We start from the raw sequence: 72,089 nt of genomic DNA, 5'->3' as shown, positions 1-72,089 counted from the left end.
AAATTCATAAAATGCTCTTTAAAACCCAGGTCCATGAGTTGAGTACCTATGTCTTCTTCTATGTACTTTATTGTTTCAGGTCTTATATTTAGGTCTTTGATCCATTTTGAATGAATTTTAGTACAAGGGGACAAACTGTAGTCAAGTTTCATTCTTTTGCATGAAGCTTTCCAGTTTTCCCAGCACCATTTGTTGAAGAGGCTTTCTTTTCTCCATTGTGTGTTGTTGGCCCCTTAATCAAAAATTATTTGACTATATATATGTGGTTTTATTTCTTGACTTTCTATTCTGTTCCATTGGTCTGAGTGTCTATCTTTCTGCCATTACCATGCTCTTTTGATTGTGGTGGCTCTATAATATAGTTTGAAGTCAGGTATTGTAATGCTCCCAGCTTCATTCTTTTTCTTTAGGATTGCTTTGGCTATTCGGGGTTTTTTATAGTTCCATATAGATCTGATGAATTTTTGTTCCATTTCTTTAAAAAATGTCATTGGAATTTTGATGGGAATTGCATTAAATTTGTATATTCCTTTGGGTAATATGGCCATCTTGATTATATTTATTCTTCCTATCTAAGAATAAGGAATATTTTTCCATCTCATTATATCTTTTTCGATTTCCCTTAACAATGCTTTGTAATTTTCATTATATATGTCTTTTACATTCTTTGTTATGTTTATTCCTAGGTATTTTATTTTTTTTGTTGCAATCGTGAAGGGATTATTTTTGAGTTTGTTCTCAAATGTTTCATTGTTGGTATATAGAAAGGCTATGGACTTTTGTATGTTAATTTTGTATCCTGCGACTTTACTGTATTGGCTTATTGTTTCTAGTAGTCTTTTTGTAGATTCTTTGGGGTTTTCGATGTATAGGATCATGTCATCTGCAAAAAGTGATACCTTTACTTCTTCTTTTCTGATATGGATGCCTTTTATTTCCTTCTCTTGACTGATTGCTCTGGCTAGAATCGCTAGCACCACATTAAATAAGAGTCGAGAGAGTAGACAACCCTGTCATGTTCCTGATTTAAGGGGGAAAGCCTTCAGTTTTGTGCCATTTAATATGATATTAGCTGATGGTTTATCATATATGGTCTTTATCTTGTTGAGATATTTTCCTTCTATACACATTTTGTTGAGAGTCTTAAACATAAAATTGTGTTGTATTTTATCAAAAGCCTTTTCTGCATCTATTGATAAGATCATGTGGTTTTTGTTCTTTGTTTTGTTGATATGGTATATTACGTTAACCGTTTTTACGTATGTTGAACCATCCTTGAGATTCTGGGATGAATCCCACTTGATCATGATGTATTATTTTTTAATATGTTGTTGTATTCGATTTGCTAGTATTTTGTTTAGTATTTTAGCATCTGTATTCATTAGAGATATTGGTCTGTAGTTTTCTTTCTTTGTGCCATCCTTGCCAGGTTTTGGTATGAGGGTTATGTTGGCCTCATAAAATGTGTTTGGAAGTATTGCTTCTTCTTCAATTTTTTGGAAGACTTTGAGTGGAATAGGAACCAAGTCTTCTTTGAATGTTTGATAGAATTCACTAGTATAACCGTCTGGGCCTGGACTTTTATTTTGGGGGAGGTTTTTAATAGTTTTTTCTATTTCTTCCCTAATAATTGGTCTGTTTAGGCTTTCTGCTTCTTCTTGACTCAGTCTAGGAAGGTTGTATTGTGCTATGAATTTATCCATTTCTTCTAGATTGTTGAATTTAGTGTCATAAAATTTTTCATAGTATTCTACAATAATTCTTTGTATATGTATGATATCCATGGTGATTTCTCCTCTTTAATTTTGGATTTTGTTTATATGAGTCCTTTCTCTTTTTTCCTTGGTAAGTCTTGCCAAGGGTTTGTCAATTTTGTTGATCTTTTCAAAGAACCAGTTCCTTGTTCTATTAATTTTTTCTATAGTTTTTCTGTTCTCTATTTTATTTATTTCTGCTCTGATTTTTATTATTTCCTTTCTTTGGCTGGTTTTGGGTTGTCTTTGTTCTTCTTTTTCCAGTTCCTTAAGGTGTGAAGTTAAGTGGTTCACTTGGGCTCTCTCTTGTTTGTTCATAAAGGCCTGAAGTGATATGAATTTCCCTCTTATCACTGCTTTTGATGCATCCCATAGATTCTGATATGTTGTATTGTCATTTTCATTTGTTTGTATATATCTTTTGATCTCTGCACTTATTTCTTCTTTGACCCATTTATTTTTTATAAGTATGTTGTTTAGTTTCCACATTTTTGTGGGCTTTTCCCTCTTTTTTGCAGTTGAATTCTAGTTTCAAGCTTTATGATCAGAAATATGCTTGGTACAACTTCGATTTTTCTGAATCTGCTGATGTTATTTTTGTGGCCCAACATATGATCAATTCTTGAGAATGATCCATGTACACTGGAGAAAAATGTATACTCAGTCACTTTGGGATGAAATGTCCTGTAGATGTCTATCATATCCAGGTGCTCTAGTGTTTTGTTTAAGGCCAATATATCATTATTGATTCTCTGTTTGGATGACCGATCTAGAGCCGTCAGCGGTGTATTGAGGTCTCCAAGTATGATTGTATTTTTGTCAGTTTTGTTTTAAGGTCAATAAGTAGCTGTCTTATATATTTTGGTGCATATATATTAAGAATTGTTATGTCTTCTTGATTCAGCGTCCCCTTAATCATTATGAAATGGCCATTTTTGTCTCTGAGTACTTTTGCTGTCTTGTAGTCAGCATTATCAGATATGAGTATTGCTATGCCTGCTTTTTTTTTTTTTTTTTGGATGTTATTTGCTTGGAGTATTGTTTTCCAGCCTTTCACTTTGAATTTGTTTTTATCCTTGTTGCTTAGATGAGTTTCTTATTTTTTTTTTTTTTTTCATTTTTCTGAAGCTGGAAACAGGGAGAGACAGTCAGACAGACTCCCACATGCGCCCAACCGGGATCCACCCGGCATGCCCACCATGGGGCGACGCTCTGCCCACCAGGGGGCGATGCTCTGCCCATCCTGGGCATCGCCATGTTGCGACCAGAGCCACTCTAGCGCCTGAGGCAGAGGCCACAGAGCCATCCCCAGCGCCCGGGCCATCTTTGCTCCAATGGAGCCTTGGCTGCGGGAGGGGAAGAGAGAGACAGATAGGAAAGCGCGGCGGAGGGGTGGAGAAGCAAATGGGCGCTTCTCCTGTGTGCCCTGGTCAGGAATCGAACCCGGGTCCTCCGCACGCTAGGCCGACGCTCTACCGCTGAGCCAACCGGCCAGGGCTAGATGAGTTTCTTGTAGGCAGCATACAGTTGGATTTTCTTTTTTAATCCATCCATTCTGCTACTCTGTGCCTTTTTATTGGTGAGTTTAATCCGTTTACATTTAGTGTAATTATTAACATTTGTGGGTTCCTTACTGCCATTTTATACATTGCTTTCTGTCAGTTTTGTATCTTGTTTGATTCTTCTCTTTTGTTTTTCTATTCTTTGTTTTTGTTTGGTTGTATTCCATACTTCTTTCCTCTGTTGCTATCTTTTTTAAATCATGTGCTTCTGTGGTGGTTTTTTCAAGGGTGGTTACCATTAAGTAATGAAAATGATTCCTACCCTGTTCATTGTAATGGACTATCTTGTGAGTACTTCTGTACTCCATCATCCTTTGCTCTGTTAATTTCCGTCCCCTCCCCTTTTTTTTTGTTTGTTTTTGTTGTCACAGTCTATATTTGATTTTATTGTTTTCTTGGTGGAGCTTTTACTTGTGGTTTTGTTTTGTTTTGTTCTTTGTATCTGGTTGAAAAACCCCCTTTAGTAATTCCTGGAGTGGGGTTTTCTAATGATAAATTCCCTCATCTTTTCTGTATCTGTGAATGTTTTTATTTCTCCTTCGTATTTGAAGGATAGCTTTGATGGGTATAGTATTCGTGGCTGAAAGCTCCTCTCTTTCAGGACTTTAAATATTGAGGTCCACTCTCTTCTAGCTTGTAGAGTTTCTGCTGAGAAATCTGATGATAATCTAATGGGCCTCCCTTTATATGTTGTATTCTTCTTTTCCCTGGCTGCCTTGAGAATTTTTTCTTTGCCGTTGGTTCGTGCCAATTTCATTATGATGTGCCTTGGAGTAGGTTTGTTAGGGTTAATAAAACTCAGAGTTCTGTTTGCTTCTTGAATTTGAGGCTTTAGTTCTTTCCACAGGCTTGGGAAGTTCTCATCTATTATTTGTTTGAATATGTTCTCCATTCCATTTTCTCTTTCTTCTCCCTCTGATATATCTATTATTCTTATGTTATTTTTTTTGATGGAGTCAGACAATTCCTGTAGGGCTTTCTCATTTTTTTTTTTTTCCTGAAGCTGGAAACGGGGAGAGACAGTCAGACAGACTCCCGCATGCGCCCAACCGGGATCCACCTGGCACACCCACCAGGGGCGACGCTCTGCCCACCAGGGGGCGATGCTCTGCCCCTCCGGGGGGTCACTCTGCCATGACCAGAGCCACTCTAGCGCCTGAGGCAGAGGCCAAGGAGCCATCCCCAGTGCCCGGGCCATCTTTACTCCAATGGAGCCTTGGCTGTGGGAGGGGAAGAGAGAGACAGAGAGGAAGGAGGGGGGATGGAGAAGCAAATGGGCGCTTCTCCTATGTGCCCTGGCTGGGAATCGAACCTGGGCCCCCCGCACGCCAGGCCGACGCTCTACCACTAAGCCAACTGGCTAGGGCCCTTTCTCATTTTTTTTATTTTTGAGTCTCTTTCTTCTTCTCTCTGTTGTGCCTCAAGTTGCTTGTCTTCTATTTCACTAATCCTACCTTCTATCTGGCCTGTTCTATTAGCTAAGCTTGTTACCTCGTTTTTCAGCTTGTGAATTGAGTTTTTCATCTCTGTTTACTTGTTTTTATAGTTTCAATTTCCTTGGTAATATATTCTTTGTGTTCGTTGAGTTGTTTTCTGAGCTCCCTAAATTGTCTTTCTGTGTTTTCTTGTATATCTCGGAGGATTTTTAGGATTTCTATTTTAAATTCTCTGTCATTTAGCTCCAAGGTTTCCAATTTATTAAATTTTTTCTCCATAGATTTTCCCTCATCTATCTGTGCTACCTCTCTGTCTTTTGTATCCATGATATTTGATTTCCTTTTCCTTAATGGCATCTGAGGGTGGTTTTGTTGATAGTACTTTGTGTTTAGTGTGGAACTACTGGAGGCTCCAAGGATAGATTTTTCTGTCTCTGGTTGAAGATCTTGTTGAATTTTGGGGGAGATTTATCAGTATCGCTCCTTACGGTGCCATTTCTCTGACGTCACCTCTGTTCCTTACTCTTTTTTTTTTCTTACTCTTTTTTAACGTTCATCTGCACAACAGCGTATTCTAAGTGTCCCTAGTAATGTTCATTCCGTCCATAGGTGAAAAACATTTGATGGAACTATGCTTGTAATATTTATTTATTCATTTCATAAAACTCATTATATCTTTGATGAAATACTACATTTTAATTCCTCACATTTGTTACTTCAGGAAACAAACATATAATGTAAAGAGAAAAAGTGTCAAACAACCAGGGAGTGAAAAGCTGTCATTTGTTTCAACTTTGTGTTATTCCTCAAATTCCTCTCAAATATTATGAGTATGATTTAATATTTTTTCATTAATATTTTTAAACTATTTCTTATACTCTAGTTTTGTGTACCTCTTTTATTGTTCTTGTTTAAGTATTAAATGCATGAAATAATAAATTGCCTTTTAATATATCTTTTTTAATACTTAAAACAGTTATTAGGGCAGAGAACCAGTTGTTAAATTATTTGAATCCCACTAAAGCCAATCATGGTTACCAAACATGATAACCCAGTTCTACTTGGCAAAACTTTGAATAGAAATGGGTATGTGACTGTCCCAGTAGAATGCAAGCTCTGCGTTGATCAGGCGTCCCCAATTTGACTTCCCCACACAGTGAGACACTCCTGCTTATCAGCAGGGCTGGCAGTCTCTTCGAGACTACTCTTAAGGCAGCTATGAGGATTCTACTTATCAGTGCTGAGACCAACTGCCACTGGAGGAAAGACACAACCGACACAAGTTAGTAGCAAGAATCACACAGTCAGTTTATTACTCACAAATCCTTTTGGCGTGCCTAGGTACAGCTTAAGGGGACCCTGTCAGCATGCTTCTCTAGGGTGTACTTGGTCAGAGTGGTGTGGAGACAGTCCACGTTCAACGTTAGAGTCTGGATGACTGACTGCAGCTGGGAGCCCCTCAGCTTTAGTACCTTTTCTGGCCAACGCCTTCTAACAGGTGTCATTCTACAGGATTATCACCTCAATCCACTTTCTAAGAGGTGTCAATCTACAGGATTATAACCTCAAACCATTTTTTTGGGAGTTCCTTTCAGGGAGCCCTTTTTATGTTAATCTACTGAAATGTTACATCAAGCCATTTCTAAGGTATTCCTAAGGAAGCTTCTTGTTTATGTTAACCTACAGTTATTACATCAAGCCACTTCTTATCTATATATAACTTCATATACACCGTAACTGGGCCCTGTGCAAAAAGCAGAGTCTGTTTATCATATCTGTACACACTATATTAATTCTTATCCAGACAGCATAACTTTATTTAATTTCCTTAATTGCTTTTAATATTATATCTTAATTATTTCTATATATCTTCCTATATATCTATATATTTCTATATATTTCTATATATTTTTCTATATATTTCTATATATTTTCTATATATTTTTCTATATTTCTATATATTTAATTACTATACCATTATATTACTGCAACATGACTCAATTCTAACCAATTAAAGTAAGGGTAAAATTTTTCTTGTTTCTAAAAAAGAGAAAGGGGGAAGAGAAAGAAAAATCTTTCTTCTTCTTCTCATCACTACTGGCCCAGGATTGATGCCTGGAACTGCAGCAGCCATTTTGTCACCAGTCCAAAGATGAAGCCAACTTCAAGGTGGCAGGCAGGATAGAGAAAAGGAAACATGCTAGGTCTTTGATGATATTGTCAAGCCTGGGTTATGCTGTAATGATAGCCTACTCCAGACTTCTTATTGTGAACAAACATTTTATTGCTTTTTCACTTGTGGATTTAGATGTACTGTAGCCAAAAGCTTCCTAAGTTAAATGTACATAGTCCCAAGGCCAAGTGCTGTACATTTGATGTTCAGTAGGTTCGTTTTTTTCTCCCCAGTGTTGGACAGTGGACACTGCCAGCCAGTGTGAACGGGGGCCATGGCTCTAGAAGAAGCTGGTTGGCATGTGTTATGCCACAGGTGAATCTTTCTGAAAATAGGTCCCTGAAGACTGCACAGTGCAGAGTAATCCTTTCTTCTGCCCAAGAGCTAAAGAGTTCATCTACACCATCTGCTTGAGAAAAGATGAAGCTTTTACCCAATGTGCAAAAAAAGCTCTAGTCTTCTCAACTGACTTGCAGAAGGAGTGTGGTCAGAAAACTTTAAACATCCCCAGCCGGATAGCTCAGTTGGTTAGAGCATGGCCCCGATGCACAAAGGTTGCGGGTTCCATCCCCAGTCAGGACACATACAGGAAAGGATTGCTATTTCTGTCTCTGTCTCTCTCTCTCTCTTCTTCTCTCTCGAAAATGAATAAATAAAAAATTTTAAATTATAAAAAAAAGAAAAGAAAGGACAAAAAGAAAACCTTAAGCAAATGAGCTAGACCAGAGCACAGAGGCTGGTGCCAGCTCAAGGATGGGCAAGAGTGATGCCTTTAGACTTAGTTTACTGTTAATATTATTCTGGTTAATTCCCAGAGCAGCTAATTCATGCAAAATATATATAAACTAGGTAAAGCTTAAGGTGGATGGCCATGGCTCTCTACTGACCTTATTTCTTATGGACTCTTGACTGAAATTAGTTGCAAGAATCACACAGGCAGTTTATTACTCACAAATCCTGTTGGTATGCCTAGGTACAGCTTAAGTGGGTCCCGTCGGTGTGCTTCTCTCGGCTGTACTTGATCAGAGTGGTGTGGAGACAGTCCACATTCAACGTTGGTAATGAACCAAAAATGAGACACCTGATCAAAGCTGCATAAACCTGTGAGTGCACTGCTGATATATCATTGGCCACGGAAGCATCCAAAAACTACATGCACTCCAGATAATTCAATAATTCTGTCACTCAGGAAACCACGCTCCCTGTCTTCCTATCTGTTTTTGGTCTTAGAATTCTTGTGTACCTGCACCAGACAATCTTTCCTCTTCCATGCCTGCCTTGTAGGGAGATTTCCACCAATGTCTATTTGAGGTTACTTGTCATGGCCAACCACAGCAGGCACATCACTGCCAGCCTCTCACTCCAGGGCTCATTAACTTTGTGGTCATGCAGGTTATTTCATCTCACTAAGTTCTAGAATCTTCATTTTAGTTTCCTCACTAAAGTGTAAACTCCACAATAGCGGGGAGGGGGGGGGGGTTCTTTTTTATTCACTGATATATCAAACTAGTGCCTGGCACTAAGTAGTCAGTAAATACATGACCAATGAAATAATCTTTAAGGTAGAAATAAAAGTGCTAGTGCTCTCATATGATTATTCAGATATTGATTGAAATAGTGTGCAGAATCTTTTTTTTTCTCTATTTGTTTTTTCTTTTTTATTTATTTATTTATTTATTTATTTATTATTATTTTTTTTAATTTTCTAAATCTGACGCTGGAAACGGGGAGAGACAGTCAGACAGACTCCCGCATGCGCCTGACCGGGATCCACCCGGCACACCCACCAGGGGCGACGCTCTGCCCACCAGGGTGCGACGCTTCGCCACGACCAGAGCCACTCCAGCGCCTGGGGCAGAGGCCAAGGAGCCATCCCCAGCACCCGGGCCATCTTTGCTCCAATGGAGCCTTGGCTGCAGGAGGGGAAGAGAGAGACAGAGAGGAAGGAAGGGGGGGTGGAGAAGCAAATGGGCGCTTCTCCTATGTGCCCTGGCCGGGAATCGAACCCGGGTCCCCCGCACGCCAGGCCGACGCTCCACTGTTGAGCCAACCAGCCAGGGCCGGTGTGCAGAATCTTGGCTCAGTGCCTGACATATAGTAAGTGCTAAATAAATGAATGTTGTTGCTAAACTTTGTCTTTGCCCCATTGAATAGGTGACTTGTTCCCCCAAACCAATAACTGGTAATTCAAGGTCCATTAAAAAAGGGTTTATTGGGGGAGGAAAGAAAAGGAGGGGGTGGGGTGGGAAGGGGCACAAAGAAAACCAGATAGAAGGTGACAGAAGACAATTTGACTTAGGGTGATGGGTATGCAACATAATCAAATGTCAAAATAACCTGGAGATGTTTTCTCTAAACCTTTGTACCCTGATTGACCAATGTCATTCCATTAAAATTAATTTAAAAAAAAAAAGGATTTATTGACTGACTACTGTGTGCCACATGGTGGAACAGACAGAAGTAGGGTTTTAAAAAACAATTTTGATGCCATTTTTAAATTTTATTTTCAATTACAGTTGACATACAATATTATATTAGTTTCAGGTGTACAACATAGTGGTTAGACAGTCATATACCTTGTTTGGTCTAGTACCATCTGATACCCTGCATTGTTGTTACAATATTATTGAGTGTATTCCCTATGCTGTACTTTACATCCCCATGATTGTTTTTATAACTGTCCATTTATACTTCTTAATTCTTTTCACATTTTTCACCCGTCCCTCTAATCCTCCTCCCATCTGGCGACCATCAATTTGTTTTCTGCATCTATGAGTTTGTTTCTGTTTTGTTTGGTCACTTATTTTGGGTTTAGAATTCTACACATAAGTGAAATTATATGGTATTTGTCTTTCTCTGTCTGACATTCACTTAGCATACTATCCTCGAGGTCCATCTATGTTGTTGTAAATGGCAAAATTTTATTCTTTTCTATGGTTGAGTAATATCCCATTGTATATATGTACACATTTATAAATTCAAAACACTAATTCAAAAATATGTATGCACTTCTATGTCCATTGTAACATTATTTGCAATAGCCAAGATATGGAAGCAACCTGTGTCCGTTGTTAGAATTTAATTTTAAATGTCCTTCTCCTCTTCCAAATTTCCTTATCTAAGTCAATGACATACTTTTTACCCAATAATCTCCCTCTCACTCATCTGTCTTGCTGCCAACCATCACATCCTTGTTGTCACCAAGTTTTAAATCTTGCAGGCAATGTCTCTGACACCCAGCCTTTCCTTTCCCTCCTCACTCTTCACCTCTCCCCAGGTGGGTGCTGCCTCCCATCTCTGCCCTCACTCTCCCACTCTTCATTCCGATCTCTGTCCTCCTGCAAGATTCCTCTTCTTCTCATCCTCCTCTTCCCAAACCTCACATTCTCCTGATTACCGGCAGAATCAAGTCCAATTTCTTAGCAATATGATTAGTATAGTTTTCAACTATACTAGAAAAGCTATTTTTCCACCTCTTTTTCCTCTATATCCCTCCCCTTACCAAGCTTTGCCACCATTACCCAACATACACAGGCAGAGTCACACTTCTGTACATTTGTTCAGAGGAGCCTTTTGCCTGAAACACACTTTCCTCTAGCCTCCAGCTATGCCAATGATTCTCAATTGGAGGCAACTGTGCTCCCAAGGGAGCATCTGGCAATGTCTAGAGACATTTTTGGTTGTCACAGCTGGGGTAGAGCATCCTGCTAACATCTAACAGGTGGAGGCCAAGGATACTGCTAAATATCCTCCAATGCACAGGACAACCTCCCACAACAAAGAAATAACTCGCCCCAAAACTCAATAGTGTTGAGGGTGAGACATCCTGGTCATGCGACTGCTCCCCAGGTTTCAGGATCCACTTGAATGCCAAGCAGCTTCTTTGTAAGAATCTAAAGTAAGAGTGTAGGGACTTCTACCCTAACTTCATTTCAGCTTCAGCAACCTCATCAGTTCTCTCTTGCCCTTCCGAAACCACAGACTTATTCACTGGCTTTCAGAGTTTCTCTTCCGGCCTTGAGGAACTGTTCCAAATTTACTCACCTCAAATCACAGCCAAACAGCCGCCACTGTGGAAAACAGTATGAGGTTCCTCAAGAAATTAAAAATAGAACTAGCCTATGATCCAGCAATTTCACTTCTGGGTATTTATCTGAAGAAAATGAATGCACTAACTTAAAAAGATATATGCACTCACATGTTCACTGCAGCATTATTTACAATAGCCAAGATATGGAAGCAACCTAAGTGTCCAGTGATGGATTAATGAGCAAAGAAAACATGGTACATGTACATAATGGAGTAATATTCAGTATAAAAAATTATAAAATCTTGCCATTTGTAGCATGCGTGTACCTTGAGGGGCAAATGAAATAAGTCAGACAGCAAAAGACAAATAACATATGATCTCACTTACACATGAAATCTAAAAAACAAACAAAACAAAATAAAACAAAAAGTCAAGCTCACAGATACAGAGAACAAGTTGGCTGCCAGAGGTAAGGGGTAGGAGTGGGTGAAATGGTGAAGAGGGTCAAAAGGTACAAACTTCCAGTGATGAAAGAAATATGTCATGGCACATAATGTACAGCACGGTGACTATAGTTAGCAATACTCTGTTGTGTATTTGAAAGTTGCTAAGGGAGTTGATATTAAAAGGTCTCATCACAAAAGAAAAAAAATCAGCAAAAAAAACTTGGAACTATGAATGGTAACAATGTTAACTATACTTATTGTGATCATTTTGCAATATAGACATTTGTGCTGTACACCAGAAGTGTAATATCTAATCATTGTGCTGTACACCAGAAACTCATACAATGTTATATAAATTATACCTCATTTTTTAAAAAGAAACCCACAATATTTGCACCTGTTAAAAATATTTTGTGAGACCAGCAGGATACCAGAGGGAAGTTCTGTTAAAAGCTTTTTGTTTTTTTAAAAAAATCACACCAGATAAGACAGTCCCTGATTGCCACGGGTCAAAATTTATTGTAACTCCAGTTTTACCCCCCAAACCCATTATTTCCATATATTTGATTCTGCTTCATGCTAGTGGTTAACAATTTTGTCTCTACACAAGAAGAGGACGGCCTGTCCATCACCCCATGTACCAAGCGCAATGTCTGGCTAAGGTGGGTGTTTGCTGGGTGCTTAGAGAATGGTCAGTGTCATTGAACAAGTCATGACTGTGGTCTGTACCCAGCTTCTGCAGGAAAGGTTTGACAGAGGAGCTTTTGTTTATCTTCTTTTCTTTGTCTAAATCAAGCTGTGAGTTACATCCTCCGGGATATTGTGTGGGGAAGAATGAATAATTTCCTGGGTGTGTTTTTTTTTTAATTTTCAAAAAGAGAATGATGGACAATCCAGACAGTTCCACTCCTACATCAGGTAAGTCCTACTTCCAAGTTAACACATCCACTTCTCTAGCTCCCGACCTTTCCGGGACCAGAGGGACCAGATACCTCTGGGAGAAACACCCAAAATGGTATAGAGCAGAGTGTTTCTAAAAGAGCCACTTATCTTTAAACTGATGCCAAGTCATAGCCCCCAATAGGCTGTGAAGGCCAGCTGACAAATATGATGTTGAGACCTGGCACCCCAATAATTTCCTCTAGTTGACACTGAACAGAACCTTCATTAGTGAAACAACTTTAGACTTTGCGGATAAATCCCTGAGCGTGATTCGGCCCCACTCTCCTCCTGCTGGTTGACACAATCTGCTTCTATCTTTGGAGGTGTAATGTTGGCAGGGCTGCCTGTCACTCTCCCTCTCCTCCCTGCTGTAAATCAGTAAGCAGAATGCTCTCAGGAAGCCATTAAGGGACAATTTACTTGACTACAAAACGGGCATTTCAGAGTACATGATGATTACTGATAAGCAAATTATAATGTTCCCAGCTTAGTCACCGATTCCCTCTTGGCACAGGTCCACCCAGCAGATGAACTCCTAGCCTGACCTGCTTCCCCCAGGTGGGCTGGACCTCTCAGCCTTGGCTTGGGGGCGAGGGCTTCTGGTTCTTTTTAACTGGGTTCTAAATGCAAATCCTCCTTCCAAACCCAAACTACAGTTCTTGTAACAATAGTTCCTTACTTGGCTAGATTTCATAGGCCCATAAGCAACCTCAACTTCTGATTATTCCCTGACAGGCTGAGCTTAGTTCATGATTGTGTAAGTCTTCCTTTGCCTTCCCTCTGAGGGAGCCTAACCTGTTTCAGGTTAAGACAATGATGGCATGTGCTTAGGAAATTATTTAGAGTCTCTTGCTTTTATTGGATTGTCAAGGCCACTCTCTGCTCTTGGTCTCCTAGGTCCTATCAACTGTGCTTTCGATCATTCAGTGTGCCTCTAATCCTTGCTTTTAGTCAGCCTGGCTTCTCTCAAAACTTCTTTTCTGTATCAGATGTTTTTAGTGCACCATTCTCCTCCCCACCTTGCCCTGCTTTCTCTTAGTCCATTTATTGTCTGGCCCTGCCAACCCACTTCCAGTTCATTGCAGAATCATCATCCTCCAAACCACACTTACTTACCCCATCCATAAAGTAAGCTTTGTCTGTAGCAGAAAGAGACACAATTACACCACACATAATTAGGGCAAGAGACTATTCATTACAATCTTACATGTCTATAAAAAGGAAACTCTTGCCTGACTAGTGGTGGTGCAGTGGGTAGAACATCAACCTGGGACACTGAAGTCCCAGGCTCAAAATTCCAAGGTCGCCGGCTTGAACGTGGGCTTATCTGGCTTGAGTGCAGGATCATCAACATGATCCCAAGGTCACTGGTTTGAGCCCAAGGTCCTTGGCTTGAGCAAGGGGTCACTGGCTTGGCTTGAACCTCCCCCCTCCTCCCTCAAGACACATATGAGAAGCAATAAATGAACAACTAAACTGAAGCAACTACAAGTTGATGCTTCTCATCTCTCTCCCTTTCTCTCTCTCTCTCTCTCAAAAAAAAAAAGTAAACTCTTAACTTTAACATCAGTTTCCAATTGTAGATCATTAATCCATATAATTCAGGATCGCAAATGACTTTTTTTCTCTATTTCCGGATTGGTTTTTCCATAGCAGAAAGGATGGCATAGCATAAACACCAAATTTAGGACCGGAAGACTTGTACTCAAATGCAAGCTCTGCCACTTACCAGTTGTGTGTCATTGGAAAGAGGTTTAAACACTCTAAAGCTCAGTGGACCCACATGTAAAATGGGAATGATAACATCTACCTTGCTCAGTCACAGTGAGGTTTGCATGACCTGCCTTACCTGCAAGTACCCAGCCCTGTGCTCAATAAGTAACAGCTTCGTGGGTCTCCAAAAAGCAAACTCCAGCGAGAAAAAACACTGGATTTGGAGATTTCCCTTTGCCATGTAGCAGCTGAGTTATCATGGCAAATTAGTACTTTAATCTCTCAGGAATTTTATTTCTTCATCTAGAGAATGAAGATAATGTCCTTTACTTTGCTTCCCTTATGTAGGACATTTTAATCTGAAATTGCTTTGTATATTGTAAAGTGTTAGAATGGTGCCTTTCTTCCTCGGAAGACCAAACCGATGAATTTCAACCAGATTCTTCCGTCTCACCCCCCACGGAGCAGCTCCCCTGCAGTTAGTATGGTATATTCTCCAGGAGAAGATCAAACAAGGAGATCTTTGCTGGCTCCTGTCTTAGGGAAAGTAGGGTATATTCTAGTAGCCTAGAGGGAATTGGGCCTGAAATTAAACCCTGAGGCACTCCCAGGACTTGGAGATGACAAATCATCAACCTGCCATTGTTTGGCCTATGTGACAACTAAGCCCCTTAAACTCTCCTAGGGAAACTCAGCAAGAATAAGGATTATTCGTTCAATCATGTTTATCCAGCATTTGTGGAAAACTGCAGTGCTTAAAATACAGTTTTTATTTCATGATGTGTTTAACCTTAGTCCATCCATGCAAGTGCTTTGCATCAGTCCAAGTGGTGTCGGTCTGTCACCACCCGATCAGACCCTGGACCATGGGACTTCTAAGGGACAGCGTTTCACCCAAAAAGCTGAAGGGAGCACAATCCGTGCTGACCCCTCTCAGGAGACAGCAACCAGGTTAAATAAGAAGGTGTAGTCACTGCCTTCAGGAATGTTTTCTTCTGAGGAGGAAAACAAAACCTCTGGAACCTGCTAGGACTCCTCCCATGCCCTAGACTCTGACCCAGCTCTGCAAATGTTCAATGTCCAAAAAAGTTCCAGAACTTTCTATCGGCATGTTCTCTGAGAAAAATAGCCTGAGTTCCGCCCTCCCTTTATTACTGGGTCCAAATAGACAGAGCCTTAGATATCACTGGAAAGTGCAAGAAGGGGTGGAAGGAGAAAGGGATCGTGTTGTGTGTTCTGATTACCACGGATTTTCTTTGTTTTTTCTGGCTTTCAATTTTCATCAAAACAAGTCAGTGATGGAGATTAATGTTAAGTATAATGAATGCCCCAGATAGTTCTACCTGTGGGTACTAAGACTCAGTAATGCTGCGCTCAAATTACACTCTGGGCTTCCATGGGGCAGTGGCAATGTGTTATCGTGCACTGCTTTCTGTTGGTCTAGAGTGAGATGACAGAGACAGATGAGTGAAAACCACAGACTTGGAAATTGCAATTTGGTCTCAAAAGATGAATGAAGAAGAAATGCTTTGATCTGTGATTCAGAGCGGGGCTGCAATATTTACAGAAAAACATGTTTTCGGGAGAGAGGCAGACAGAGACTGAGGCTTAGAAAAGAAACTTTGGGTATTGAAAATAATATTTTCTCCAATTACAGATGACCTAAGTGAATGAGAGGGTTTCAGCAGAGAGTGCAGGGGCTTTCTTGCAATTTTATTAAGCCTGTAAGGGTTGGTATTGAGAGGGTTTGCACGATGGGACATCTGGTCTGACAGAACATTGCAGCACCTAATCCAATTCATGTCTGACAACCCTGGAATGCAGAGAGACCCACGCTCCATTGCATGTGGATGCCTTGTTTCCTGGTGGGTGTTTCCCAGGTGCTGCGTGGCCAGACCAGTTGCCCCCTGGGCCAACCAATCTGCCTGCCCTTCTCCCAGTATAGGGCACACAGACATCTTGGGAACACTGAGAACCCTGAGACTGAAGACCACAACCCAGCAGCTCCTCACACAGATCCGGATGATTTCAGACCACCAGTGATCTTCACCTCACCCTCCCAAGCCCACATCTCTGCCCACTCCCATCTGAGCCCGTGACTGATTTAGAATTAGGAGCATCATGAAATGTTAAAGTGGGAATGGCTATCAGAGATCAGAGAATCAATTTTTCCAAACTTATAGATGGGTGAACTGAAGCTCAGAGAAAGAACCCCACTTTTCCAAGTTCACACAGCTGGCTCTTGTGCTCCCCCTTGGAGAACAGCAAAGCTGTGTCATAGGCTGGACATATGATAGAATGCCCTAATGAGACAAATGCTTGGGGCATGTCTCTCCCATCCAACTTCCTGCCTCTGCTTCCAACGCAGTAAGGAATGCTCAGAGACCCTTTTATTGATTTATTTATCCTTTAATTTATATTTATTGTTTGGGGGGATGTTTTGTTTTTTTAGAGAGAGAGGGAGGATGAGAGAGAGAGAATATTGATTTGTTGTTCCACCCCTCCACGCACTCATTGGTTGACTCTTGCATGTGCCCTGACCAAGGATCAAACCCACAACCTTGGCATATTGGGACGATGCTCTAATTAACTGAGCTATCTGACCAGGGCTCAGAGATCCTTATAGCATTTCCTTCCTTCGGGTGGAGGGATGACAAAACACATGGAATCAGCTAGCAAAATGTCAAATTATGTATTGTATATAATTAATATTACTGATGCTTACTGAGCATTTACTGTGTGCCCACCCCTGCCTATATATATGTATACTCACTGAAATAGTATCCACATCTCCAGAGATAGGAACATTTATTGTCACCATTTCATGTATGAGGAAACTAAAATTTGGAGCCCTCCCCAGGTCACACACCTAGTAAATGGCAGAAGCAGGACTTCACCAGGTAGCGCCACGGAGTGCAAGTCCCGGCTCTCTGACCATTACTGGCAGATTTCAAATCTTGGACTGTGTCCAATGCAAACAGCTGGGCCTCACCCCTGGATTCTTCTCATCACCTCTTCTTGGTCCAGTCCCTCCACCTCCCAGTTTCTCCCCATTTTTCTCTCACCCTAAAGCATTCCCTTGTCATTCATGGGGCTTATCTAACAGCTGATCACGCCCCTCCCGAACCAAACCCTCTTGACTCTTCATTTCTTTTGTGACCTCTCTTTGAAGGCTGTTCCAGATCACTTTTCATCACAGTCTCCTCCTCCTCCTCCGTCCCCTGACTTTCCACACCTGGGCCTCCCAGGCTCCCACATCCCTTTCTCCCATCTCTTCCCTTCTCCACCCCCAACAAATGTTACTTGATCTTAAATCTGGAGTGCATTGCCTGCCCTGCCCATAATTTTACTAACACAGACACTGTTGTTTTATAAACAACAGTGCATGCTGACACTTGTCCTCATGGTATTGTTATTCGGGGGTGGGAGCGGGGATGAGGGCAACTTGTGCCAAAGTATATCTCCTTTCAGTTGTCTCCCAGTCACCTAGCAAATATTCATGGAGCAACTTCTGTCCTGCGGAGAGCTGAATAAGACATAGCCCCTGGCCTCCAGAGCTCCAGTCCAGCTCTAGTGTTTATCTACTCCCTTACTCAACAAGTAAGTACTAAGTGCCTTCCATTCTGCACGTAACGGGCTCTGAGAATAGGGGCTTTGCTCTCCAGGGCCTGGCAGGGGAAGAGATTCAGCAGAAGACTACCCTACAGTGTAATTCTGGAACCAGAGGAAGACTTACCACCTGCCTAAATGAGTCAGAAAAAGGCTCCGCGAGGCACCTCGGAGCTAGATCTCAGAGGACTACAGGGCTAAGCGAGGAGTGGAGAGGGAAGGGCCAGCAGGGAACGGCAAGGGCAAAGGTAGGGGTACATAAAAAGTAGACTGTATTCAGAGAACGTGTACTGACTCTGTGGCTCTAGGTGGAGAGGGGAGGATCAGAAATGAAAGTAGAGGTTGGCTGGGGCCAAAAATGTAAAAGCCCTTCTTATCTGCTGGGCCTCAGAACACTGCTTCTAGGCCTTCCTTCACTAACCTAGGATGCTAATGCTGTCTCTCTTAGGCCTGGCGGGGGGGCTGTCTGGGGCTTTCTCCCCACTCATCTCTTATCCTGATATCACTGGCCCATTCCTTTAACTACATCCTTGAATGTCCCACAAGAATACTTCTGTTCAGACAGTGACCTTGGCACCACCTTGCCCGAGGACTTCTGTATGAGTCATCAGCCCACCACACAGACTGCCAACCATGACGGCAGAAAGAAATCTCAGGGCCCAAATGCTACACACGTATTTAATTATGGGTGCACAGCTTAATTACTTAGTCCAGCTTTATATGACTTAATTTATAAATATAATTTACAGTTCCCTTGTTTCTTTCTCAAGCCACTTAGCTCATTAATAGTGCTGACTATAAGAGCTCTCCAGTTCTTTCTTGCTGGGCTCCAGGCCAATGTTGTACCAAGATAAGGGGGTGGGGACAGGGGTGATGGGAGCAGTCTGCCACTGCCAGAAGCATTTTATCACTGCTATTAAGAATTTACAGTGCGTGGTGACAATAAAAAGAAGATCAACTTGTAGTTGGTTTTATTATTGGTTTTAAATCCTGTAAAGCCGATACCCTCCTTCTGCCCCCTCCCTCACTGTGCCCAGGACAGACCACTTGCCCCTCTGCCTTCCCTGAGCCTGTACTCCATGCACAACCTGTAGTTCCGCACTGAAACCAATTCTTGGCAACAGCCTGCTGGGAGTTTCCCTAGACCTCACCAAGTCGCCTTTATTCCTGCAACCAGAATTTATTCAGACCTACTATGTGAAAGATATTGTTGGCACTGATATGTTGAGGTAAAATATAATAATTAATAATTATCGCACACTCACCGTGTACCAGGCACTGTGCCAAGGTTTCGCAAACACCCCATTTAATTTTCACAACAACCCTAGAAACGAGGCTCAGACTGTTTAAAACAGTGGCTCTGGCCCCCTGACTGTATGTTGGAGTCACCTGGGGAGTTTTGATACTGGATCCCACAGGAGTTTCTGGTTTTACTGACTGATTGGGGATATGGCCTGGGCATCAGGACATTAAACAAAACAAAACTCTTCAGGCTACTGCCCTGGCTGGTTGCTCAGTGGTAGAGCGTCGGCCTGGCGTGCGGGAGTCCCAGGTTCGATTCCCGGCCAGGGCACACAGGAGAAGCGCCCATCTGCTTCTCCACCCCTCCCCCTCTCCTTTCTCTCTGTCTCTCTCTTCCCCTCCCGCAGCCAAGGCTCCATTGAAGCAAAGTTGGCCCAGGCACTGAGGATGGGTCTGTGGCCTCTGCCTCAGGTGCTAGAATGGCTCTGGTTGCAACAGAGCGACGCCCCAGATGGGCAGAGCATCGCCCCCTGGTGGGCATGCCGGGTGGATCCTGGTCTGGCGCATGCGGGAGTCTGTCTGACTGCCTCCCCGTTTCCAACTTCAGAAAAATAAAAAAATTTAAAAAAAAAACCTCTTCAGGCTACTAAAATGTGTTGTCATGTTTAAGAACCACTGATTTAAGCAATTTCCATAAGATTCTATAATAAAGCAGGGAAGACAAGCAAGCTGGCCAACCAGCCACCTGGGCCCTACTGTGTGCCAGACCCGGCACTAAGTTTCTTCATTACTAAGGGTGTCATAGATGACATGTGCCATAAAAAAAGATAAAACACTATTACAGATCAAAGGACAATGAACACAGGGAATTCTTCATGAAAAAGGAAACACGAATTGTTCTTTTAAAGAGTTTGCAGACTATGCAAAAGTGTTCAAAACAGTAGGGTGGGACTTTTACGCAGAAAGACACACATGAGCAAAGAAAGGTGCATGGGTTGGTGAATGTGTAAGGAACAGTGAGCAGACACTGCACATTGGAAGAGTTGGGGGAAATTAGGCAGGAAGTCAGGATAGGTTGTGAAGCATAATGTTTCCCTACGCATTTCAGGTTGAGGCACATGTAGAATAATGACTATATTTATAGATATACCGAAGCAAAGAGACAAGGCTGCTTTTGGCAGGATCACCATCTGTCTTAGTCTGTCCAGGCTGCTATGACAAAACACCATAGACCGGCTGGTTTATAAACAACAGAAATACATTTCTCACAGTTCTGGAGGCTGGAAGTCCAAGATCACGGCTCTGATCAGTGTCTGATGAGGTCCTACTTCCTCATAAACAGCTGTCTTCTCCTTATCACCTCACAAGGTCGAGTGGGTCAAGGATTTCTCGGGGGTCTCTTTTGTAAGTGCACTAATCCCATTCATGAGGGCTTTGCCTTCTTGACCTAATCACTTCTTAAAGGACCCACCTCCAAACATCATCTCACTGAGGATTAGGTTTCACATATGAATTTGGGGGTGGGGGTGAGTAAACATTCAGTCCAGAGCACCATCTCAGCATATCTGGTATATCCACTGGGAAGCTCTGACGTAAGGCCTTGAATATAATCCAAGGAGTTTGAACTTTATTCTGTAGGTAATAGGAAGCCAATGAAGTTTTATACTGGACTAGGAGCTCTGTGATAGGATTGAGGCTGTGCTTTTAATACAAATCTAGACATTGTCACAATGACTTCCTAAAGATAAAGCCTTGACTTAAGGAATTTTCCACAAAGCAATACTAATGGAATATTTTTATAACATATCATAATTAGCTACATAGGTGGTGTCTTTCCTACTAGACTCAATTCTTCAACAAGAGGGATTGCATCATACTTTTTTTTTTTTAATTCCAGTGTCTAGTACAGAGCTTAACACCCAGGAGGTATACAATTAGAAATGGCTTTGAATTACTCATTAAATTCCACTCAGCAGGCAGCAGTCTCTTCCTGGGTCAAGGAGCAAATGATGATGCAAATGCATGTACATTAGAAAAGAATGAACTTCAGGGTCAAAGGCCCCCAAATACAGCCATAAAGCCCATGCCACACAGAGGCCCTGGCCAGACACACCTGGTTGCCAGGTTTAGTTCCCTTGGCCAAGGCTTCTCTTCTGTCACAGGAACAATAAAACCCACCTAGCAGTGGTGTTGTGAAATAACAATGAGATGCAAGGCAAAGGCCTGGCATGCGCTGGCACTCAGAAACGTCTGTTGGCCCCAATTCCCTTGACCATGTTTAATTGTCAAATTCTTCTGATTAAATAGTGAGGATCATCACATTAATGGTTCTAACTTGTATGAGTTTTATTGCCCTTCTCAGTATCTGTTCTATTGGGAAGCTCCTGCTATCTAATGTCTATAGTTAACCTTCAACACAACCATACCTACAGTTTATTGAGACTTTACTATGTTTTAGGTCCAATGCAAAGCATTTTTTATCTGTTATTTCATTTAATCTTCACAATAAACCTAATCTGTCCTGGGCCTGTTTTTGTGTTTTTGTATAACTTTCAAGCCCAAAATAGTTTGCATGTTTTAAAATATATATATATATATATATATAAATATATATATAAAACAGAGGCTCTATGATGTGCTGCAAAGCCTAAAATATTTACTATCTGATCCTTTCCAGAAAATGTTTGCCCATCCCTGGTCTATCAGATAAGTACTATTACTATGCCCACTTTATAGATGAGAAAACTGAGTTTTAGGAAGGTAAAGTAATTACACAAAGCCACACAGATAATAGTAAGTGGCAAGTCTTGGTTCCAGGCCTAATTCCTTACCCATGGTCTTAAAACCAGCTTTGTTGCTTTAAATTATATTAAAGATAGCCTTTTCCTTTAAGTTAAAATGCAGACTTGACCCATCCATAGCTTGTTCCTACAGAGTCTGAGACATGCCTTCTCCAGTGCCTACATCCCTGTACATGCTCCATCTCACCTCGCGGGTCTCATGTTCCTCTCTCACACTCCCCACCGAGTTTTCAAAGCAGCAGAAGGTCAAGGGCTGTGAGGAGAGTTACAATCCAAAGGAGAGCCTGCTGTGAAGGAAGTACAGTTCTTTGTCTTCAGGGAGTCTGTTTTCCAGCTGTGGGGGAAGGGAGAGAACCAGTGCTTCCCTTCCAAAGAGAAGCATGGCCAGAGGTTTGCATGTAAGCACCAATCTGAGCAGCCTAGTTGTCACTCTGTCTGGGTTTGGTGGGGGCGGGGGGTAGCCACCTGAGAACCAGGCTGCTTCAAGCTCTAGCAGCTAACCAGCTGAGAAAAGCAGCTGCTCCTGTTTCATCTGTTCCATATTCAGCAGAGGGATTAGTTTAAGGTTCTGACCCCGAGAGAATGGTGCCTACAGTAAGCTCTCTGTTATCCTGTCCAGCTGGGGAGTGAGGTGTCCTGCTTTGTCAAATATGCTGGTTCATGGAGAGTTAGTTGCTATGTGTACCATCAGCAGGTGATCAGTATTCAAAGACTCAGAACACATAAAATACACTTTGTGCTTAAATCATGTTTGTACCCAGAACATGATTCCATCTTCCTTAGATGTTTCAGCAGGCATGGTGCCTCAGGGACACTGTCATAGAAGGAAGAGTGTGCAGGAAATGAAATCCACATGTACTGAGTTCTATGTTGCTAACAGTGAGCTGGATGTCTTAAATCAATACACTATTTAATACTGACAGTGGTCCAATGTTTGTTATCTCCACTTTGCAGAAGAAAAAAACTGAGGCTTGAGATGGAGTTTGTTTACTCATCTGATATTTATTGGGTGCCTTCTATTGACCTCAGTGCTGGGAATACCTGTCCCTGCCCTCATGGAGTTTCTATTCTGATAAGGGATCGTCAGTTAAACAACTACAAGTAATTAATCAATTATGGTAGGGATAGGACCCACGAAGGGCAAGTGAGGATGCCATGAGAATGCAGGAGGCTGACTCAGACTGAGGAGCCAAGAAGACTTTTGTGCGGAAGCAAAACTGATGCTGAGACCTGAGGGTTGCCTAGGAGAAGGGTACGCAAGCATTCCCTGCACCACGGAGCCCCACAGTGGAAAGAAGCAAGCTTCTTCAAAAAAAGTGCCCACACACAGGTGTGACTAGAGCAGAGAGTGAGAGGTGGAGACCAACACAAGGGCCAGCTGGTGAGATTAGTACAACCTAGAGCCATAAGGCCAGCCTCCCAGACCAAGCAAGGATGTTGGACTCTATTCCAGGATACCACAAAGGGTTGCACACCGAGGAGAGGCATGACAGTTCTGCAGGAGGTCACACTTTTAGAAGTAAGTAGCAAGCAAGAGTCCCAAGTGCAGGTTCAATTCTAAAGTCCATGATTTCCCACCACCTCCAGCCTATTTTTTTTTTAAGTCTGTAAGTATGATGAAATAATTAGTTCTTCAAGCTGACAGAAGGGAAGTCCGATGAGATGGAAACCCTGGATTAGGAGTCAGAAGTCTTGGGTTCTGGTTCTGCCTCTCCCCATTGCTAGTCATGCAGCTTGGTTATTTTTTATCCCCATAGGCCTCAACTTCCTCACCTCTAACAGGGAAGGTTAGATTGTATACTCAATGAGGAACCAGGTAGAAAACACTTGGAGCCATGCAGAACCCATGGTAAATGCTTAGTGAGTCTTAGCTGTGGGCTTCATCAGCTTTTTTGAGCTCTACTATTTTATGACTCTTGCATGTTTTTTTGTTTGTTTGTTTTGTATTTTTCTGAAGTGAGAAGCAGGGAGGCAGAGAGACAGACTCCCTCATGTGCCCAACTGAATCCACCCGGCATGCCCACCAGGGGGCGATGCTCTGCCCATCTGGGGCAGGCTTCGTTGCTCAGCAACCTTGCAAGCTCTTTAGTGCCTGAGGCAGAGGTCATGGAGCCATCCTCAGCACCCAGGCCAACTTTGCTCCAATGGAGCTTTGGCTATGGGAAGGGAAGAGAAAGAGAGAAAGGAGAAGGAGAAGGGCACTTCTCCTGTGTGCCCTGGCCGGGAATTGAACCTGGGACTTCCACAAGCTGTCCCGATACTCTACTGCTGAGCCAACCATCCAGGGTCATAGTATAAATTTTGTGACTATTAATGTACTTTATCAGAGTCCTTCCTAATCATGCACAATAAACAATCTTGCTTATTTCTAGAGAAAGGTCATAAAATTATTCCTTTGACATAATCTTAGAATTCTCCAATAACACTTAGGAACTCTTGTCTTCCTGGGTTTTATAGCTCACTTAAATGTTCGTATAATTGATTCGCCCCTCTTATGGGATTTACCCACATAAGCCACAGGCAGAAATTTAATTACAGTTCTGAAGGGGCTTACTGTTGTAATACTGGCAGTGCTTTCATAGGTTAAGTGATAATTAAAGTTTAAATTCCACTGGGGTCAAGCAACTTTTAAATAGGTCCTCTCCCTCTCCCACCTCATATTGCAATAAAGGTAATTTGGCTTTTGAAATACAGAATGATCCTGAACAAGAAATCATGTTAGGTATTGTATATTAAGCGATACCTGCTTTTCTTTGGCTATTTGATCTAGTGCTTATAAATGTTCACATGCATGTCCTGTCACTATAGAGTATTTATGGAGGCTAGGAGGGGGATATTCTTCATTATTGTAGAAAATGTTGGGTCCTGAGCCTCTGCCTTTCAGCTGCGCCTACCCCCATCACTCAGCATGATTTGTGTTTTCTCTTTCCTTTGCGCGGCTGGTGTATGCTTTCTCTGGGAATACAAACTCATTTTAATATTAGTTTAAGTAAGGCATAATGAGAAATGCAAATCTGCTGCAAGAAAACAACAGAATTCATTCAAAAGCCAAGATTCGATGACTTTGGGATTATCTGTGGTTAGGTTTTTTTTACATCCTCACTGCTCTCCATTCTAGGAATTGAACGCTGTCTGTATGTTTAAGTATGCAGCTGTAATTGACCTGCTATTACACTCTCCCAGGCAAGCTCTGTTGCTTTGCAAGAACAAAAAATAGGATAGCTCACTTCCCTTTTGCAAAGTTAGTACAGGAAGAGGTTGAGGGTCTTTCTAGATTCCTCCTGTGGTAGATGCAAGAAGGTGACTGTTGGGCAAATGAGTTTGTAAAATTTGTATTATTTGAGTTCGCTCACTTTTATTGTTAAAAATGGTGCTGGGCAGTGCCAGTATGTGATCTGTGAAATTGCTAATTACCTTTCTGCTTGTGAAGGACCATTGTTATGCTAATGTTTCCTGGAGGAGAGGTTTTGGTGCCAGAAAAGGTTTTTTTTAATTAAATTTTTAAAATTTATTTATTCATTTTAGAGAGGAGAGAGAGAGAGAGAGAGAGAGAGAGGAGCAGGAAGCATCAACTCCCATACGTGCCTTGACCAGACAAGTGCATGGTTTTGAACCAGCGACCTCAGCGTTCCAGGTCAATGCTTTATCTACTGCACCACCACAGGTCAGGTCTCAGAAAAGTTTAAAAGGAGAGAATGAGAAGGAGAAAGAGAGAGAAGCCAAGATGGCAGAGTGAGAGTAGAGAAAATTCAGAGTGCTAAGAGAGAAGCCAAGATGGCAGGGAAAGAGTGAGAAGCCAGTTTTTCAGAGTAAGAAGCCATGTTGGCAGATGGGGAACCAGAGGTAAGGGGCGAGGGGCTTTTGCGAGCTCCACTGAGACTGGTGGGGGCCTTTGATTCTAGGAAAAACTGGAGAAGATTCTCCTGGTTATGGAACCAGAGAATGTGTCAGTAGTTTTGTGAGCTCTGAGTGAAAGGGAAGTGTTTTCCCTATGTGTTTGCTCATCAGCTGGTATGAGTCTTGAATAAAGGAATGGCCCACCAGTTTTGGGCTCCACTGTTACTTTACCGTCTGCCCAAATTTAATAAGAACCTGCAAGTGAATGGCCACAATGGCAGTGGCCCCTGGCCTTACAGTGACTCACTGTACACTGGAACAGTCCCACACCAAGGGTATTTTTCCTACTGAGTACTGGTTCTTACTTCCCTTAGTAGTCTTTTCTTCAGCTTTGTCTTCATGTTTGAGCATCTGCCCTCTTCTTTAGCAGATTCATTTTGTCTTGAGACTGGTTGCTTTACCCATCGTCAACATTGCAAAGTTAAAACAAAAAATAAGCAGCCACCCCTGGATTGTCAACTTTTTTGTGTGATTGGAAGAGTTCATAATCTACACAGAAATAATCATGTCAAGTTCTCTTTTATATAACTGGGCATGTATTTGTGTAGGTGTATGTAAATGTGAATGTTAACAAAACCTAAAATCAAAAAGAGTTTATAGCACATTGCAGTCAGAGAGTCATACCATGACTGGGTACTATTTCAGGTAAATGATCTTTGGCCCACTCCTTATATAACAGTTTCATGGTAAGAAGTTTAACAAAATCTTGCATGATTTAGCTCCTATCTTTCTGCTTTATCTCACACCATTTTCACCACCTCACTGGGTTGGCTATGTTCTGGCCATACTAGCTGAATTAGTGCCTTGAATGTCATGCTCCTTGTCTCCTCTAGACTTTGACGTAGCTTGTACTCTACCTGGTACTTTTTTCTACCCCATCATTAATCCATATATCCTTTTCTTCAGTTCTCAAGTTCATTATTTATAGTACTTTCAAACAAACCAATCCCTGAGACTCTCAGCTTCTAATAGTCTTCTATTATGAAATATCTAATTTGCTGACTCTCTATGCTATTTTATACAGGACTCTAATATTTTCTAATTCTAAACTTCTTATGGACAAAGTCTATCTTTTAAACTACCTAGCACTAAGGTGAATACATAAGAAATATCCAACAAATACCATTAATTAATTACCTATTGACATGCCCTTGGAGCCACTTCCACATGAGTCACTTAGCAACATGGAGAAATGTTCAGGAGATTGTCAACTGTCTAAGGAAAAAGACATTGTCTACCATGTTCAACATTTTCCCAAGTCCTTACACAATGTCTGACACACAATGGGCACTAGGTAAATACTTATGGAGTAGATGGATGAATGAAGGGTGACACAAAATCAATAGTGAACCCACATTCTACCCTTAGGGAACTTTTAGAAACTAGAAAGAGACTTATACTGTCATTCTCATCTCTCCTCCCCAACTCTTCTCTTTGGACATTATATTATCTTCATTTTTTCTGAGAGATCTCTTGAAACAGAGTGTTTTTTCTTAAGTAGACCTTATAAAAAAAAAAAAGAATAATCCTAGCAGAAACACATAAGCAGGAACCCTCTTCTGATAGCTTTAGAAAACAAGAATGGTGATTGAGATAACTGGTCTACTCCATAAAGCTTCATAAAAGTAAGGTTAAAGACAATCCTTTTAGTTTATGGCCTTCTTCTCATTACATAGTCAATGACAATCATGAAGAACAAATGCAATTCAATGTAAGTCAACAAGTATTTATTCTGTGTTGGGTATTTGAGATAAAAGATAAAAAGATGAATAAGACTAAAGTGGAGTAAGAGATCATGTAAACAACTATCATGCAATGTGGTAATTGCTAGGGGAAGGAACAGAGTGTTCAAAAAATAATGAAGATGGAGCAATTAATTCTGTCTCAAGCATAGAGAAAAATTTCACAGAGAAATTGATCATTGAGCTAGTCCTTCAAGATGGTAGAATTTTGCAGATAGAAAAAGTGAGGGGAGCATTCCAAGTACAAAAAGCAGTGTTAAGGCATCCAACATGCATCACATTCTAGATGACCAAGACAGCTTGACTAAGACAGAAGGTTCCAACAATTTTAACACCAAGGAGCTTCATTCACCCCTACATGAAAATAGTTGAAACTTTAGCATCCATGGATTGACAAAGCATAGCACACCAGAAAGCTACTATGTATTTAGTAAAGCTCTTGATCAATGTGTGTTTTATTAATTTCAGCAACATCTATATACAGGGTAAAAATTTGAGCACATGATATCAAACTTGAAAGTCACATTTACCTTCCTTTCCTTTAAATGTCCCATTGAAACTAAGATGGAAGATTCTGGTCTAAGAAAAATGTGATTTTCCTAGTAAATGCCCCCCAGTGAGAATATCAGAGTTTGAGAGAGAAGAAAACTAGGACATTATATAGTTTTTGAACCCCACAGGGACATGCAATGGTATGTCTGGGGAAATATGAAGAAGAGAAGAAAGGCCAGTTGAGAAGAAATGGCACCTCTGCACAAGCGTGAAATACTGTCTTTCTAAGTTTTCTAACACCAAAGTAAAGCCATCCTCATTTGCAAGTCTAGGGGTCCCCAAGCTGCCTTCTGGGGGAAAGTCTACTTACAAAGAGGCCACAGGCAGCCTTTTAATCCAGAGATTTCTACAGTGGCAGAAAACAATATATATCCAACAGCCTAAGCCTCACTTGCAAATATAAATGGAATTATCAACAGACAGCTAAAGAAAACCAACTGACCCCAGAGGAAACAGATATAATCAAGGGAACAGAAAATATCTCTTTAAATTAGAATCCTTGGAGAGTCAAGGTTTTGCATCAATTAAACAAGAACAGGATGCTATAGAAAAAGAGATAATCATCTCTAAACAGGAAATAGTTCTTAGCAATTAAAAATGACAAGAAATTCAATAAGTGGTCTGAATAATACATAGAATACAACAGATGACCAAATTAGATACTTACAGAACAAAATCAAAGAAAGCTCCCAAAATTTATATAAAAAAATAAAATATATGCAAAATATGAGAGAGAAAACATAAGAGACAAGGAGAAAGGGGATTATGAATGGACAGTGGTATAGCGTTCATTTCCTGATATTTGTTTGGGGTTTTTTTTTAATGGAAAATAAAATTTATATTTTTAATTTTATTTAGAAAATTAAATTTAATGGGGTGACATTAATCAATAAGAGTACATAGGTCTCAGGTAAACATTTCCAAAACATTTGAACTGTTGGTTGTTGTGTGCCTATCACCGAAAGTCAAGTCATTTTCCATCACCATATATTTGTCCCTCTTTTCTCCCCTCTTCCCAACCTTCTCCCCCTGGTAACCACTTCCCTTTGATCTATGTTCATGAGACTCATTTTTATATACCATCTATGTGTAAAATCATATACTTCTTAGCTTTTTCTTATTTGCTTATTTCACTTAGTATAATGTTCTCAAGGTTCATCCATGTTGTCATAAATGGCAATATGTCATCATTTCTTGTGGCGAGTAGTATTCCATTGTATATGTGTACCGCATCTTCTTTGGCCAATCTTCTATCAAGGGACACTTAGGTTGTTTTTATGTCTTGACCACTGTAAACAATGCTGCAATGAATATGGGGGTGCATGTGTCTTTTTATACTGTTTTCAAGTTTTTTAGGTAGATACCCAGTGGAGGGATTGCAGGGTCATATGGTAGTTTTATTCTCAATTTTTTGAGGAACCACCATACTTTCTTTCATAGTGGCTGTACCGGTTTACATTCCCACCAGCAATGAATGAGAGTTCCTTTTTCTCCACAGCCTCTCCAACACTTGTTATTACCTGTCTTGTTGATAATAGCTAATCTAACAGGTGTGAGGTGGTATCTCATTGTAGTTTTGATTTGCATTTCTCCAACAGCTAGTGAAGATGAGCACTTGTCTTATATCTATTTGTTGTTTGTATGTCTTCATGGGAGAAGTGTCTGTTCAGGTCCTCTTCCCATTTTTTAATTGAATTGTTTGCTTGTTTGTAGCTGAGCTTTGTGAGTTCTTTATATATTTTGGATATTAACCTCTTATCAGAGCGGTCGTTTGTAAATATCATCTCCCATTTGGTTGGCTGCCTTTTTGTTTTGTTGTTGATTTCCTTTCCTCTGCAGAAGCTTTTTGGTTTGATATGGTCCCATCTATTTATTTTTGCCTTCACTTCCCTTGCCTTTGGGGTCAAATTCATAAAATATTCTCTCTAGCCAAAGTCCATAAGTTTAGTACCTATGTTTTTTTCTATGTAATTTATTGTTTTAGGTCTTATGTATAGGTATTTGATCCATTTGAATTAATTTTTGTATTAATTAATTTTGAATTAATTAATGGGGCTTTCCAGTCTGATCTTTCATAACAAAGGGTCAATAATTCTCTTCAGCTGGTAATAACAAGAAACAGAGGTACAAATCTCTTACTTAAGGTCATATGTTACCTGTAGAACAAAAAATACAGCCTGTTAACAGTGACTACCCCTAGAAAGTAAAAATGGGTTGAAAAAATTGTCCCTGAGATGAGCAAGTTTCTTTTATGGACTCCTGTTTTCATTGGAAACAGAAATTTCCTACATTGGGATATATCTCTTCTAATATTTTTCATAAATTTATCCTTAAAATGTATGATTCACTGGTAGAATTGAGACAACATGCCCACCTGCTCCAAATTTATTCTCTGTAACAAAAAGGAACCCCTGAAAGAAAATTATTTTTCATTTATTTTTTCAGTCATTTAACAAATATGATTTGAAGGCATGCTGTGTGCAAGGGACAGTTCCAGGGCTCCAGATAAAGCAGTTCATCAGCAACAAAACTCTGACCCTCACAGAGCTTACGTTCTTCCTTCAGCACCGTAGTGTCAGGATTATTACTTTACAATTAATAGGCTTAATGTTATTGGAACAGAAGAGTGTGTTTTTTGGGTAGGAGAATGGACCATAGTATCTTCATCAGAAAAAAATATTAAGCATTTCACAATGATGATGTGTGTTTACTGTTAGGTAAATTCAGGTGATACCCCTGAATCCCCCCCAACTTCATCCTAAAAAGAGATTGTCCCCAACATGACCATGTAAGGAAGACTACCTTCTACATAAGTTAATAGTTATGCCTGCTACCAATAGATGGGGAAAAAAGAAGAGGAAATGGTCCTAAAAGAAACTAGATTAGATCTAGACCAGTGGTAGTCAACCTGGTTCTTACCGCCCACTGGTGGGCATTCCAAGCTTTCATGGAGGGCGGTAGCGGAGCAACCAAAGTATAAATAAAAAGATAGATTTAACTATAGTAAGTTGTTTTATAAAGATTTATTCTGCCAAACTTAACAAAAACCTGACATAAAGTACTTGGTAAGTAATTATTATTATATGCTTTAAGTTGCTGTAACTCTGCTTTATAAATTTTATAAAGTAAAGTTACTTCCCTACTTTATAAATCACCATTACTGTGGAACTGGTGGGCGGTTAGAAAATTTTACTACTAATAGAGATACAAAAGTGGGCGGTAGTTATAAAAAGGTTGACTACCCCTGATCTAGATGATATTAAGAAATTCCTTTTTTTTTTTTCCTGAAAATCCAAGGAGAAGTGTGAGTTGAGTTTTGTGAACTTACAACATATGTTTGAGTCACATTACTTATTCAAGCTACAGATTGCTTGGTGTACATATGGCTTTTCTGATCATTTGAAGTAATTCCATGGGAGCCCTGAGCATACAAGTTGGAAGCATCAGGGCCAGCATGAAGGTGCTTCCTCGGAGGAAGTGAGGAAACAAGCCAGAGAGACAGACTTGGAACCCCACTGCCTGAGCCACACCAAAAATTCAGGGGACAGCCAAGAAATATTCAAGGAAATGAAATGCACAAAGAAGAAAGGATTGAAGGAAGAGAAGGTTTTAAGGAAGGGAGTGATATAATCAGATCTGGGTCTTGGAAGAATGACTCTGGCAGCATTTGGATAGTGAATTTGAAGATTTGTAGACAGGGAGCTTAGTTAGGAAGCTACTGTAATTATCCAAGCAAGAGATGCACTGACCTGAGGCTCTTGTGCACTACTTCATATCTCTCCTTCCCTCCCCTTGACTCCGACCTCTGCTGTGGTCACCATTGCTGCACAGACTTCAAGTAGTTCTGGGCAGGTAAGTGCAAACACAGTATATTACCCCAACCACAGGCCATGAACTCCATGCTTCTCAACCAGAGTCCTTCTGATATTGCTGCATGAAATACCCCAAGAATCCACCAGCAGTCTTCCATGCAGCACAACAGAATTATAAGAGTGTTGATACCCATGAGATCCTGCTTGAATGATGGTGGATGGAGCTTCTTGCATGCCCTGTTCTGAGCTGCATTTCATAAGGGTCCTCAAAAGATCCCACAGGATCCAGCCCTGACAGTGGCCAACTCAGTAACACAACCTTGATTTGGCTCCTGCTCCTTCCCTCGTTACTCCTCCACCGCTCTCACACTCCCTGGGTCATCAGAGGCCTTGCCCCTGGGGAAGTATGGATTGGGGTGTCAGTTATTAAGTCATGTTGCAATGAGACTCTATTTCACATTATAAAGTCACAGCGACAAAAATGTGTGTATAGAAATATGATCTTTCAACAAGTATTTATTGAGCAATACATCCCTTCAATGCCTAATTAGACTCATCGGAGTGAAATTCCAGGCAGTTTTGTTTATGTGGAGAACCTGTTTCCTTATAACTCATAACCCAAAACGTGAAGACAAATGAAAGTAGAAGCCAGCGTCCTCTGTGTGCAAGTCTCCATGCTTTTACAAATGGCAACAGAAGTCTTCCATCCCAGCCCCCTCACCTCTGCCACAATCCCACCCTGCTCTCTCTTGTCCAGGTTACAGAAATCCAGTTCCTTTTTCGTAATCTACAGAGCACATACCCAAAGAAATTGTTATGTTAAAATCATAACTTTCAAAAAATTTTCCTGTCTTTGTGGCAAGCTCTTATTTTTCATTTCCTTCTAAGTCAGATACCACCTCCGAGATCCACCCCTTCCATTGATGTCAGCAGGAACTGACCTCTTGTCGAGCTGTCCTGAATGCCTACTGTCAGTTCACCTTTGGCCAGATATATCTCTAAGCAGAAACAGAATGAGAACATTTATCACTTTAAAAAATTCCATGTTCTGTGTTCAAGGTCAGTTTCCCAAAGACCTTCTTGCAGAGTGGGGGTGAGGGTGTTAGGGCAACCTGCCAATGGAGCTGGGTAGAACACAGCCAGATGAGATGTCATTTTTTTTCACAGGCGAACAGTGGCAGAGATTTGTTTATGCCTTGTCATGACTAGACAGCCCAAATACCATGAAGCCTGCATCAGCAGTTGGGCCTGGGTTTTGTCATTGTCAGTCCCTGTGGTATTCAGAAGAGATGCTGGCTCAGGAGGGCCAGCAGAGTTTAATTTCTAAATGCATCTGAAATCCCTTAAGCCCTTTGTTGGAGCCATTGCAAAATCATAGCGGGTATAGCCTTTATCCCCTTCAGGGGTTGCATCACAGTCACTAAGACAAGCACTACGAGGCTTTCTCCAAAGAAGAGTTGGCACCCATGGTCCAAAGGTTAAGCGTGCTGGAGCCTGGCTGGTTGAATTGCACTTCATTTGAGGGCCCAAGTGAGCACAGGCTGAGCTCTGTGCCGGCTGGGGACTGGGAAGCAATTGCTGGCTCTTCTTTCTCCAGGGAAGGTGAGCAGCATATGGTTTTCTGTCTGGGACACAAATGGTTCGTTTTCACCAGCTTTTTGGGAGGTTCAGGACCTCTGGGACTAGAAGAGACAAGTGCTTTACAATTTCTTCTGATCTTTCTCAGAGTTGCCTTCCAGGTCTCTGCCTTTGTTCTGCTGAGTCTCTTCCAGAGTGTGGGTCTGCTGGGGAGGTGAGCGCCAGGCCCAGGGCTCAGGGGTTAGCCGCTTTCCTTCCACTGCCTCTACCCAGGGTCTCTGGAACCGACATTTCGAATCTTGAGATAAACTAAGTGTTTCTTCACTACACGCATGTGAAAACAGTCACACACATATACTTTTTGTGCAATATCACTAACTTTTGTGGTTGTGGAAATATATTGGTCCACATGAAATAAGAATCAGCTGGAGCAAAGGCAAAATATTTGATAGATTTGGATTTGATGGTGGTTGTGGTGGTGGTGTGTGTGTGTGTGCACGCACATGTGCATGTGTGTTCACACTTTGTGTGTGAGAGAAAAGTTAATAATAATAATCACTATAATAGTAGTGGCCATGTACTGAGAAATTTTAATGCATGAAGTGCACTGCTCAGTATTTTATAGACATTCTTTCATTTAATTATCTTTAAACCTTACAGATGCAGTGGTTATTACTATCTCCATTTTACAGATGAGAAAATTGAGGACTGACTTGCTCAGGATGTGATACCAAATCCCAGCCAGGTTTTTCTGACACAAACACTATGCCTAATCATGAGGTTATAACGCCTGTGGATAGTACACTCCCAACTCATTTTCTCAGGATTCTGTAAGAACATAATTGTACCATTGTTTTTTTCATGATAAACCCTGAGAGCCGTAATAGCGATAATACTATAATTATTGATACTTCATGTATCAGAGAAGACCTGGAGCTTTTCATTAGTATTTCATTTAATGTTCACACAAACTCACATGTATGTAAATAATAATACACATAATTCACTTCACCAATGAGAGAACAGAAGGGACGAATTTTTAAGTCAGTAGCTTGCCCCAGGTCATACAACCAGTAAATCATATCTTGGAATTCAAACCCAGACCGGCTGATTCCAAAGTTCTAACACTCCTCAGAGCCTGTTCCCTTCTTTTCTTGTTGTTTTCCTAGGAAAAAAACCCAAGAAGAATATAGTTGTTTAATGATTTTCCAATTTTTTAGTGTGTGAGTGCCCATAACTCATTGCTAATATATATACACATACACACACACATACACACACACACACAGATTCATGCATTCAACACACAGGATGAGTAAATCTGGATAAATAAATGTTTTAGAAAATAAGAAACAAATTTCTACTATACCAGGTACAAGGATGGGCTCTAGGAATGCTAACGTTTGAAGGAACTCAACAGTATCACAGAGAGAGAGAGAGAGAGAGAGAGACTCTTAGACAAATCCATTCAATGGAATAGAGGGAGTGTAGTGAAAAGCTATAAACATACTTCCAGAGGTGGGACATTTCATGTAATCAAGGCTCTGACAGGCCCTGGAACCTTACACTCATTGTTTTCAGATGTTTGGGTTTGCAGTTATAATTTTAAAGAGTAACTGAGTTGTTACCAGTTCATGAAACTGAGAAACAAAGTGACTAAAGCCAAAAATAAGTGAACTGTAACTTCCTACTCAGAAAGTTTCACTGGCTCCTCCCTACCTGCTGAAGAATGGAGCCACTCCACCAGGCCATCTTTCTGGGGTCCCCAGCCGTGCCTGCTCCATTAGCATTCCTTCCAAGGAAATCCAGCCCACCGTTTTTTTTTAAGTTGGCAGCAGCCTTGTGACACCTTCCTCCCAGTCCCAGGTGACTTGACTAGGGTGGATCCACTGCTTATAGTCATCCAGTAAGCATCTCTATCTCAAAACTTTGTACTGTGAGTCTTGGAGATGACTGTCTGCTCATCCTCAGATTTGAGAGTCAAGTGGCTATACCAGGCTGGGCCATGGTGCAATAAGGAAATAGAGGAAACCAGTAAGAGAAAGAGAAGAGTGAAGCAGACAAATAACAAAAGGTAAAGGTGAGACCTCCCTGCCCCCGCGAGATGTGAAGACAGACCTTGAAACTTCCTAATTTCCTACCACAAGCTTCAGCAGGGCCACGCTTCAGGGGGGGCCAGCTGTGCTTTCTTCTTGAATTCTGTGCAGTTTCCCTCTTTTATTTCAATAAACTATTTTATGTGTTTTAGCTGGAGTGGGTTTCTCTTTCTTCCTACCAAAAGATCCTTGACAAGGATACCTTCAAATCTTTCTCTAATTGAGACCATAAACTTATCTTTTTAATCCATTATTTCACCTCAGGAATCAGATCCAACCAAACTATTCATTATCCCAGAAACGCATTTAGCCTTTTGCTGCCTTTATATTTTGGTTGATGGATTCTTTCCACTAGGAACACCCATCACCTATATGTCCGACTGTCCACACCCCAGCCAGTCTTGAGTCCCAGCTGAAAACTTTCTCCATTTGGCTTCTTGGGGCTTTATTGGTTACAAGTAATCTCTCACTCCTTCACAGGGTCTTATATCTAGGTCTGCTGGCTCTGCTGCTTTCCTCCTCATGATAGAGCTATTAGTATTACCCAGTTTATCTTTTCTCGTGGACTGTAAGCTCCTGGAGGCAAACTTCATCAGAGTTCAGTACACAGAAGACACTCAAATGCTATTTATAGATTTAGTAAATCAATGAGTTAATTCAAATTACCAGAAAGCATCATTAACTGAAAAGTAGCAATACTTCAATGTGAGAGGAGGGGAACAAAAAGACAAATAGAGAACTTAGATCATATCAAACATATAGACAAAATATGAACTCCAGTATATCAGACATCAGTATAATTTCAATCAAATCTTGGCCTTAACCCCTAAGGTTCCTCCCACTAAACAAAACCCATGCCTGTGGGATTCAATGCCGTATATATCCGCAGTATCCACAAAGAGACATGAGTTCAGGGATCAAGCCGTGAGATGCTGTGCATTTTCAGTGACTAAAAGACATCTTGTTAAGAAATATTGGAACCCAACAAAGAATTAAATTTTTCTTAGCTAAAAAAAACATAAAGGCAACCCTATTATCCATTTCTAGAGTACTTACCACCATATAGTATGGTATATAATTATTTCTTATATCTGTTTTTTTATTCTCTCTCTCCCTCTGGGATATGAGCACCATGCAGGAATGATCTTCATTTTACTCACTGATGTAGCCCATACACCTCTAATAAGTGCTTGGCATAGAGGAGGCACACAATAAATAATTGCTGAAAGGATGATTGAATGATGAAGAGTTAGGAACTATAAGAACAAATGTGATGCAGCCTCCAGATATCTGTAGTGCAGAAGACACTACAGACTCCCTTTACCAAGCAGTGCCCCAACCCCCAGCTACTGTAAATGGCTGCAAACTCCTGGCAGCTGCCCCTTCTTCAGAGAGTTAGCCTTAGTGGATGGGAACATCTCTCCCAGAAAGGCCTGGAAGGTCACACCCTGACTCTAGCGGTGGCCTGTAGCCAATGACTGACTGATAAAGGAATCCAGAAAGTACCCCCCACCCCTCACCTCACTATGGAAAGGTGCTGTGGTGTCATCCCTCATCCAGAATTCCCCCTGAGATCGAGCTAAAGCTAGCCTTCAGCGGCAGGCACATCTTATGTGGCTCTTCCTCATTCCGCTTCTCTCACTTCCTCCCTTTGGGGCTCTACCTGAGAGCACTCCCTCAGTACATCACTGCCGCCAAAATCCTTGTCTCAGGCTCTGCACCTTGTGAATTCATGAGATTATTTATTTTGTGCCGTGCACTCTTTTTCAGACATTATGCCCATTTTGAAATTTAATTTAAAATTACCTTTGCAACCATTTTTTTCAGGACAGTTATTATCATCTGTAAATTACTCAACTTGATATATAAATGTTTAATACATTTGATATGGTCAAGGTAGGATATAAACCCTGACCTACCTACCTCCAGATTCTCTATGCCTCATATTAAACTACATCACTACAGGAGCTCATTCATATATTTCAGAAGCATTTTTAATGACAAGAAAGAGACTTTGTGACTGATCCTCAGTTAGCCAGAATATGGAGTTAATCATACCTGCCTAATCTCTAAAATTCAGGGAAATCAAGTCATCCCTCTTTTCTCACACTGGCTTTCCCATCACATTCTGATGAGAGCCTGACTTAGGAGTTGACATATTAAGGAGTCTTTCAGTATTTTTCAGTGCATCAAACTTTTAAGTAAATTCTCAGCACCATGAGAAAGCAGATATCTGTTGACCTATTCTGTTGATTGACACAGATATCCAGATGTTGAGTGATAACGCGCAAGGCAGTATAACACGTCCTCGTCAGGACCAAGTATTTCTAATTCCTTACCCATATCTCAGACATTTACACTTTTATCTCACATGAATCCACCATTTCTGCTCTCACCATCACTGAGAGGTGGGTTTCTGATAGAAACCTGTTTGATTTTTGTCTGATTCTACTAGTAAAGAATGGAGCAAAAATGTGTATAAGTAAAGGGCGGTCATTGTTCCAGGGGAGAGTTCACAGTCTCAAAGACCAGATTTGAATGGAATTTGGGGTGGATAATATGTAAAGTTAAAATGTTCAAAGTATTTACAATGAAAAGAAATGAAAAATATGGACATTTCTTTTCTACTTAAAATAATGGAACTGCTTTGCTTCCAGAACCCATCTCTCTTTTAGGTATATTGTATTTTTAGAAAGAAGATTTTGAGCTTCTAAATACTTTTTAAAATATTTATTTTTTTGGCTGATCTAAGAAAGAAGGGAAATATAGCAGGTAAATGTATTACAGGCCTACTGTGGGTTAGAATGATAAAACATAATACCCGTAGAATGGGAAATTATATTGAAATTGTGGCTGATAGATACTTCTGGTTCTTTCAATGGAATTAATAAAAATAAATATGAGTTAGGTTATGGATTTCTGTATTCTGTTTATCACTAGTTATTTTGATTTCTATGAAAACAATGCTCTAGATTTTCATACCCCATATAGATTTGATTTACATTGGGCAACAACAAACTTTGGTATCAAAGAAGAAAATACAAAAAGGCGATTTCAAAAAAAAAAACCACAAAAAACAACAACAACAACAAAAAAAGGCGATTTCAAACATGTCTCCAGTGTACAACAGGAGACATGTAATGTAATCCCCAGTATACAAAAAACAAAATTTGTAGCATTCTCCATTGAGTATGGCGAGCTCCCTTTTTAAAATGACTTCATTCTCTGAAGCTGAATCTCTCTAAACAAAAATTCTCAAAAACATATCTTCATTGCAATAATGAACACTTGGATATCAACATCTCAAATAATGATTTCAACATGAAACTCAAAGGTAGTGTCCTCAGTGGAAAGGCGTTCGCATCTGGGATTCCAACCCAATACAAATTAATTTTGTGAGCTTGGCCATTTTACTGATTCTTTCCTGGTTCCCATTTCCTCAGTTACATACTGAGAGGATTGAACTAGACAATCCTTAGGGTTTTTTTCCAGCTCTATCTTTATGTGAATTCACATAAAGGTATGAAATTAATTTAAGTATGTTGAAGAAAGATCTCAGAACCTCTATAATACTTTTCCCGAATTAAGTGAATCATATTTCTCGGATCATTTCTTCCTTGGCTACAGTGATATGAGAAAACATAGCTTTCTTCCCCAGAAACATATGTCACGTTGAGACCTGCTCAGATGAAATATATCAGTATTGTTATTGAAAGTATGTTGAGGCCAAATACAAGAACAAGGAAAATATAATGAGCATGGTGAAAGGAAATTATATGAGAGCAAAGATCTGAGCAGTGACTGGAGAAATACTCAAGACTAAAAAGGTTAAACAGGCTACATAAATCTAGGTAACTCAAAAGTCAAATCAAAACAAGTCAAGAAACTCAGAGGAGGTCAAGAAAGTGCTGTAGGTCAGAACAGACAGAGTCTGGAATCCGAGAATGGATATGAATATTATTGAAAAATGGAAAATATCAGGGAGAGGTCTCACTTTAGGGTATAGCTTACTTACTCTTTACGCGCGCACACACACAGTTGTGCCCAAAGGGTGCTCATCGTAGTCAGAGTAATGTGAAAAGTAATACTGATTAAGTAATGTACTGCCTCAAGTAAGATACTGACAAAAATATTTGGAGAATTACTTTGCATCAGGGAACATCAGAAGGTTCAGATAGTTTTGAGATACTGGAGGCAGGAGAGTTGATGAGATAAGAAAGGAGAAAGCAGTATGTCTTTCTGAGACAAGTATTTGGTTCTGGCCCTGCATGGAAAGAAAACAAGCCACTCCCCACTTCCCTTTCATTCTCATACCAAGCTGAACCTGTAGAACTCGCACCAGGGAACACGATCCTGGTAACCAAGGCAGGACCACAACCCCCACCCTTGGAGGGGACTCCACACAATAGCCTAGCCCTCAGCTCTTCCACACCAACTACTCTTAGTCTCTCAACAGAAAAATGGGGAAGGCCACTCTATGTAAGGACTCTCTCTGTCTCATCCATCTTTATCTGGCTCTGTGGGAAAATACTCTGACTCATTCCTCATTCCAAAAAGAAAAAAAGGGTTTAAGAGAACAGTTATTACAGAAATACATGGTAATGCAGAAAGTGCTGCGGACACAATAGAAGCTACTTGTCTAAGAGAGAATTCTTCTTCTGTACCAAATGACTAGTTGGAGAGGGATATTCAGATTTATATTTTAAATAACCATTATAGCTGCATTATAATGAGTGTACTGCAGGGGGTGAGGATGGAAGGAGAGAAATTAGGCTACATTTTAAAACTTAGCTTAAAATTCGAATGTTCACCTGTATCTGATTTCCTCACCTTCCACACATGTCCTACTTGTTCCCTTTGCAGTTTGGTGATGCCATGTGACTAGTTCTGGCCCATGAATTGGGGGCAGAGGTGGTGTGCATCACTCCCAGACAGGAGCACTGGATTGCTGGATGAGACCTCTTAGGCCAGTGGTCCCCAACCCCCAGGCCACGGGACCGGTACCAGTCCATGGGCCATTTGGTACCGTTCCACAGAGAAAGAATAAATAACTTACATTATTTCTGTTTTATTTATATTTAAGTCTGAATGATGTTTTGTTTTTAAAAAATGACCAGATTCCCTCTGTTACATTCGTCTAAGACTCACTCTTGACGCTTGTCTCGGTCACGTGATACGTTTATCCATCCCACCCTGAAGGCCGGTCTGTGAAAATATTTTCTGACATTAAACCAGTCCATGGCCCAAAAAAAGTTGGGGACCACTGCCTTAGGCTCTCATCCTCTGCAAGTACAGCTGGTAACATTCCAGATCAAGGAGCCTTTCATGAGGGCCACGGGTGAGAAAGAGGTGGGGCAGATCTCCCTGCTGATCTGAAGCAAGCATGTGGCCCAAGCAAGAAATAGACATTTGTTGTTTAAACTACAGAAATTGGGGGGATGGTATTTGTTGCCATAAAATAGCCTAGTATATCCTAACCAATTAAAATACCAACAAAAAATGGTGGTGCCTGACCTGTGGCGGCAATGTGGATAAAGTGTCGACCTGGAATGCTGAGGTCATTGGTTCGAAACCACGAGCTTGCCAGGTCAAGGCACATATGAGAAGCAACTACTATGAATTGATGCTTCCAGCAGGAAGCTTCCCACCCCCACCCCTTTCTCTCTCTCTCTCCTCTCTCTAAAATCAACTTTAAAAAAAGAGAAAAATGGTGAAAAGTAATCAGATTTAGGATATAGTCTACAGGTGCGACTGATAGGACTTTCTGACAGATTGGAGAGAAATGGCACAGGAAATAAGAATCAAGGATGACCACAACACTACTAGAAGCCCATAGCTGGCACTGCTCAGCAATTACAATTCTTCTTCCCTCTGAGCTCAGCACAGCCTCACAATTCTTGTTAACACCATGCTATAGGAAAGTCCTAGAGTGGGAAGGAGCAATGAATGACATGACTTGCCATATCTGGAATTGTAGGGGCTTACAGACAGATGGTTAGAACTTTTTTTTTTTTTTTTTCGAAGCTGGAAACGGAGAGGCAGTCAGACAGACTCCCGCATGCGCCCGACTGGGATCCACCCAGCATGCCCACCAGGGGGCAATGTTCCGCCCCTCTGGGGCGTCGCTCTGTTGCATCCAGAGCCACTCTAGCGCCTGAGGCAGAGGCCATAGAGCCATCCCCAGCGCCCGGGCCATCTTTGCTCCAGTGGAGCCTCAGTTGCAGGAGGGGAAGAGAGAGACAGAGAGGAAGGAGAGGGGGAGGGGTGGAGAAGCAGATGGGCGCTTCTCCTGTGTGCCCTGGCCGGGAATCAAACCCGGGACTCCTGCACGCCAGGCCGACGCTCTACCGCTGAGCCGACCAGCCAGGGCCAGGTTAGAACTTTTTAATCATTGGTTTGAGATGAAGTCAACAAAAAACAAATTCATTTTAACCTCTTTCAAAAGTAAAACTGAGGATATTTTTACGTCATCACCAACTACAGAGACAGTGAGGGAATAACTGAAACATTAGGAGAAATCTACCTCAATAAATATTTAATAATAACCAGAAAGCAGAAAGAAAGAACTAACTATTCTTGGGTAATAGCTATTGGCAAATTTAGATGTTCAAAATATTTTACCTTTAAATGAGTATTTGGTTGGACTAGATTTAAAGGAGAATTTAAAAATCTCTTTATTGAAAAATCTTACTTTTAAACATGATTGTGGCTCTGACACCAATTGTGTGACTTTGAACAAGTCACTCGAACCTCTCTGAGTTTTTAACGTTGTCATTTATAAATCCTGAGTAATCATGAGGGTTGTTTTAAAAATTAAATGAAGTCATGTATATAAAACCCTTTGTAAACAATACAGTGCTAGTATAATGTACAAGATAATTAATATTTTTAAAGAGTGAAGCACAGGGGTTTCTTTTTTGCCTTATTTTTGAGCCCACACATAATCCTGATGGGCTATAGAAGGGAAAAAATTGATATAAAAAACTAGGTTGGCTCAGTGGTAGAGCGTCGGCCTGGCGTGCAGAAGTCCCAGGTTCAATTCCTGGCCAGGGCACACAGGAGAAGTGCCCATCTGCCTCTCCATCCCTACCCCTCTCCTTCCTCTCTGTCTCTCTCTTCCCCCTCCCGCAGCCAAGGCTCCATTGGAGCAAAGATGGCCCAGGCGCTGGGGATGGCTCTATGGCCTCTGCCTCAGGTGCTAGAGTGGCTCTGGTCGCAACAGAGCGATGCCCCAGATGGGCAGAGCATCGCCCCCTGGTGGGCATGACTGGTGGATCCCGGTTGGGCGCATGCGGGAGTCTGTCTGACTATCTCTCCCCGTTTCCAGCTTCAGAAAAAAAAAAAAAAAAAACTAGGATAAAATTAATTGTTAAGGAAAACTAATGGCTTAGTGCAGTGATTTTCAACCTTTTCATTTCAAGGCACAGAAAGTACTAAGATTTTATGGCACACCCAAAAATATATTTTTTGTCAATCTGACCAAAAAAATAAGTATAATTCTGATTTATTCACACTTGATGGCTATTGTGTTGGCTGTTATTTTTTAAAATTTGACAATTCAAAGGAAAAGAGGTCAGGGTCCTTGTTAAGTAGTCAGGTATTGCATGGTTTAAAATTTTTTGCAACTCATTGGTTGAAAATCACTGACTTAGAGAATAGACATCTTATCTAAGTGGTTGAAAATCTCAAAGAGAAAGAAGTCAAAATGTGGTCAAATTTGTTTAGAATCTAGTCAGAGAAACTCTTTAAAACTGTACACACCTTTTATTGGATTTAATGGCATTCCTAAACTGTGCCGGGAGTAGCTAACCCCGCCTTCCAAGGTAGCATTGCAACCGAGCGACAGCATGTCTGTTCATTTCATGTTGGGACTAAATGTTATTGTGTGCTTGCATTAAATTGAAAGGTCACTCAGATATTCTTCTTGGTGGGCTCTCCTTCCTTTCTCTTTGCATCTTTGTATCTATGTTGAGGTCTACACAGCACTAAGCAATTAAAAAGCAGAACGATTATATAGTAAATCTGGGAAAGCTAACTAAGGGTGTCACCTTGAGTGGACAGTTTCATTCAAAATCACCCAAAGACCTGTTTGTGGTATAAATTTACATAATTGTTTCTGGTCCTCCACTCTGACAACAGTTTTAAGAACTATTTATTGAGCACTTGTAATGGACCAGACACTTTTGAATTAGGCACTAGGAGTGCAAAAGTGATTTAAACTTCCCTGCATTTAAGGTGCTTAAGGTCTAATGCGAAAGACAGAAACACAAACCATATTGACGCAATGTGGTAAATGTTTAAAAAGATTTACAGGTGATGCAGAACTTTCAGTACACCATGGCTTTCTCAAAGAGATGACATTGAATTTTAATGACATGTGTGAGTTAGCCAGGGGAATAAAGCAGGGAAAGGCATTTTGCACAGGGAACAGCCTGATCAAAAGAAAATGGAGGAGTTGCAGATTTGGAGGCAATGATGAGCTCAGTTATGGATGTATTGTGGGAGAATGAAATGAGCTTAGGAGGCATCCTGATGTAAAAAAAAACAAAGCTCATAGGAGAGTTACAACCTGGGTGTACAGATTTAGAAGTCATCAACTGATGGGGAAGAGAGGAAGCCAAAAAAAATATATGAAAGGAAAAAATGAGAAGGTGGGGACACTGGGGAACATAGGCTTAAGGGACAGGAAAAATAGGAAGAATTCTTGCAGGGGAAGCAGAAAATGATCACAATGGCAGAAAAAGAACCAGGGAGGAAATTTAGAATGTTGAAAGTTTCGAGCAGATGGCCAATAATGACAAATATTCAACTAATATCAGCCTAAAATGTTATGCATTTCATTAGCAATATGAAGAGTCTTTGCTTAAAAAGTCGTTTCAATAGCGTGGGGGTTGGTAAAGTAAGGAAAGAGCAAGAATTTAGCTTGTGCATCTTCACTAAGAAGAGGAACAAGTTGAAGGGAATCTAGATCAAGGGAGGTAAGTTTTAAGTAGGAGAAGTTAGAGGGCATTATAAGCTAAGGGAAAGAATCACTAGAAATGAACAAATTGAAGATAATGGGAAGAGGAGGAATGCTGTGGAAATATGAAGGAATAGGGGATGGTCTTTAATTACTGATGTTTTTAACATTTTTGGCCAATACCCACTACAGGAAATACATCTCAGCCTGACCAGGTGGTGGCACAGTGGATAGAGCGTTGGACTGGGACGCGGAGGACCCAGGTTTGAAATCCCAAGATCACCGGCTTGAGCACAAGCTCATCTGGTTTGAGCACAGCTCACCAGCTTGAACCCAAGGTTGCTGGCTTGAGCAAGAGGTTACTCAGTCTGCTGTAGCCCCTGTCAAGGCACATATGAGAAAGCAATCAATGGACAACTAAGGTGCCACAGAATTGATGATTCTCATCTCTCTCCCTTCCTGTCTGTCTGTCCCTCTCTCTGTCTCTCTCTCTCTGTCTCTGTCACACACACACACACACATACAATATACATCTCACTCAAGGCCCAGTACACACACAAAAATATACACATAATCACAGATGTAAGACAAAGTTTATGAGATAATATGTGTTTTTATTTTTATTTTATTTTTTTTTCTGAAGCTGGAAGCGGGGAGAGACAGTCAGACAGACTCCCGCATGCACCCGACCGGGATCCACCGGGCACGCCCACCAGGGGGCGATGCTCTGCCCCTCCGGGGTGTCGCTCTGTCGCAACCAGAGCCACTCTAGCGCCTGGGGCAGAGGCCAAGGAGCCATCCCCAGCGCCTGGGCCATCTTTGCTCCAATGGAGCCTCGGCTGCAGGAGGGGAAGAGAGAGACAGAGAGGAAGGAGAGGGGGAGGGGTGGAGAAGTAGATGGGCGCCTCTCCTGTGTGCCCTGGCCAGGAATCGAACCCAGGACTTCTGCATGCCAGGCCAACGCTCTACCACTGAGCCAACCAGCCAGGGCCAATATGTGTCTTTATTATATATTATATACCCTGACATTTTCTTGTTTCCTTTTTCTATTCTAGTCTATTTTACTTCATTAAAAATGTTGGTCACAATTCACTACATTGATCCCATGCCTTACTAACTAATCCAAGCCTAAAATTAAAAAACAACAACAACAAAAAAAAAAACCCAAAATGTTAGAATGGGAGACTCTTCTATCTCTAAAACTTCAATCTCTAAATTATCCAAAAGTGGAAGAAAATAAAGTTGGGTAGAGGAAGATAAATACATAGTGATACAGAGGAAACAGGGATTCCTAATCGCTTCACATGTCTTCAAGTAGGAGCTGAAATCACCTGTTGAAGATGAGTAGAACAGAATCAGGGGCGAGGGTACGAGGCAAGTGGAGGAGATTTGGAGAAGTCACAGAGGAGAATGAGAGAAGGTGCTCAGCAAAGAGCGGGAAGAGGCTGTCCAGCAGCCCTGGGGGCCCATCGAAGCCAGAAACCAAGCTTTATTGCACCCCCAGCATAGATGGTCCTACAGATCTGACTCAGTCTCACCAGCTTTGTCATGCTTATTTTCTACACTTTCACCATAGAGCCTAGTAAATTCTCAGTAATTACTAAGTGAATGCTGAATCAAAGATACTTTATCTAGCTAAGCTAACTGACTGCCTGAGTCTAAAATGTCACACCAATATTTTAATTTCTCTCTTCTGCCAAAAAGACACGGGGCACTTGCCTTAGATTCTGTTCCCTACCACCACCCCCATTAAGTCTTCCCTTGGATGCTTTCACAGCCAGAGAATCCTCCAACTATCAAGGTGATAGCACTAAACATGGCCCTTGCACCCTGTATGTGTGAGTTGTTTATTGGTGGGCATCTAGTTTGCAATATATTGTGGAAATATGCTACATAACCAGCCTTTGTGTTTATCGTTTGTCCAACAGAACAATCCTATGGGATAAAACGGTGACTACTTGAAACAATCTGGCTCCATTCATTCACTCCTTCCACAAATATAAATATTTATTGAGCACTGACTACACTCCAGGCACTATTCTAGGCTGGGCACAGAATGTTAATGAGAATGGCATAGCCCCTGCACTCAGAAAGCTAACATTCTCTTTTGAGGAGGAAGAGAAATTAGTTTGCTTTGTTTTGTTTTGTTTTGTTTTGTGTTGCGTTGTTTTGGTGAAGTGGGATGGGGGTGGGGCACACAATAATTGCACAGGAAGAGAGAATAGTTCAAGGCTAGGTATGACATGGAACATGATTCTGGAGTGTTCCAGAAACTGCGATAAAGCCAATGCGCCTACAGCTTGGTGATGAAGACAGGGCCCAGATTGTAGGTCTTGTGGGTACGTTAAAGATATTCTCTCTCCCAAGAGCAAAGGAAAGCCATTTTAGACAAGAGAGTGATGAACCGAGTGCCATTCCCAAAGGACCCCAAGGTCTGACTACTTACCCAGTTGTTTATCCCAGAGAAGCATCTCTCAGCTGGCAGATCACTTAAAAAATCTGGTTTCCATTTTGCTTTGCTTTACTCTTGCCCCAAATGCAAGCATGGTGAGCAGAGGCTGTGTTTTGAGCTGCTTCCCTTCCAACCTCACACCTCACTTTAGCTGTCCAGGGCTGCTTCTGCTTCTTCCCACTTCAGCGTTCAGGACAAATGTCAGCAGGAGTCTGGGGAAACTCTACCTTACTTAGAGCCTGGGGTTTGCAAAGCAGGCACCACTAAGCCCTCAAGAAGAGTTTTAGAGGATTGCTTAAGTTTCAGTATCACAACATGAAACAGTGTGGATACATGGAAAGTTTGGTCTCCACTCCACACCACAATGCTCTCTTAATTCCAAAGGGGAAATATTGGAGCTGGGAACTCCATTTTGCCTTCTCAATTTCCTTCTGGGCTTCCTGTTGCCTGGGAGCCACAGAGTCCCTACTGGCAGTTACCTCCCCTTCCCTCAGCTTCAGAGGTGACTGTGGATATGGGCTGGTGCGCAGAGCAGAATTCAGGAAGCCCACAAGGCTGGGTGTGGCAAGGGAAATGAAGCCCCTTTGTTGTGCACTGGGTTTATGTCTGGTAATTGAAAATCCCCAGGCTTAATGAGTAATTAGAATGAGAACAGAGTCCTGCTTAGGGTGAATGCCCAGGATTGAGGCACAGCTGCACCACAGGGAAGCCTGGCAACCTTGTCTCTGTGACCATGGACATGGGACTGATGTACTATGGGGATTTTCTTCAAACTATCTTTCCCTTGCCAGGCAGACCATGAAACCAGTGTGAGGCCGCCACCTCCACCTGACTAGGGGAAAGAAGCTATGGTCACTGTTGGGCAGATAAAATGTATTATGCTCACTTTGTTAAAATGGCGCTGCCCACGTGAGGCTGTCGCCCAGGTGATATTAATGTGTGTTGAGAATCCTTATAGCCTGGGGCTTGGTTTTGGGATTAAGCCTTTCCCACCCTTTTTGATGTGGGGTGGTACAATCCAATCATGCCTCAGAGAAGTGACTGTATTAGAGACTTCCCTATTTTGTATATTGGACTAGAAGTTGTGAAGCTACAATATAAAATGGGGGCAGAACGAGAGTTTGCGCTCTTGGTTCCTGGGATGATTAGCATGAGAGAGCAGAGGGAGCAGAGCAGAGAGCAGAAAGAGGCCATGTGGCCAGGAGAAGCAGCCAAGATGGCGGAGTATTGAGTGAGAGGCCAGTTTGTGCAGTTTGACGCTGGAGAAGGAAGGAGATGGGGAACAGAGGTGAATAAGTCTGGTGAGCTAGAAACCTTTGATTCTAGGAAACTCGGATAAATCAGTGGCTTTCTGAGCACTGAATGTGAGTGGGTGTTGGAGCCCAGTGTGTGTTTTTACTTGCCCGCCGGGTGCAAGCTAGAATTAAAGATGACAGCCCATCAGTTTTTGGCTCCGCTGTTTCTTTACCAACTGTCCAAATCCAATGCGAACCTGCGTGGGCCGGGCTGCTGTGATGGTGGCCCTGGCCGTGGCTTCTGGCTTTACAGTCACCCTAGGAGAAAAAGCCAGCACTGTTACTTTTATAATTATATCCACTTCATTTGCTAACCTTTGGCTTTGCCCTTTATGCATTCTGAGACATTTCCTCTTATTCCACCAAATTCTAGGAAATTTGCATTTTCCTTCAGTTCCTGGTACTTATGAAGTAAATTTTCTTTAAATAGAAAATTTTCTATGGTTGCAATGAAATGCAATTAACTCAACATACAGAACTGGCTTTGAGTCCTAGCTCTGTATTTACTACTTTAACAACCTAACCTCGGAGCACCTTATTTTCTCAATTATACAATAGTAGGGATATTAGAAGCCACCATATTTAGTTGTTGTGAAGGTTAAATTAAACAAGATAACACAATGCCTGGCATATAATAAGTGTTCAATAAAAGTTAATTGTTGTATTGCCCTCCATTAGTCCAGGCAGGAGGGAATCATCTGAGGTTTGATCTTACATAGAAGTCTCAGACAATCGAAGAAGATGCAAAGTCTGTCCACTGCAGCTCGTTTTGGTGTATTTTTTGGTGGTGACAAATTTAAACAGGATTTCCATCAGCACTCATCTCCAAGCCAGGAGGCGTGAATAGGGCTGAATGCTACCTGCTAGACACAGTCTGTGTTATTCAGCTGTTCTTCAAGACTTAAGCTCCTTCAAACAAATAAATTCATTTTATGGAAGCACCAATATTCTCTATTTGGAGTCAAAATGCAGAGACAGGCTAGTCCCAAGCCAATAAACCCATGGTTCCAAAGTCCTAATTTTCCAGAATTTGGTACAATCCTCCCAGACACTGCTGTGGGTGGGTTTGCAAACAATACAATAATCAATTTCATGCTTCATACTTTGTCTGTAGCTCATTCCACAGCCAAATCCTCTCTCCTTCCCTTCCTGTGGCGAAGCAATCTTCTCGCGGGGCCTCCTGGATGCTCATTTCACAGCCTCTGCTGCAGTGACTCAGAGCTTGTTTACTGAACCTTGGATGGGCTTCTGGGTTTTGTGCAAAGCATTCCAGAATCATGGTCCCTGTCCTCAAGTTCCCTTGGACTCTTCTACTTGTTAGTAGCATTGTATTTCTGAGTGTCCCCAAATCATACCTGATTCTTTCCTCCCTCCAAACTTTGTCATGCTGTCTCATTTCCAGAGACACCATCCTCATTCCATACTCTTCCTCCCTATCTCCCTGATTTCTACTGTCAATATGCTTCCTAAGGATCTTTTTAAAATATATATACACTGGATAAAGATGTGGCACATATAGACTATGGAATACTAATCAGCCATAAGAAATGATGACATAGGATCATTTACTACAAAATGGTGGGATCTTGATAACATTATACGAAGTGAAATAAGTAAATCAGAAAAAACCAAGAACTGTATTATTCCATATGTAGGTGGGACATAAAAACGAGACTAAGAGACATTGATAAGAGTAGGGTGGTTACGGGGGGGGGGGGGGGGGGGGGAGAGGAAAAGGGGGAGGGGCACAAAGAAAACTAGATAGAAGGTGATGGAGGACAATTTGACTTTGGGTGATGGGTATGCAACATAATTGATTGACAAGATAACCTGGACATGTACCTTTGAACATATGTACCCTGATTTATTGATGTCACCCTAGTAAAATTAATTTAAAAAAATAAAATAAAATAAAAATTTTAAAAAGAAGAAAAAAATAAAAGAATTAAAAATATATATATCTTTTATTTGTCACTATAACTCAATAACCTAAAAAATGTGCTAGAACTATTTAATAGCCATATGAAACATAATAAAATTGAATGTCCTTGTCCACAATCAATTCCAGATATCTTAAGAATCTAAAATTGAAAGGCCAAACTTTTTTTCAATAAAAATAAATTTATTATTAATTTTAATGGGGTGACATTGATAAATTAGGGTACATATATTCAGAGAAAACATCTCCAGGTTATTTTGACATTTGATTATGTTGCATACCCATCACCCAAAGTCAAATTGTCTTTCGTCACCTTCTATCTGGTTTTCTTTGTGCCCCTCCCCTCCCCCCCTCGCCTCCCTCCCCTCTCTGTAACCACTACCCTCTTGTCCATGTCTCAGAGTCTCATTTTTATGTCCCACCTATGTATGGATTCATATAGTTCTTAGTTTTTTCTGATTTACTTATTTCACTCAGTATAATGTTATCAGGGTCCATCCATGTTGTTGTAAATGATCTGATGTCATCATTTCTTATGGCTGAGTAGTATTCCATAGTATATATGTACCACTGCTTTTTAATCCACTCGTCCACTGACGGACACTTGGGCTGTTTCCAGATCATCGCTATTGTGAACAATGCTGCCATAAACATGGAGGTGCATTTCTCCTTTTGAAACAGTGCTATGGTGTTCTTGGGGTATATTCCTAAAAGTGGGATGGCTGGGTCAAAAGGCAGTTCCATTTTTAATGTTTTGAGGAATCTCCATACTGTTTTCCACAGTGGCTTCACCAGTCTGCATTCCCACCAGCAATGCAGGAGGGTTCCCTTTTCTCCACATCCTCGCCAGCACTTATTCTGTGTTGTTTTGTTGATAAGCACATTCTGACTGGTGTGAGGTGATATCTCATTGTGGTTTTAATTTGCATTTCTCTAATGATTAGTGATGTTGAGCATTTTTTCATATGCCTATTGGCCATCTGTATGTCCTCTTTAGAGAACTGTCTATTCATTTCTTTTGCCCATTTTTTTATTGTATTGTTTGTCTTCCTGGTGTTGAGTTTTACAAGTTCTTTATAAATTTTGGTTATTAACCCCTTATCAGATGTATTGTCGAATATGTTCTCCCATTGTGTAGTTTGTCTTTTTATTCTGTTCTTATTGTCTTTAGCTGTGCAAAAGCTTTTTAGTTTGATATAGTCCCATTTGTTTATCCTGTCTTTTATTTCACTTCCCTTGGAGATAAATTGGCAAATAAATTGCTGCAATAGATGTCAAAGAGCTTACTGCCTATGTTTTCTTCTAAGATGCTTATGGTTTCACGGCTTACATTTAAGTCTTTTATCCATTTTGAGTTTATTTTTGTGAATGGTGTAAGTTGGTGGTCTAGTTTCATTTTTTTGCAGGTAGCTGTCCAATTTTCCCAACACTATTTGTTAAAGAGGCTGACTTTACTCCATTGTATGCTCTTACCTCCTTTGTCAAATATCAGTTGTCCATAAAGGTGTGGGTTTATTTCTGGGTTCTCTGTTCTCTTCCATTGATCTATATGCCTGTTCTTATGCCAGTACCAGGCTGTTTTGAGTACAATGGCCTTATAGTACAACTTGATATCAGGAAGTGTGATACTTCCCACTTTATTCTTTTTTTCAAGATTGCTGAGGCTATTCGTGTTCTATTTTGGTTCCATATAAATTTTTGAAATATGTGATCTATATCTTTGAAGTATGTCATTGGTATTTTAATTGGTATTGCATTGAATTTATAAATTGCTTTGGGTAATATAGACAATTTAATGATGTTTATTCTTCCTAACCATGAGCATGGTATGTTTCCACTTGTTTATATCTTCCTTGATTTCTTTTATCAATGTTTTATAATTTTCCGAGTACAAGTCTTTAATCTCCTTGGTTAAATTTACTCTTAGGTACTTTATTCTTCTGGTTGCAATAGTATAGGGGATTGTTTCCTTAATTTCTCTTTCTGACAGTTCATTGTTAATGTATAAAAATGCCTCTGATTTCTGAGTATTAATTTTATATCCTGCCACCTTGCTGAATTCATTTATCAGGTCCAGTAGTTTTTTGACTGAGCCTTTAGAGTTTTCTATATACAATATCATATCATCTGCAAATAATGATAGTTTTACTTCTTCTTTTCCAATTTGGATGCTTTATTTTTTCTTCTTGTCTGATTGCTGTGGCTAGGACTTCCAGAACTATGTTGAATAAGAGTGTTGAAAGGGAGCACCCCTGCCTTGTTCCTGATCTTAAGGGGATTGCTTTTAATTTTTGCCCATTGATTATGATGTTGGCTGTGGGTTTGTCATAGATGGCCTTTATCATGTTGAGGTATGTTCCCTGTGTTCCCATTTTGCTGAGAGTTTTGATCATAAATGGGTGCTGGATTTTATCAAATGCTTTTTCTGCATATATTGAAATTATCATGTGGTTTTTCTCCTTCCTTTTGTTTATGTGATGAATAACATTGATAGATTTGCAAATATTGTACCAGCCTTGCCTCCCCAGAATAAATCCCACTTGATCATGATGTAAAATTTTTTCATATATTGCTGGATCCAGTTTGCTAATATTTTGTTGAGGATTTTAGCATCTAAATTCATCAGGGATATTGGCCTATAATTTTTTTTCTTTGTGTTGTCTTTGCCTGGTTTTGGAATCAGAATTATGCTCGCCTCATAAAAGAAGCCTGGGCATCTTCCTTCCTCTTGAATTTTTTGAAATAGCTTGAGAAGGATAGGAGTTAGTTCTTCTTTGAATATTTGGTAGAATTCACTTGTGAAGCCATAAGGCCCAGGACTTTTCTTTGTTGGGAGTTTTTTGATAACTGTTTCGATCTCATATGTTGTAGTCAGTCCTTTTAGGTTTTCTGATTCTTCCAGATTAATTTTTGGAAGATTATATGTTTCAAAAAATTTGTCCATTTCATCTAGGTTGTCTAATTTTTTGGCATACAGTTCTTCATAGTATTTTCTTACAATATTTTGTATTTCTGTTGTGTCAGTTGTTATTTCTCCACTCTCATTTCTAATTTTATTAATTTGAGTCCTCTCTCTTTTTTTCTTGGTGAGTCTGGTTAAAGGTTCATCGATCTTGTTTACCTTTTCAAAGAACCAGCTCCTGGTTTCTTTGATCCTCTGTATTGTTTCTTTAGCCTCTATGTCATTTATTTCTGCTCTGATCTTTATTACTTCCTTCCTTCTACTACCTCTGGGCTTTACTTGCTGTTCTTTTTCTAATTCTTTTAGATGCAGGGTCAAGTTGTTTATTTGAGCTTTTTCTAGCTTCTTAAGGTGTATGCCTGTAATGCTATGAACTTCCCTCTCAGGACTGCTTTTGCTGTGTCCCATAAATTTTGAGTTGATATATGCTCATTATCATTCATTTCTAGGAATTTTTTTATTTCTTCTTTGATCTCATTGTTAACCCATTCATTATTTAGTAACATGCTATTAGTTTCCAAGTTTTTGAGTATTTTTCAGTTTTTCCTGTTGTGGTTCATTTCTAGTTTCATGCCATTGTGATCAGAGAAAATGCTTGATATGATTTCAATCTCCTTAAATTTGTTGAGACCGCTTTTATGCCCTAACATGTGTTCTATCGTAGAGAATGTACCATGAGCACTTGAAAAGAATGTATATTCTGCTGCTTTAGGATGAAAGGTTCTGAAGATATCTATTAAATCCAGTTGATCTAGTGTGTCCTTTAAGTCTTCTGTTTCTTTGTTAATTTTCTTTCTTGAAGATCTATCTAGTGATGCTAGTGGGGTATTGAAATCCCTACTATTATAGTATTGCTGTTGATCTCGCCCTTTAAATCCATCAAAGTCTGCTTTATATATTTAGGTACTCTTGTATTAGGTGCATAGATATTTATAATGGTTATATATTCCTGTTGGATTGCTCCCTTTATCATTATGTAGTGACCTTCTTTATCTCTTACTATAGTCTTTGTTTTAAAGTCCATTTTGTCTGATATAAGTATTGCTACCCTAGCTTTTTTTTCATTTCCATTTGCATGAAATGTTTTTTTTTCATCCTTTTACCTTCAGCCTATGTGCATCTTTTATTTTGAGGTGTGTCTCTTGTAGACAGCATATGTATGGGTCCTGTTTTCTTATCCATGCAGCTACCCTATGTCTTTTGATTAGATCATTTAATCCATTTACATTTAAGGTTATTATTGATATGTAATTGTTTATTGCCATTTTATTCTTTAAAGCTGTATTCCTCTCTTGCTATATTCTTTTTCTCCTTTGATCTGTTTGCAGCAGGCCCCTTAGCATTTCTTGCTGCATTGGTTTGATTGTAGTGAATTCCTTGAGTTTTTATTTGTCTGAGAAGCTTTTTATTTCTCCTTCAATTTTAAACAATAGCCTTGCTGGATAAAGTAGTCTTGGTTGTAGGTTCTTGTTCTGCATTACTTTGAATATTTTTTGCCATTCCCTTCTGGCCTCAAGTGTTTCTGTTGAAAAGTCTGATGTCATCCTTATGGGGGCTCCTTTGTAGTTGATAACCTTTTTTTCTCTAGCAGCTTTTAATATTTTCTCTTTATCACTTAACTTTGATATTTTAATTATGATGTGTCTTGGTTTAGATTTCTTTGGGTTTCTCTTTAATGGAGTTCTCTGTGCTTCTTGAACTTGTGAGATGTTTTCCTGCATTAATTTAGGGAAGTTTTCAGCTATGATATGCTTGAAAAAGTCTCTATCCCTTGTTCTTTCTCTTCTTCTTCAGGAACCCCTATGATGCAGATGTTATTTCTCTTCATGTTGTCACAGAGCTCTCTTAGAGTTTCCTCAGAATTTTTGAGTTTCTTTTATTTTTTCTGCTCTGCTTCCATGCCTTCATTTATCTTTTCTTCTAACTCGCTGATTCAATCCTCAACTTCATCCATCCTGCTTTTAATTCTTTCCATTATGGTCTTCATTTTGGATATTGTATTTGTCATTTCTGACTCATTCTTTTTTATTATTTCAATGTCTTTTTTATATTTGCTATGTCTTTATTTAGGTGTTCATAATAACCATCTATTGTTGTTCTAAGATCTTTGAGCATCCTAACAATCGTTATTTTAAACTCTGCATCTGGTAATTTGGTTATATCTAACTCATTCAGGTCCTTTTCTGGGGATTTCTCTTGATTCACTTGTGTTGCATTTCTCTGCCTTCCCATTTTGTCTATGTATAAGAAGGGTGTGGCCACTTGAGTCCAATGGCTGTGGCCTCTATGATCTCTAGATGTGGTCTGTCTGAGGCCTGCCACCCCCTCTGCTGCTGCTGCTGCCTAGGACGTTCTGGTATGGTCATTTCCAGTGCCAGCCCGCTGAGGCTGTCACTGCGGTTTCTGCCTCTCCTCCATGGGAGGAACTGTAATCACATGCCCCAGTCTACAAGCCTCAGCAGCCTCGGTATTTGCCCTGCCCTCATGGGTGGGGTTATGCACCGTGCCCGGGTCACAAGCCTCAGCACCGCAGGCAGGGGTGAGCACCTTTGCTCAGCTGTGGGTCTCCACCTGTTTCCGGGTTGCTTCCTAAGGATTTAAGTTCAGTTTGAGTACCACTGCTTCTTAAAGTTTTTCTCTTATCCTTCCATTTCATTCTTCTTCCTCTTAATTCTCAACTTAGAGTCTTTATCTTACTCAAAGGATTACTTGGAGTATCATTTTCTATGTATACATTTCTCTCCCCTAATTTAGCATAATATACTAGGAAAAGGAATCTATGTTATTTATTGCCATGTATCTCATAACATTTACAGAATTTAACAGTAGACACTAACAGTTGAGTGATTGATCAAGTGAATTTATTCATTCAAAAAATACTTATTGACCACCCACTATGAGCCAGGCCACTGTTCTAGGTGTAAGAAATACTGAGTGATTGGATAAGCAAAGTCCTGGTCCTTAAAGAGCTCATTTTCTATATGAATAAATTATAAATAAAAATGAATAAATTATTTATTTTTTAAATCACTCTGAAAATAATTTAAGGTGTGGGGTAAAAAGAACATTGAACTTGCAGGTTTAAAAAGTGAAAAGAGTTTGATTCTTTGCTTTCTTTATATGTTATGTTTATTTTATTGATTTGAAAGAGAAGGGGAGAGGACAGGGAGAGGGAGAGGGAGAAACAGGAACATTGATCTGTTCCTGTATGCGCCCTGACCAGGGATCAAACCGTCAACCTCTGTGTTTTTTGATGATGCTCCAACCAACTGGGCTATCTGGCCTGAGCCTGGCTCTACTTCTTAAGACCTGTGTTGTGTGTGGTATCCTGCAAGTAAATAAACTGCTTTGCAGTGCAGTTTCTGTAAAATGGGATACTATTATTTTTTATTTAATTGTTGAGGGAAAAAATGGAATAATATGGTGGAATACCCAACACAATGTTGATACATAGTAGTTTCTCACTAATTTTTCTTTCCTAAAAATCAATCCTGACCAGTGGTGGCACAGTGGATAAAGCATTGACTTGGAATGCTGAGGTCTCCAGTTCGAAACTCCAAGCTTGCTCAGTCAAGGCACATATGAGAAGCAACTACGATGAGTTGATGCTTCCTACTTCTTTCCCCTCCCCCCCTCTAAAAAACAAAAAAACAAACAAAACAAACAGAAAAACACTTGGTTGGGTTACACTTTTTGTAAAATGTAATCAAAAGACTTAGATTAAGTCTAGGGTGCACTCATTATTCTTGCTTAGAAATTCTTGTCATTTGGAGACACAAAGGATTGCTCAAAGTTTAAAAATATCATTGATGAGCCAATGAAGCACTGAGTTACTTAACTTCCCAAGAAGTTTACCTGTGGGACATTATCTCAAACTGACCAGGTAATTGTGCTGCTTGAAATACCAGCAGGATTCATAGGAAGACTGTGAATAAGTCAGTTTAGCCATTTAGCTCTGAAAGCTTCATAATGGAGGTAGTTTCAAGTAACCAGAGTTCCAATTATCCCACATAGGTGAATGCTACTCTCATTTCCCAGAGGTGTCAGTCCGGTGATCTGATCTATCTCCAGTGATCGTGGGAATAAAATGAGCAAGATCTCAAGAAAACTCTCAAGAGTGCTTGAAACATGAGAATGTAAGGCCAGCTCATTTTATTTTTTTTCACCCATTTCCATAGGCTTTGCCATCAAAAAAAAGAGTAAGTTCAAAAGCTACAGAGAGAGCTGTAGATGCAATAGCCAGGTACATAACAGATTCTCAACAAAGGTTGCTTCCTCTTTTCACTCTTCTCCTTGAAAAGATCCTTCTATCACAGCCACAGTATTTGGCCAAAACTTAAAAGTGGATCAAAGGAGAGAAACAAAAGAATAAGTACAATGAAGTAGTTTTAGCAGCTACCAAGCTACATGGTGCCATGTTTTCATTAGACATTTGCAAGTTAATTATCGCTTTCCATCCACTCATCAGTTCTGGAAAATAGGTATTGCTATCCTCATGACTAAAAATAAAAACAACGATTATTAGAAAGGTTAGAAAGTTCCCCAAGATCATACAGCATGTGAGTGATAAAGTCTGATTAAAACCTGAGATCTCTTTGACTGCAGATTATGATTCTTCTCTCCATACCTCCAGATCTTCAACTCTAAAATAACATCTTTAAAATCTTCTCTCAGCTCTAAATATCTACATGATTTATTATTTATTTCATTCAGAAAATTGAGGTTCAACTACTATGCTGGTCCTACTATGCTAGATGTAGTTGGGTGATACCAAAAAGAACAAAACATGAAATTTAAGATCTTGGTTGATATACACACAATAATCATAATACACGATAGAAGTAGAAACAGTCACCAAGGGGTCTAGGAAAAGGGCTCAGGAACTTTGGAAGAGAGGAATTGATTTCATTGAGTAAGCCAAGAGACCTCCTGGTGGAAGAAGATCATGATCTAGACCAGTGTTTTACAACCGCGGATCTGTAGCTTGGTGTTGGGCTGCTAGGAATTTCATGCTGATCTGCAAAAGACTTAACCATCCTGATGTATGAAGATCATAGACCCAATTATCTTAACTTAATTTGCTTAAGCTCAGGATGATTGCCACTTATCAGCCTATATCACTGATGAAAATACTATTGAGGTTGTCTTAGATATCTTTGGAACTTGTAGGCATGTTCAAATTACCTTTTACACTGTGCAGAGCATTTCCAAATCATTTGCAATAGACAAAAAGCATTATATTCAATGCATGGTAAATATAGAGTTCAGAAATCAAGCACCAGCTTGCACCATGTTCCTTTGTTATATGCAGTAAAATAAAACTTTATTCATTGCATGTTTCCATTTCCAGCTGGCTAGGTTATGCACAGGCCACAGGCTCTAACTCAGACTTCCTATCTTTGTACATCATTTTTGTTATACTGTGCAAATAGCATTCAGACAAACTTATGTAGTGTTGGTTGCATCGTACATGTGGTGTTTGGAAACCAAGTACCAGCTTGCACCGTAATGCGCTATCGTGCACGGTATGATAAAACTTGATCTGTTGAGTGTTTCTGTTCCCAGCTCCCTCCCTTCCATTATTTCCATGCTTGCGCAACTAGTTGTGCATGTACCTGCCTGTTCAGAACGCGTCCATGTAGTTTGCAAATGAATTATTGTGTGTCTTAGTGTCATTGTGCTATAAATTTTAAATCATACAAAATGGAAAAAAAAAATAACAAAACATTTTAACCTTCTTCAAAGGTGGAAAACAATAAATAGTCAAAAGAAAAGTAGTGATAACACTGAAAATAAACTAAGTACTAGTGCTTCAAGTTTAAAAGAAATAGTGAGGGCCTGGCCTGTGGTGGCGCAGTGGATAAAGCATCGACCTGGAATGCTGAGGTTGCTGGTTCAAAACCCTGGGCTTGCCTGGTCAAGGCACATATGGGAGTTGATGCTTCCTGCTCCTCCCCCTGTTCTCTCTATCTCTTTCCTCTCTCTCTTTCTCTCTCTTTCCAATAAAAATGGATAAATAAAATCTTTAAAAAAAAAAAAAAGAAAGAAAGAGTGAGAAAGAAACGTGTTAATAGTTTGGAAAGTGCAACAAAAAACAAATAACAACAACAAAAAAGAAAAGGGCAACTGTGTTAGAATGAGAAGGGATATTTAAAACTTGGTTTCACTGTAGAACCTGGTAGGGGGTTATTGCCACAGCCCTTTTGTGTAGTATGGTTTGAAATTCTGTCAAATGATGTAGTGAAACCTTCTAAACTTACTCATCATTTGTATTCAAAGAATAAAGATCTTTTGAGAAGCCATTGGATTTTTTTTTTGAAAAGTCAGAAAATTCAAAGGAAGAAAATAATGACTAGTGACAAATTACTGCCTCCAGCATCTTATTTAGCTGCCCTTCAAATATCAAAAACAAAAATATCATTCATTGTCGGTGAAGAATTAGTAAAACCTTGCATCTTAGATGTCACTTGGGAAATTTGGGTCCTCAAGCTGCACAAAAACTTGAGGCTATACCACTTTTGGACAATACCATTCAGAGAAGAATTGTTCATATGACTAACAATATTGAAGAGCAAATTATAGAGGGGATAAAGAAATCAAAATTGTTTGTCAACTTGATGAATCAACTGACTTGAGTAACTTTGCTATTCTATTTTGCTTCATGAGGTATATTTACAATAAAGACTTTAGGGAAGAACTACTCCATTGTCTTGATCTACCTGGTTGGCCCACTAATCCACAGATATTTAATGCTCTTTTTTAAATTATTATTTTATTGATTGATCTCAGAGAGAAAAGAGGGGTTGGAATGGGAAGCATCAACTCATAGTAGTTGCTTCTCATATGTGCCTTGACTGGGCAAGTCCAGGGTTTCGATCAGCAATCTCAGCATTCCAGGTCAATGATTTATCCACTGCACCACCACAAGTGAGGCTATTTAATTCTCTTAATGAGTACTTTCAAATGGAGGTCCTTAAACTGGGGAAGTCATTAGAGTGTGTAAGGATGATGCTGTGAGCATGATTGGACATCACCGAGGGTAGATGCAAAAATATAAGATGTTGCACACCCAGAAATATTGTCTATGCACTTTATGATGCACCAGCAGCATTTAGATGCAAGAAAACTTTCCCCTGAATTGAATACAGTGATGAATGATGCAGTGAAGATCATTAATGATATTTGTTGTCGAGGTTTGAACTCCAGACTGTTTATGACACTCTATGAAGGCATGGACTCACAACACCAACATCTCCTTCCATATATGGAAGAGAGGTGACCTTTAAGAGGAAGGGTCCTTTCACACCTTTTCAAGATGAGAGAAAATGTGAAACAGTTTCTGCAAGAGTGAAACTGCATTAGTAGAGCTTTTGTTGGTTGAAGAACAGATGACTAAGCTTATATACATAGTGGATATATTTAGCCTCTTTGATGAACTAAATATTTCTCTTCAAGGGTTTAACACAAATATTTTTACATTAAAAAAATAAGATGGACACATTCAAAAAGAAACTCGTTCTTTGGGAAAATCACATACAGAAATAAGATGTAGAAATGTTTCCACTTCTCTAAGACTTTTTTTTTTCTGTCTTGGTAATTAATGGTGTTTATTAAGGGAAACTTACATACGAAGTGTCTGTTGGGCTGCTGCAAAATGAAATGGATCTCTGTACCATTTGATCGGTGCCACAGTATTCTGTGTGATTGGGGCTGGGTATACTCATGGATGCTAATATTCTAAGACTTTTGGATTGCTGCAGACATCAACCAGAAACTCCTATATAATAAGTCAACATTTAAGAATATTAGTTCAAAACTTTGACCATTATTACCCTGAAAATGAGGATCCCTGTAAAGGTAACCTCTGGATCAATAACTATTCATGGAAGATATCAATTCCTGCTCCCTTAATCATTGTGAAAAAGAAAAACTGATCATTTTTCTTCTGATGTCGCTCTGGTGTCCAAACATAAAATACAATCATTGTCACAATTTTGGATATCACTGGAAGAATATCCATCTCTTAGTTGCAAAGCTATTAAATTTTTAGTCATATTTTCTACTACATATTTGTGTGAGAAGACTTTTTAGCCCTATCACTAATAAAAAACCAAACAGAGAAACTGAATGGATGTCAATGCAGCGCTTTGCCTTTTGGAAGCAGCCTTGGTTATTAAGTATTTTTGCAAAGAAACAACAGCAGCTTTCACACTAGTTTTACTTGAATTAAATAGTGCGCTCTATAAATTCCAGTTGTATTCTACTGAAACAAAATTTTTTACTTTTTGTCTAGTTATTTTAGAGAATTTTTATTTTATAGTATTATAATTAAAAGATAATGCACAAAATATTAATAATCATTTTTAGTTCTGCCTTAGCAATCCCCAAAATAATTCTCCTGTTTTCATGGATGTCCAAGTTTAAAAAAGGTAGAAAACCACTGATCTAGAACCCAGATGTGCACTCAGTGGCCCATTCTATTTCCCCGGGGCCAAAACTCCTAAGCTTTTCTTGCTTCAGCATTAATTAGTGTTGAGAGAACCCCTCTGTGAATTGAGAGCTTGATATTATTTTGGACAGCTCAAAGGCAAGAGAACTTCAAGTGCCATAATAAAGTACATTTCAAAGTGCTTGTTTTAAAAGGCCATGACATTTAAGGTTCAGTTCATCTTTCAATTCATCATCTTTGTCATTTCTTCTGTAAGTCATGCACACATGGACGTCCAAATAAAACAGAAGGCTGATTGTCATGCCTCTCCTCTTAGTTCTTGCAGGATGGGGAGAGGAATGAGATTTCAAACCTTTGACACTAAACAGGGCTGTGCTTGGTTAGAAATCATACTATGACAACAGCAAACACAAGTACCGCTCACCATGTGCTGGCATGGCTTGTTTTCAGTTGACATATGTAATCATCCTATGAGACAGATACTATGATTAGTCCCACTTTACAGATGAAGAAACTAAGACTTCAAGAGGTTAAGTAATTTGCTGCTGAAGGTTGCCCCCACTAGTAAGTGTCAGCATCCAGGTATAAACTAATGAAACCTGGTTCTAGAACATGTGCTCATCACTCCTATTCCACATGGCCTCTTGGTTTAAAAGCACAAATAAAAGGAAACTAGCATGTCTCTAATGTTTGGGGAAAGCCAAAAGTGTTATTTGCTTGTTTGACTACGTATTTTCAGTCAACATAGTCTATAGTCATGGCTTAATGATCTAAATTGTGTAGGCTTAGATTGAAAACTATTGTGAAATATTTATATTGCTATAAATAACTATAAAAGTAAATCAAGGTCATTGTGGAAATTTTTAAAATATAGAGTAAAAAAACAAGTCATTCATGAGACAACCACTATTTATATTTTGAACTATTTTCTCCTTGATCATTTTTTCCTAGATACAGCTTTGTATTTGCCTTCTAGAATGAATATTAGAAATCACAGCACACCCAATTTAGTGTCTTGATCTTTGTCCATGTTGTACCTTGTTAAAAATTCTTTGGAAGTGTAATTGTAAGGGCAGAAAAATTGTCCACCAAATGAGTACTCTATAACTTACTTAATCAAATCTTTATTGTAAGCATTCTGAATGTTTACACTTTTCTTATTTAAAAAGTTTTAATAAATGTTTTTGTACATTTTTCTAACCAATATTGCTTTCTTAGGCTTTGTTCAGATTATCAGATGTAATTCATTAATTCTACAAATGCTTACTAAACACCTGTGATGTGGCAGTTGTAGTTGTAGGGCTGAGAATACGTAGTGTGACTGGGTCAAAAGGGAACAGTATGGTTAAGAATCATGACACATGGCCAGCTGCCTCATTTGAAAGGTTGTTCTACTAATTTATTCTACATGAATTGTTTGAGACTTTGCATTTCACTAAATTCTATATAGGTTAAGAATCCTATTTTCCAATTTGAAAAGTGAAAAATTATATTTCATCATTGCCTTTGTATTTTTTCTTATTTCTGGTGAGGTTATACCTTTTTGTATACTTACTATTCATAAATGTTTAATTTTTAAACTCCTGCTCAGGCCTAGTCTAATTGAAGAAATTTCTCATCTCATACTTCTTTATAGTTTGAGAAAATGCTAAAATACTCCCTGGAAGCCTTAATATTGCCTTTTAGTGCCCATGAAAGTCAAGGTCAGGCTTTTAATACACCAGCTTTCAGAAATCTGCATTATTAGAGAACATCAAAATGAGCCCACTGTATGCATCAAGGGCTTGGCATGACCTAGGCAGGGACATTAAACAAAATTAGACAGACAGTGTAAAATCAGTTGGTTTCTTAGCTCAAGGAAGTTAAATACATGCTATAGCAAGAGCTGGGATTTTTAAATCCCAGGGTTGTTTCTGAGGCTAATTCTTGGTTAATGTAACTTTAGGTAAATTAATGTCATACTGTTACTTAATGTCATACGTGCGTCTCATTGAATCCTATAGGCATAAAGTACTTCAGAATGACCTTAATACATATTTTTGCAACCTGTCCTCAGAAATGACATCTTTGCATATTTGCTATATTCTCTTAGTTTGAAGTGAGTCACCAGGTCTAATTCATGCTCAAGCCATCACACAGAACATTAATATCAGAAGGTGGAGATTATTATGGGCCATCTCAGAGGCTGCTAATCACACTCTCTCTCTATCCTTTCCCATATTTTCTTTCTTCTATAGCACTTAGCACTAGCTAAAGTTATTTGCTTATGTTTTTATTGTCTATCACCCTCCTCTAGAATGTAAGCTCTATGAGGGCAGTGACTTCATCTGTCTTGTTTGCCACGTTACTCCTAGACCCTCAACTGTATCTGGCATATAGTAGATTTTAAATTACTATTGTTTAGTTAATTTATTAACCTGAAAGACTACAATGAACTGGGAAAGCAGAATGTTTCATGGTCAAGAGCAAAATTTATTCAGTCAAACAGGCCTGAGTTAAATTCTTGTCTTTGCCACTAACTAGCTATGTGAGCTTGGGCACATCACCTCAATATCCGTATCTGGAAAATAGGGATAATAATATCTACCTGGAAGAATTATTAGAATTCACTTTAGTCATATACATATGATTACACTGCAAGCCAATTGTCATAAAGACCAGCCTAGGGAGGCATCTATGTCACTTTCTAGGGGGCCTTACTTCCTCTTCACCCACAAGGCCTTGTTTGGCCAAACTTAGCCATGGAGAAGGCGAAAGGGGGAAGACCAAAGGAGTCTCATATTGCATGAGCTCATTTCCAGGTACTCCTCCATGCCTGACCACTGTCCTCAGGCCCAGCTTCTGACTCTCATGGTAAGCCTGTCTCTTCGGACGTTTCCCCTCTATCTCCTGAGTAACCGAAGGGGAGGCCCTGCCCTGCAGAGCTGCCCAGTACCATCTGGAATTTGGGAGATAGCTGTGCCTTACCCCAAGGCAGGACATGACAGGAAGTTCACCTTTGGCACACTGCTGGCCAACTGAACTAAACTACTATGTCCACAATCCACTGAAGCAGAAGTCAATCAAATTAAGGTTAAACATTTCCACTTACTGTAGATGATTCAGTCTTACACTAGGTAAATAAACAAACAAAAAATGCACACACTTATAATAGTATGTCCATTATTTTTTTGTCTACATACCCTACAAATACTTATGTTCAAAGCACCATGCACAGAGCTAGAGGATACACGGATGGTAGAATTGATGGAATAAAATTGTAACTGTGCAGCCTGACTAGAGGTGGTGCAATGGGTAGAGCGTTGACCTGGAATACTGAGGTCTCCGATTTGAAACCCCGAGGTCACTGCCTTGAGCGTGGGATTGTCAGCGTGAGTGCGGGTTGCTGGCTTAAGCAGAGGATCATTGGCACGACCCCAAAGACCACCAGCTTGAGCATGAAAAGCCCAAGGTTTCTGGCTTGAGTCCAAAGGTCACTGGTTCAACTTGAGCCAGAGATTCAATCCCTGGTCAAGGCACATACAAAAAGCAATCAATGCACAACTAAAGTGAAATCAACTACAAGTTGATACTTCTCTCTCTCTCTCTCTCTCTCTCTCTCTTTCTAATATCCTGTCTCTCTCTCTCAAAAAAAAAAAATTACAACAGTGCAGTGGGAGCTGTGATTGAACACCTAATTCAGGTATTCCTTTAGAGGGGAAAATCTTTGTAATAGGTCTTTGAAAAATAGAAAGATTCCTTCCTTCAATTCTCTTACTCTATGCTAAGGAAAGTTCAGTTAACAGAGAAAGAAACAGCAATTAAGTCACAGTTCCTGCCTTCAAATTGTTCATGATCTTGGGAATAAAAGAGTAAGTAGAGGGAAAGTCTCTGAGGAGTAGATGGTATAGGATTTTAGAAAAGGGAAGTTTATAGCTTGTTTACAAGACAGTATTCTAGTGTGGCAAAAATATATAAATATAAAATGTGGGGGTGAGGAGAACTTGGAGGGCATTAGTGGAAGGCAAGTCTGAAGGGTGAGGCTTGGTCTGGACATGAAGAGTCTCATGACAACCTAAAGAGTTTTGACAGTATTCTGTCAGCAGCATCAGGCTGCAGAAGGGCTATGTGGGGGAATGATGTTATCAGATCGGTGTCTACAGGAATCCTTCAAGAACTTGTGTTTTATATGTATGTTGAAGGGAATAACATTTTTGCAATTTTCCAGGCAAGAAAGAACTGGACCCTGAACCTTATCGGCAAGTGCAGATGGAGAGATGAGGAAGGACTCAAGATCTAGATCAGAGGAAGAAAAGCTATAAAATGTTGGGAGATAATGGCAATATTCTCAAAGAATTTTGGAGTCTTTCTGAGTCGCCTACTCCGGCCTTATTACATAGATAAGAAAAAGTTCTTTTAGAGAGGTCATGTCATTGCCCCAAGATCACACAACTGCAAGCTTTACCTAGTTTGGAGTGACATTAGTAATTTTGACCATTGCCATATATGTTAGTTTGTTAGGGCTTCAAAGTATCAGAAATTAGGTGGCTTAAAACAACAGAAATGTATTGCCACACAATTCTGGAGGCTAAAGTCTGAAATCAAGGTGTTGGCAGGACCATACTCCTTCTGAAAGCTCTAAAACAGGTGTCCCCAAACTACGCCCTGCAGGCCGCATATGGCCCCCTGAGGCCATTTATCCAGCCCCCGCCACACTTCCAGAAGGGGCACCTCTTTTATTGGTGGTCAGTGAGAGGAGCAGTGTATGTGGCGGCCCTCCAACGGTCTGAGGGACAGTGAACTGACCCCCTGTGTTAAAAGTTTGGGGACCCCTGCTCTAAAGGAACCCTTGCCTCTTCCTAGTTTCTGGTGGTCTGCTGGTAATCTTTGGCAGTCCTTGGCTAGTGGATGCATCATTCCAATCCTCTGTCTTCACATGGCTTCCTCTTTCTATGTGTCTGTCTTCATACTTCTCTTCATCTACTTGTAAGGTCACCAGTTATAGTTAAGGGACCCACATTGCTCCATACAACCTCCTTTTAACTTAAATAACTACATCTGCAATGAACCTAATCCAAAATAATGTTGTATTCTGAGGTACTAGGGGTTAAAACTTCAACATTTGTGTTGGAGCAGAGGGAGGGCACAATTCAACCCATAATACAATGTCAAGTAATTCTAACACAAAATGGCTTTCTCTTGGAATAAATTGGCTTCTCCTTAAAAGAAATACACATCTAGATCTGTTAGGACTGTCGTACTCCAGCCCACTGGGAACTATAGTGTCACATGGAAAAAACCTACTCAAGACACAAATTTATGTCAAGAGGAAGAGGGGGAGGCCTGCCAGGAGAGGCAAAGAAGACCTCCTGAATTTCCTTCTCCCTCAGCTTTTATTATCAGAAGCAGAACAGAGGTAACAGGATTACAAGGGAGGGAAAGCAGGTGATAAGGGGAAAGAATGACTAAAGGCTGTTTTGCTGACATTAAAAAAGGGGCTAATTTGGGTCAGTACATTCTTTTTCTTTTGCTAATTAACAAGTACAAAGGAAGGGGCAATCTAGAACCTTTAGGCTAATTTTCTAAAGCCCATTCACATGCATTCCTTTGTGTTTGCACAAAGGTCACTCACTAACACAGGTCTTGGTGTTTGCATCAAAACGACATTCACTCAGGGCTTTAACTAAAGTTCCCCAATCCAAGTCATAGTGAGTTCAAGGTTAGATGGGTGATTCCTTACATAGGACCTATATACCTAGGTGTGGTCGTTCAAAAATAGGCAGGTCTTGATTCTTGGTTAAACTTGCAGGTGCAAATTTACCATTTCTAACTTCTCCACTTAAGTAATGGAAATAACGGGTAGTGGTGGCTTCTCAATCCCTTTTCTGAAAAAGTGAGCTTTGAGTGACCAGGGACTCTAAGGTTTTTATGTGATATAACAAATGCATTTTTCAGGAAAAAGGAAATAATAAAACGTTACCATTTCTTCAGTTTTTCTTGACTGCTGACTAATGAGGAACTAGAGTCTAAAATAGCTGATTGGGTCTCGCCCAGGAAGTGCACCCCCCACTTCCTCCTACCCTCCTGTCTGGGCAGCACAGCTGCTCTGACCTCTAACCTGCCCTGGGGCTTTTACATCCCCACAGACTTCTGCCCCAGTCTCCAGCAAGCTTTTTGATATTTTGGGCACCAAGAGGAGGTCCCCTTTTAGGATGTTCCAATGAGGGAAGAGGATGGTGATAACAGGATGGTTCATGTCTTTCTTGTAAAGCTTGCTAGGGCTTTATAGAAGTAGGGGGTCGTCAGATTACGACACAGTTCCATTCCTACGACAATGATGTAACCCAAATTTTGGTGTAAATCAAAACATACCCTAGTCTAAGTCACTTACCTATCCCAACACAGTTGTAAAAATCATAATCTAAAACATAAAAACACAACTAAGCCACAGAAAAAGGAAAAGGACATACATATACTGTACTACACTGTACGGTGTATTCTTCCACCACTCGCAACCAAACTAGTTCGCCCACATAGTCCATAAGCACCATGCTAACGGCATAAGCTGAAACATTCACGTCTCAATTTTTTTAAGTTTTTATGGGAGTGAGCATCATAAACTCCACACGTCCTATGTCAAGACTGTCATAACCCGAGGCCCACTGTATTTGTCTCAAGACTCAAAGAAAAATGAAACTCAGATCATACTAAGGCCACCTTCATCTGGAGTTTGGGGTCATTCAAACACAGCCTGAACTGAAATTTAATTTTGCCCTAGCAGTGAGGATTTGCTGAGCAAATTAATGCTAGAGTGTAAACAAGGCTTTCCATGTCTGCCTGAGCCGGGGAAAGGACAACCTGCTTTCAGGGCTTGGAAGCAGTCCTTTTACATGCTAATTACAGGCCCATCGGTATTTGTGAAGCTGGTCCCTCCGGGATTTCTATTTGCCAGCAACTTGTTTATTTCCAGTTTAAAGGGGGTTGAGGGTCTATGAATTATGTAGTAGCTACAGTGTGTTTTGCCTGTGCTGGGCGATTGTTTATCCTTATCTCCACAGCCCTCCTGGACCTAAGCTTGGCCCCAGTCTGCACCTGTGGAACTGATGTTTGGCCCGAAGTGCAGAGCTGGTAAATCCTGGAGCTGGAATTCAAACCCGGGCGAGCCTGAAATCCAGAACCTGTTTACTCTCCTCCAGGACATTGTTATCCATCTTTGCACATATTAAGTCGGCTTTTCTCTAAGGTATGTTCCCAAATTCAGTCTTCTCAGTATTTTAGAATGGCTTGTGTCTGATTAGCCCAAACTACTTAGCTTTTGTAAAATCTGTTTTCATCCAGAAATGAAGAAAATGAGGCATTTGGCCAAGAAGCAAACTGTCAAAGGAGAGAGGTTGCAGCAGGTCTGGGATAAAAAATCAAGAAATCATAGTCCTTGGTGCTTCCTGAAACCTGCCAAAGACTCTGAAAAAACACAAGATGGAAAATCACTCCCTCTTTGTTAAAGAGGTTTTTTTTTTCTTTGGGAGAGATGTGTTTCCACCACTCACAGGAGAGCCTGCCTCTGGCCTTAGTGCAGAGGTTGCCCTGTGATGGTGCTGGCTGGCTAGGTAAGAAAAACGCCCTAGCCAGCGTGTGTAATGGACTGTTTAACCCTTTGTGCCCCTGCCAGTACAGCTGTCACTGTCTACTAGGTCAAAAAAACAACAACAACTGACAAAATCTCAGGACATAACTGCATGTTCTCAGAAGTGATACAAAGCTATACCTTCCCCCACCATGAGGTGATATCTCCAAGTCGCATCAAAATCTTCCCATTTAGACTTATTTTTAAGGCATGTACGAAACACATTTTAGTAAAATTAGAGAATTGGAGCTTTTGGCCCAGAAATGAAACCACTGTTGGCTTCCAGACTACTTGTCATTAGAGAGAAGATGGAAGAAATATCAGAAGCAAGTGTAAATTCTATAAGGTACAGTATTGGACTTTATATATAGCTCATGTGCCACAGCTTCCCAGCTGCACCTAATGCATGGAACAAACAGGTTTCAAACAATTACAAGGCACAAAGTAAAAATCAAGCCTTTAAAATACTTATTAATGCTAAATTTTTTATTGCAAAATAATTGTTGCAGAAAAGCACCAGATACAATTCTTATTACCCATAGGACTGGCGATTTGAATGCCAATCATCTTAACTGCTTGCACGCCCGTTAGTACCCTGTCAGGTAAGGAGGCATTCGGTCTCAGCTGTAAGAGCAGAGGAAGTGCAAACAGCCCCTGCACTTCAGAGCTGAGTTTGCTTTGCTAGGAGACTGTTGAGCAAAATCCCAGCACGCTCTGATTCATTCTGCCTGCCGATTGGTAGTTCTCCAGGCCACTGACATCATCCTGTTGCTGGGTGGAAACCTTCTGCTGCACAGCTCTGGGTACTGACTTCAGAATCTTGTGAAGGGACATTGTACTCAGCAGCAAAATCAGATTATAGCTCAAATGGAATGAGATCTCCTTTTTGTGTGATAGTTTCAGTCATTTTACACCTCTTATATTATAGTGTACGCCCCTCCAACCCCCCATAATCTAGCAAGAAAGCTTCGGTGTGGCACTCCCTCTTCCCAGCCACCCAACCCCCAGTGCCCTTTAGAAAGAACACTGTTTTCCTTTCAGTATAGACGAAGATGTTTTATACATCTCCCAGGTGAGGCTGGCTCTCCGATAAGTTTATGCATGCTTTTATCAACAGAATCAATGTGTGTGTCCTTACTTGCTACAGTGAATTGTGCCTTTCTGTAATAAACACCTTCCTTTCTAGCTCTTGTTGATTCTCCCAGTATTCTGAGAGGCATAAATAAATGGAGGAAATGTAATGGCAAAAAACCAACTTGGCTATTGCCCTTGACAGTTTGCAGAGCACTTTTTACATACATGTTCTCATTTGTCCTCCTCAACAATCCTATGAACTAGGTATATCCCTTTCCTCATTTTATAGATATGGAAACAAGACCCCAAATATTAAACTCTTTGCCAGCCACATAGCTCATAAGTGACAAGAGTGGGACTCAAACCCAGATTTTTTTGACCCTTGTTTCTGAACTCTTCCCACTGGGACACAGCATCTCTCTCAGCCCCCAGAGGATAAATGGCTTGCAAGGGCCAGTCCAAAGGAAGTAGCTAAACCAGTGCTAGGACCCAGCCATCCCCGGGCTCCATAAAGAGCCTTTTCTGCTAAACCTCCAGCTGGCTCTCAAAACACCACTCTTCAGGTTCCCAATAGAGATGTTCTTAGACACACATTTATTTTAGAAACTTCTAGGCTTTCATGAGCTTTTACTCATTAAGTGCAACTTTGAGGGAAAAAAAGAGAAGCCTAATAATTCAGATGCATATTTGCATATATTACATAAGGCTTCTATAAGGGGTAAGATTCTCTAGTTGCAGGCTTATTTTCAGTTTTAATGGGATGACTTTGACACAGCAGAAATTGGAGGCTTAGCACCCAGCTCAGTAACCTAGAGTCAGAAATGTTTCTGTGGTGGGAAGCCGGCTCCCTCTGACCTCTCCGGAGATGCCTGGTTTCTCTTGGTGATCTCTGAACTGGAATGATGAATGCCCTCCGCTTGGCATAGCTTCTCCTTTCAGCTATTCATTGCTCCAAACGCTTCCTCTCTTCAACTTTTAAGACATATTTAAATATTTCAGCTGCCCTAAGTTATGTTCACATAAGCAGAGCAAAAAAAAAAAAAAAAACCACGGAGTTACTCTGGAGTTACACCAGTTACTCCAGGGGACCCACCACATCTGGTTTGCTCAGGTGAAAACAATACTCCTTCAGCCATCCTTGTTTTTAAATGAGAAAGAAAATCCTTCAACAAAGGCTTAGGAGACTGAAATGTTGATGGAGGGCATGGGGGAATGAAGGGTACAGACAGCGGTAGGAGTCAAATAATTTAACAAGGGGTTCTCTGCCCTAATGCCCGTTTTAAGTATAAAAAAAAGACATACCGAGGGGTAGTTTATTATTTCATGCATATAATACTTAAGTAAGAACAATAAAAGAGGTACACAAAACTAGATTAGAAAAAGTTTTAAGATATTAATGAAAAAATATTAAATAATACCTGACAAAAAACAATAACACTATTTTTTTTTCTTTTTTTTCTTTTTTTTTTTTTTTTTTCATTTTTCTGAAGCTGGAAACAGGGAGAGACAGTCAGACAGACTCCCGCATGCGCCCGACCGGGATCCACCCGGCACGCCCACCAGGGGCGACGCTCTGCCCACCAGGGGGCGACGCTCTGCCCACCAGGGGGCGATGCTCTGCCCATCCTGGGCGTCGCCATGTTGCGACCAGAGCCACTCTAGCGCCTGAGGCAGAGGCCACAGAGCCATCCCCAGCGCCGGGGCCATCTTTGCTCCAATGGAGCCTTGGCTGCGGGAGGGGAAGAGAGAGACAGAGAGGAAAGCGCGGCGGAGGGGTGGAGAAGCAAATGGGCGCTTCTCCTGTGTGCCCTGGCCGGGAATCGAACCCAGGTCCTCCGCACGCTAGGCCGACGCTCTACCGCTGAGCCAACCAGCCAGGGCCTAATAACACTATTTAAGATATTTCCATATTACTTTTTTTTTGTTTGTAACAGAGACAGAGAGAAAGATAGAGAGAGGGACCGATAAGGA

At 40.4% G+C, this 72,089-nt stretch overlaps 1 long non-coding RNA gene across 2 annotated transcripts; it reads left to right on the top strand.

Moving 5' to 3' along the window:
* The first annotated feature begins 33,235 nt into the window (after positions 1–33,235).
* Positions 33,236–70,218, top strand: LOC136388932 (uncharacterized). Of its 2 annotated transcripts, XR_010748224.1 has the most exons (4): positions 33,236–33,313; positions 57,007–57,128; positions 68,479–68,663; positions 68,759–70,218. It is a non-coding gene; the product is annotated as an uncharacterized lncRNA (long non-coding RNA). The 2 variants fall into 2 exon arrangements; XR_010748225.1 differs by lacking the exon at positions 57,007–57,128.
* Positions 70,219–72,089: the final 1,871 nt, after the last annotated feature.

The sequence above is a fragment of the Saccopteryx leptura genome, chromosome 1, assembly GCF_036850995.1.
Source record: "Saccopteryx leptura isolate mSacLep1 chromosome 1, mSacLep1_pri_phased_curated, whole genome shotgun sequence".
In the NCBI taxonomy this organism is placed as follows: domain Eukaryota; kingdom Metazoa; phylum Chordata; class Mammalia; order Chiroptera; family Emballonuridae; genus Saccopteryx; species Saccopteryx leptura.
Note: the sequence above shows the minus strand (reverse complement) of the source record. Positions and strands in the feature narration are given on the sequence as shown.